General features: G+C 45.1%; 1 protein-coding gene across 1 annotated transcript; it reads left to right on the top strand.

The window, feature by feature from the left end:
- The first annotated feature begins 21007 nt into the window (after positions 1-21007).
- On the top strand, positions 21008-28861 carry LOC309537979 (phospholipase A2 inhibitor and Ly6/PLAUR domain-containing protein-like). The gene is made up of 5 exons (XM_082233156.1): positions 21008-21051; positions 22215-22337; positions 24206-24355; positions 26369-26515; positions 28428-28861. Exons 3-5 carry the CDS (start codon positions 24304-24306, stop codon positions 28598-28600), a joined length of 372 nt encoding a protein of 123 aa, XP_082089282.1. The 5' UTR covers positions 21008-21051; positions 22215-22337; positions 24206-24303; the 3' UTR covers positions 28601-28861.
- The last annotated feature ends 43228 nt before the right edge of the window (positions 28862-72089 follow it).

Raw genomic sequence — 72089 nt, 5'->3', positions numbered from 1 at the left:
GTGGAGGTTCAAAACATCCTGCCACAGGGATACACCATTGAATTCCTCTAGGAATTCCAGCCAAACATGCAGGTCCGCCCATACCTGCGTGGACAGTCGCACTCGATGCTGTGGAGCCCGTAACCCAGCCGTGAGCCTGGCCAGACGGGAGCAGAAGGGGCGACCAGGTGCCACCACTCTGCATGCAAAATTCAAATGACCCAATAATGACTGAAGCTGCCTCAGAGTAACCTTCCGCAACAGAAAAATCTCCTGAATAACCTTACGCAATGTAGTTACCGTATTTCGCGCCCCATAGGACGCTCCGGCCCACAGGACGCACCTAGTTTTTTTTGGGGGGGGGGATAAAGAATTTTTTTTTATTTCCCCCCCAGGTGCGGGCCTGGAAGAACCAGGTCGGGGAACAGCGGGAAGGCACGCTCTGCCTCCCCGCTGTCCCCCGAGCTTGTGGGGCTGGCTATGGGGAGAAGTGCGCTGATCCCGGGACTGCAGGCAGCTCTGCGTGGCCATCCGGAGCGGGGCGGGACTTCGCGCCCGGCTCCCTGTGGCCACGCAGAGCTGCGCTGAGCCGGGGACTGCAGGCAGCTCTGCGTGGCCATTGGGAGCAGGGCGGGACTTCACGCCTGGCTCCCGGTGGCTGCGCAGAGCTGCGCTGATCCCGGGACTGCAGGCAGCTCTGCACGTCCATCAGGAGCGGGGCAGGACTTCGCACCTGGCTCCCAGTGGCCGCGCAGAGCTGCGCTGAGCCTGGGACTGTAGGCAGCTCTGCGCGGCCATCGGGAGCGGGGCGGGACTTCGCGCCTGGCTTCCGGTGGCCGCGCAGAGCTGCGCTGAGCCCGGGACTGCAGGCAGCTCTGCACAACCCTCGGAGCCGGTCTCCCGAGGGTTGCGCAGAGCTTCCTGAAGCCTGGAGAGCGAGATGGGTCGGTGCGCACTGACCCCTCTCGCTCTCCAGGCTTCAGCAAAAGCCTGCATTCACCCCATAGGATGCACACACATTTCTCCTTCATTTTTGGAGGGGAAAAAGTGCATCCTATAGGGCAAAAAATACGGCATCTTATTTGGGGGAAAGCTGGATGTTTGAGCATTGGTATCCAACCGAATGCCCAAATATGTCAATTGAGTAGCTGGGCCTTCTGTTTTACCCACTGCCAAGGGGACCCCCAGGTCTCCCATAAGGGAAGCAAAGGCCTCCAGTAACACAACGCAGTTGCCCGTGTCGTGTGCTGAGGCCAACAAAAAGTCATCCAAATAATGGAAGACGCCCCCTAGGTCAGTCTTAACACGCAAGGCCCAATCCAAAAAGGTACTAAAACTCTCAAAGGCAGCACATGCTATGGAACAGCCCATAGGCATAGCCTTGTCAAAATAAAACTTCCCCTCAAATTGGAATCCCAACAGCCAAAAGTCCTCAGGATGAATAGGCAGCAGGCCAAATGCCGACTCAATGTCACACTTCGCCAGCAAGGCCCCAGGGCCAAATTTGCCTGATCAAGAGATGCATATTTCACTGAACACAGCTCCAGGCGAATATGTCATTTACTGACGTGCCTCTAGGGTGAGATAAATTATGAATAAGGCAAAAATTCCCCCGCAGCCTTCTTCGGGACAATACCCAAAGGTGAAATATGCAAATTAGGAAATGGAGGTGACGTAAAAGGGCCAGCCATATGTCGTAAGGCCAACTCCTTTCCAATCTCCCTACGGGCGATGTCAGGCATCTCCCGCAGCGACTTCTGATTGCAAGGATTCCGTGCCACGGGCGCCATGGCTACAGGAATCCTAAAACCCATTGAAAACCCATCCCTCAAATAGTCTGCAGCCTCGCGCTTAGGATAAGACTGCAGCCAAGGCAACAACGCTGACAATCTTACTGGCGTATAGGCCATAGACAATAAGTCGCTACTTTGCAGCTGCAGTGGAGGAAGCGAGGGGAGTGGCCTTTGGGGGCTGCTGGGAGCCCCCCTTTCCCCCTCGAAAGGGCCACCGGCCACCCTGACAGTTGATAGTGGGGTGACCCCCACTGCACTTCTTGCCTGTATGGGGATATCGGCAGGGTTCTCGCTGACACCCTCCTTTATTAAAATCCCAACAGATTATCTTACGCCCAGGCCGAACAGGGGCTGCCTTCTGCTTGGACTGATCTAAGGTCTTCTTCTCAAAGTGTGGAACCACATAAGTGGTCCACACATCCAAATCCCTGCGGTCCCATTGAGCCATCAGGATACGGGCAGCACGGCATCGAAAATTTTCATCGTAATTGATAGCCGCCAACTCTCCGGCCATGGCATAAGCCGAGTGCACAATAGACATGTACACAAAGAGATGCAAAGCTCTCCTTGGATAAGAAGCTGAGACAATTCCAGCGAAGACCTGGAAGCTATCCAACCAGCGCTCAAATGTCCTGTCAGCCTTCTTAAACACCGTCCGCTTCTTTGGGGTGGAAACAGCCTTATCTTGAGCGTCCAAGCTTGCGGTTGGTGGTGCCAGGTCAAAAATGTCCACATAGCGGCCATTCAAAATCCTGGACCGCAATTTGGAGGACCAATGAGCCCCCGGTATAATGTCCCTAACAGAATTAGTAGAGACCCTTACATCAGGGACCAGTCTACCGTCGCGGCAATCAAGGATTGCCCCATACCTAGCCCTATGTGAATTAGCCCTGTGTTGCCAAGCCCACCCTGGCAATCCACCGACGGCTTCTCCATAACCCCAATAAAGGTCAAGAGAGGCGTCAGTCTCGTCCCCTGAACTCTCAGAAGACATACCAGTGGAAGAAGATGAAGTCTCGACCCTCCTCCTCTTGGAACGCCTTCTGGAACTCTTCTTACGGTGACAGTGCCCCCCAGAAGAAGATTTTGCAGGAACGGGCAAGTTGTCTTCCATTGAAGAGTCCGTGTCAACCCCAACTTGTGCAGCACCTGAGGTAGACTGAATAGAAAAATCTTGTGAGAGACCCGAACCAGACGGTAGAACGGGGGAGGACTGAGCTAGCAAGATTGCCCTGGCAGGAGTTGACCCCCTGGCCCGCTTCCCCAAGTGGCGCCTAGCTGAACGTCTTCCTCCCTAGGGCCAACCTGAGGCACAGGTAAGGGACTGAGACGGGGGTTCCGCCAACAAATCCCCAGTCACTAATGCTTCTCTTTCATCTTCACTAGATGACGACAGAACAGGGGAAGAAGCAGATGCCGTGGGAGCAGGCACAAGCAAAGTCGATGGTTGGGAGGCACAGCGTCGAATAAGGCCGTCCACCTCCGCAGCAAGACGCGCTAGAGCCACAGGGTCACCTGCTATCCCTGATACCAGAGATTCCAATTGGCTTCCGGACTGAGTTGGGGTGGGACAACGCAGCGATTGTGACAGACCCTTAATGGGCTGCTTAGAGGAGACGACCGTCACAGCCTTCTTCCCAGCAGCCTTTTTCCCAGCAGCCTTCTTTGGGGTCATGTCTGGTTAATAGAAGAATAGCAAGATTAATGAATAGCACTAAACAATGAAATAGTCGACAAGACTTCCGGGTTGGCACCATCGGTAATGGCGGATTCCCTCTGACTTTCTGAGGGACCAGCTCCACGGGATTGGGTCTGCACCGCTGTGGCGAAGCGGGGACCCTTCAAAAATCACAGGCGGGTGAAGCCTGTGAACGTGGGTCTTGGAGGGCACCTTTTGCGCCCCCCCAATTTGCGAAGGAACCCATTTACGGGCTCCGGAGCGAAACGGGGTGAGCGGCGTGGTGCTGAGAGTCGACTGCTTCTTCCGCGGAGTGAAGCCACACAGCCGTTATCGGGGAGCGCTGACTTTTCTCTGGGACAATTCGACTTCAAAAGCAACTACCCGTGAGTAGGATAAAATTGGACTTAAAGGGAGAAAACAATTAATTTGCCACCGAAGCGGGGAGGCATAAACAGGAAGTCCACCTTCCGTTTCTTGTAAACAGATCAAAGCAAAGAGACTGTAAGTGGAAACTTTGAAAGACGCTTGAAAAAGGACTCAAATCCTAACATCAGAAAAGTGATCTCCCCTCCGGATTGCAGGAGAGGAGGGGGGAAAGGTTTGAACTGTATTTATCTGCAAAAAAAGAAAGGAAAGGAAGCTAAAATCCAACGCTTAGAACCTGGGAACGGACTGCCTAGGGAGAAGGAATGCCGTTCTGTGAAAAGCACTATTGGCAAATAGAGTACTGTTGACAGCTAACTCTGCAAGAGAGATACAGTGTTTCTGGACTTCTCCTGGTTTTAAAGTAACTGGAGATTAAGTGCAATTGAAACTGTCGTCTTTTTGTGAATTGGGGGATTTAAAAAGGTTATTTTCTTTTCAAAGTTACAAGTTTTGACTGTTACTGTGTCCCCCTAGAGGAGGTTGGACATTGTTACAATAACAACTGGGCCAGGGGAATTTTCCACTTCAAAACAAATCCTAGCCGTGGGACTGACCTTGGACTCTAATTAGAGTGTTATGGCAGATGGAAGAGGAAAGTTAGAGTTGTTTCAGGAAAAAACTATGAGGTCTGGCAGATCCGTTCGTACAGATATGGGGTCGCAGCGAAGAGCTTCAACATCTGGTCCTTCTGGACCATCTGGATTATCAGGGGCTGCACCTGTACAAGTTAAATCAAAAGGAATGTAGTCTGAAGACGTTTTAGCTTTGGCACTAGGAAAAATTAATGAATCTTCGGTAAACAAGTAGCTGAAGCTTCAGTAAAAATTTATCAAAATACTACAAGTATTAATAATTTGGGACAGAAGGTGAACACCAATACAGAGACTATTGAGAAATGGTTACAGGAATCTACTTTGACCTGAAAGACAGCTGAAGAAGCAAAGGACATAGCAACTTCTACTGAAGAGAAGATACCACCAATATATAGGCAACTCGAGGACCACAGGTTGACGCTGTCTATGATTGAATTGAAGGAGAAACAAACGAATTTGAGAATCAGGGCTGTACCAGAACTTGAGAAAGATAATTTGATTGACTTTCTTATGCAGGAATTTGCAGACTTCTGGCAACCGGATTTGGGGAAGGAAGAATTTAAGATAGTGAGTGCATTCAGGCTTGGAAGAGGAGGAGGAAAGAAGAACAAGGTGAGAGACTGTTTGATTACCCTTCGAACAAAAGAGGAGAGAGACAAAATCTTGAATCTGCATTTCCGAAAGACTTTGGAAATACATGAGTCACGTGTGGAGATATTTAAGGACATTCCAAAACATCTTTTGGACTTAAGGTTTAATTACGGAGATCTGGTTGCCCTGCTGAGAAGCAATAGAATCATCTTTAGGTGGGAATTTCCCCAAGGCCTGTCCTTTAAATATAAAGGAAGAAAGATAAAAATAAGATCAGTCGAAGACAAAGATAGATTCTTGAAAGACCACGGAGAAGACTTACAGAAAGAAGTGGAATCTGGAGAAGAGCCAAGAGCACCGGAAAGAGGAATATTAGACATAGCAAATTTATCTTTTGGATTGCATGGTTCAGAGAAAGTGACACCACCGACAGAACAAGAACAAACACTTGGTGCAGTTGGAGGTAAAGCAAAGTAATCACATCATGGCTCTGCAACTATTAAGTTGGAATTGTAATGGCCTCAACTCTCCTCGGAAAAGGAAAAGTGTTTTTCATTTACTAAAAAAGGAACAATTGGACTTGATTTGCCTACAGGAAACACACGCGATAAGACTACATAGGAAAGTATTGATTAACAAGAGATTGGGACAGGAGTTTATTTCATCTGACAAAGTTAAAAAAGAGGAGTAGTGATTTATGCAAAGGAGAGATTATCACCAAAATTTATCTTTAAAGACAACCAAGGAAGATTTGTGGCAATTGAAATTCAAATACAAGGAGAGAAATTTTTGATAGTAGGAGTTTATGCACTGAATGAGGGGAAATCTGAATTCTTTAAAAAGTTGCATGATACCTTAATGGACTATTTGGATTAAAATCTGATTTTGATGGGGGATATGAATGGATATGAACGGAGTGGTATCTACAAAGATGGATAAGGCACAAAGACAGGTAGTCACCAAGGATGGTAGACTACCGAAAACATTTTTTGAGATGACAGACAACTTGGACTTAGTCGACATTTGGAGAACAAAGAATCCTTTGGGAAGAGAGGGAACTTTCTTTTCTGAAGCCAAGATGACATGGACTAGAATCGACCAAATATGGGTAACTAGAGGAATGGCACCAAAGATGAAGAAAGCGGAAATTTGTCCAAAAACCTGCTCCGACCATAATGCTGTAAGGATGGAGATGAAACTAATATCAACTGGCTCCTTCAGATGGAGGATGAATGACACCTTATTTAGAGATGAAGATGTGATTAAGAAGGCCCAAAAAACTTTGAGAGACTATTTTGAGATAAATATGAACACTAATGTTGAAAAAAGGGTAATCTGGGACACCAGCAAAGCTCTTATGAGGTGACGGAGGAATTCAAGATAGAAAAAGGGACACGACAAGGCTGCCCAATTTCCCCATTGCTTTTTAAATCAGTCCTGGAGGTTTTGTTGAATATGATTAGAAGGGACCAGTTGGTTAAAGGTATACAAGTCGGAGCTAGACAGTATAAACTGAGAGCTTTTGCAGATGATTTAGTATTGACATTACAGGAGCCAGAATCTAGTACTAAAAGGGTTTTGGAATTGATTCAAGAATTTGGTCAAGTTGCAAGATTTAAACTGAATAAGTTAAAAACAAAGGTTTTAAAGAAAAATCTAACAGTGGTTGAAAGAGAATGGTTTCAGAATGAGACAGGTTTAACAGTGGTTAAGAAAGTGAAATACACCTTGGGATTAATATGACAGCTAAAAATGGGAACTTATTTAAAGATAATTATGAAAAATGTTGGACGGAAGTGAAAAAAGTGAAATTTCGTCAAATTGGAAGCTTTCACTGCTAGGCCGTATTGCTGCGATAAAAATGAATGTATTGCCTAGAATGTTGTTTTTGTTTCAAACATTGCAAATTGTGGACAAAATGGATTGCTTCAAGAAGTGGCAGAGAGATATCTCTAGATTTGTCTGGCAGGGTAAGAAGCCCAGAATAAAATTCAAAATATTAACGGATGCAAAGGAAAGAGGTGGATTTGCCCTGCCAGATCTTAAACTATATTATGAATCAGCAGCTTTTTGCTGGCTGAAAGAATGGCTGCTTCTTGAAAACACAGACATTTTGCATTTAGAAGGTTTCAATAATGTATTTGGATGGCATGCATATTTGTGATAAGGTCAAAGCACATAAAGCAGTTAAGAATCATATTGTCAGGAAAGCATTGTTTAATGTCTGGATAAGATATAAGGATTTACTGGAAAACAAAACCCCAAAGTGGCTGTCACCGATGGAAGCAAAAGCACAGAAAAAGCTCAATATGGAGGCCAAATGGTCGAAATATTGGGAAATTCTGGAACAAGAGGGAGATAGACTGAAATTGCAGAGTTTTGAGAAACTAAAAAACAAAGTGCGAGATTGGCTTCATTATTATCAGATAATGGAGGCATATAATTCGGACAAGAAAATTGGCTTCCAGGTGGAAAAATCAAAATTAGAAACATAACTGTTAGAACCCAAAACTAAGATTTTGTCAAAGATGTATAACTTGCTGTTGAAATGGAATACTCAGGATGAAACGGTGAAATCTGCTATGATTAAATGGGCACAAGATGTTGGACATAACATAATGATGGCTGACTGGGAACAGTTATGGACCACAGGTATGAAGTTTACGGCATGCAATGCCTTAAGAGAGAATATTATGAAAATGGTATACAGGTGGTACATGACCCCAGTCAAGCTTGCAAAAATCTATCATTTGCCCGATAATAAATGTTGGAAATGTAAAGAAGCTGAAGGTACATTCTTTCACCTTTGGTGGACATGCCCAAGGATAAAGGTCTTCTGGGAGATGATCTATAATGAAACGAAAAAGGTATTTAAATATACCTTCTTGAAGAAACCAGAGGCCTTTCTCCTGGGCATAGTCGGCCAATTGGTGCCAAAGAAGGATAGAACTTTCTTTATGTATGCTACAACAACAGCAAGAATACTTATTGCAAAGTATTGGAAGACACAAGATTTACCCACTCTGGAAGAATGGCAGATGAAGGTGATGGACTACATGGAACTGGCGGAAATGACTGGCAGAATCCGAGACCAGGGAGAAGAGTCGGTGGAAGAAGATTGGAAGAAATTTAAAGTCTATTTACAGAAATATTGCAAAATTAATGAATGTTAGAATGATGTAGGATAGAAATTAAGTGGTTTTTAGCTGTAATACTATAAGGGAATATGAAAAATGGATTACTAACAGGTAAAAATTTAATGTTACGATATTTTAAGATTAAAGACTAGGATAAACAAAGAGGGGAAGGATTTGCTGAACTAACAAACCGAACTGGAATACAAAAAAGGGAGGCGTAAGGAGGTCCGGGAAACAAGCTAATGAAAGATAAGTAACGGAAAGATTGAATTGTTTGCATCTATTTTTATTTTGTATTTTTCTTTTTTCTATTTTTCTTTTGTAATATCTTGAAAATTTTAATAAATATCTTATAAAAAAACCCAATAAAATAGTCTTGGTATAAGAAAAATAAATTAAAAAATGAATAAAAAATAAAATAATAAAAAATAAAAAATAAAAATAAAAAAATATTACTTCCGGAGGCGGCGCGAACGGCAATGGCGGTCCTCTTCACGCTGTGAGGGGGAAGCTCTGCAGAAAAGGGTCGTCTGCTACGGCGAAGCGGAGACCCAAGTCGGAAACCCACAGGCAGTGAGAGCCTGTGGTCGTGGGACTCAGCGGGCACCAGAAGTGCCCCCCGAAACGAAGAAGGAACCTCATAAGGGGCTCCGGAATGTGGAAGGGCTGGCGCGGTGCTGTGAGTCGATCGCTCTTTCTGTGGAGTGAAGCCGCGTAGCTGCTGTCGGTGAGCGCTGACCTTTTTTCCTGGGACATTCGATTCAAAAAGCATCAACTCGTGAGTAAGAGGGACTGAAGGAATTGGAGACTAAATTGATCTAAAATTGACTGGCAGAATTCGAGACCTGGGAGAAGAGACAGTGGAAGACGACTGGAAAAAGTTTAAGGACTACTTACAAAAACATTATAAGCTGTATGAATGTTAAGAAAATGCACGATAGAAAATAACATGGCATCAGCAATTTAGTTGAAAGATAATATGAGAATAAGTGATATTCAAGAAAAAGATGAGATTTGAAGTACAGTGGTGCCTCGCAAGACGAAATTAATTCGTTCCGCAAGTCTCTTCGTCTTGCGGTTTTTTCGTCTTGTGATGCACGGTTTCCCATAGGAATGCATTGAAAATCAATTAATGCGTTCCTAGGGAAACCGCCTTCAGACCAGGTCCGGGGACAGTCTGTCCCCGGACCTCTTCTGAAGGCTGGGGGGGGACAAGGGCTTTTCTTCCCACTCCCAGCATTTTAAAAAACCCTGGGACAGCGGAGGACTTCTCCGCTGTCCGGGGCGATCTTAAAATGCTGGCGGGCGGCATTTTAAAATCGCCCCGGGACAGCGGAGGACTTCTCTGCTGTCCGGGGCGATTTAAAAGCCCCTGGGAAGGCAGGCAGGGGGGACAAAGACTTTTGCCCCCCGCCAGCCTTCAGAAGAGGTCCTGGACCTCTTCTGAAGGCTGGCGGGGGCGAAAGTCTTTGCTCCCCCCCGCCTGCCTTCAAAAGCTGTCCGGCCAAGGCTTCGCGGACCTCTCCGCAAGCAGCGGCAGCGCTGCCACTGCTGGCAGAGAGTTGCCGGCATGCCGAAGCCTGCGCGCGCTGACATCAGCGCGCCCAGGCTTCGCGGACCTCTCCGCAAGCAGCGGCAGCGCTGCCGCTGCTGGCGGAGGGTTGCCGGCATGCCGAAGCCTGCGCGCGCTGACATCAGTGCGCCCAGGCTTCGCGGACCTCTCCGCCAGCAGCGGCAGCGCTGCCGCTGCTGGCGGAGGGTTGCCGGCATGCCGAAGCCTGCGCGCGCTGACATCAGCGTGCCCAGGCTTCACGGACCTCTCTGCCATCTCCCTGCAGCCCCTTGCTGCAAAAGACGTCCGGGGGAAGCGGGGAAGAAGCGTGTCGCTTCCCACTGCCCCCGGGACCTCTTTTGAAGCAAGGGGCTGCGGGGAGATAGCGATCTCCCTGCAGCCCCTTGCTGCAAAAGACGTCCGGGGGAAGCGGGGAAGAAGCGCGTCGCTTCCCGCTGCTCCCGGACGTCATTTGAAGCAAGGGGCTGCGGGGAGATAGCAATCTCCCCGCAGCCCCTTGCTTCAAAAGATGTCCGGGGGCAGCGGGAAGCTCTTCCCGCTGTCCCCGGACCTCTTTTGAAGCAAGGGGCGGTGGGGAGAAGCGATCTCCCCGCAGCCCCTTGCTTCAAAAGAGAAGACCCGCTGTCCCCGGGGCAAGCTTCGTTTTGCGAAGCAAGCCCATAGGGAAATTCGTCTTGCGAGGCAACTCGAAAACGAAAAAACCTTTCGTTTTGCGAGTTTTTCGTCTCGCGAGGCGTTCGTCTTGCGGGGTACCACTGTAATATTATGTTTAAACTAAGCAGTTAGGTACTTGATAAAAATATTTAAAGTCTGAGACATAATATTTGAGAATTACAAAATAAGAATTGAAACATGGCAATAAATTGCTCTTTTTAACTAACTTTATTATTGAGAATGCAGGAAAGGGAGATGTGAGGAAGTCCAAAGGTTATGGAAATATGATTTATGGATAGTTGATTTCGTCGTTTCTTTTCTATTCTATGTTTTTATTTTTTTATTTTTCTCTGTTTGTTTTTGATTGTTATTTCTTGGTGATGGTATTTTATATGTTTGGTGATTTTCTGTTTAAAATTTGCAATAAATATCTTTTTTAAAAAAATAATAAATAAATAAATAAATAATAATAATAATAATAATAATAATAATAATAATAATAATAATAATAATTTATTATTTATACCCCGCCCATCTGGCTGGGCCTCCCCAGCCACTCTGGGCGGCTTCCATAAAAACCAAAAATACAATAAAATATTACACGTTAAAAACTTCCCTGAACAGGGCTGCCTTGAGATGTCTCCTGAATGTCAGGTAGTTGTTTATTGCTTTGACATCTGCTGGAAGGGCGTTCCACAGGGTGGGCGCCACTACCGAGAAGGCCCACTGCCTGGTTCCCTGTAGCTTTGCTTCTCGCAATGAGGGAACCGCCAGAAGGCCCTCGGCGCTGGACCTCAGCGTCCGGGCAGACTGATGGGGGTGGAGACGCTCCTTCAGGTATCCTGGACCGAGGCAGTTTAGGGCTTTAAAGGTCAGCACCAACACTTTGAATTGTGCTCGGAAACGTACTGGGAGCCAATGCAGGTCTTTCAAGACCGGTGTTATATGGTCTCGGTGGCCGCTCCCAGTCACCAGTCTAGCTGCCGCATTCTGGATTAGTTGTAGTTTCCGAGTCACCTTCAAAGGTAGCCCCACGTAGAGTGCACTGCAGTAGTCCAAGCGGGAGATAACCAGAGCATGCACCACTCTGGCGAGACAGTCTGCAGGCAGGTAGGGTCTCAGCCTACGTACCAGATGGAGCTGGTAAACAGCTGCCCTGGACACAGATAAAATAAAAATAAAAATAAATAAATAAATAAATAAATAAATAAAATAAAATGTAAATTGAAATAAATTGATTTATAATTAAAGTAAATAGGGCGAAAGAAAATAATAACAAAATTCCAAGAAATAAAGCACCCCAGAGGGAGGGCTGCTCAAATGAAAGCAGAAGTATTAAATCTCTAAATAATATTGCAGAGTGCAATTCACCTCAGTTGCCACCAGATGGTGCCCAAACACAGCAACTGAAAAATAATCCAAAAATAAAGTGCAGTTACAGCTATTGGCCACAAGAGGCCACTGTTGCCTAAGAAATTGAAATAAGGCCTTGTTGCACAGAAATAAACTGTGCTTCGCAACAGAGGGCCAGAGTGTGCGCGCAAAAGCGCCAGCCCCCGAAATGAAGCAAGCCCCTCACCCACCTAAGGTGGGGGGTGGGGTGCCCAAAGGCCACGGGTGCAACCCTCCGTGGCCTAGCTAAGTTTTTTGGGCTGAGAAAAGGCCCAACGCTGAAGGCCGAAACGGCCAAAAGGAAGCCTATGGAGCGCCCGCGCGCCCCCCAAGTGCTGGAGGCAACTAATACAAAGGGGGCCCAAAATCAAGGAATTACCTTGGGCCTACACAGGGCAATAAGGCAGAAAAAATTGGGGTGCGACGACCGGCAAGGTGCACCTCGCCACTCCCGAGGAGCCTGCACACAGCTGCAGGCGGCGGCAAAAGGAAAAGGTAACCCCAGGCGTAGAGGCCTAAACTCCGATAAGGCTAGGGCCAGGGGCAGGACCCCCCCCCCCAGGAAGGGCAAGGCTGCCCTTACAGAGGCGACCCCAGGTAAAGGTGGGGAGGTATGGGGGGATAGGGTAAGTAGAAAGAAGGAAAATTGAGTAAAAAAAAGGTTTTAAAACGTACAAATATCACCAATTTCTCTCGCTGTAACTGCACTGATCCAACTGATCCGATGCACTCTGCAAAGAGAAAGAGAAACCAGAGTGCACCAGTATTTAAAGACTATGGTCCCACCCACCCAATTTACAACATACAATTTGCCCCAACAACCCGGTTATCCAATCACATTGGCAGGCAACAACTATTAACCTTCCTGGCAACAAGAGGCCTGGCCTGGCGGCCCACACCGCAACACGTGCTCTCATTTATTGGAGAACATGCAAATGCAGCCTCTTGGAAAAATGGCATAGTCCTGAGTAAAACTCCACTCCCCTTCTCTCCCACTTCCTCATTCGTCAACAGCACCACCCCCTCTATGGTTTCCTCTTAGGACCATTTGTCTTTGAACTCTTTGCTTGCAGGCTTCAGGGAGATGGTGGATCTAAAATTCTTTCTAGTGATAACGTATCAGCCAGCTGCTCCGGCTCTGCCTCCTCCTACTCTCCCATTATTTCCCAACTTCTCCCCTCATCTTCCTATGAGCTGTGATCTCCCTCAAACCTCTGTTGTAATTCTGAACTGTCTTCTTCTCTGGAAGGGTCAGGTTCTCTCCAGAGCCCTCCTCCACCTATCCCAGTAGTTTTGGTCAGTTGGGGTGGCATGTATGCAATGCCCTTTGCAAGTATGGTGAATGGACATGTTCTGCATACTCCCATGATCTTTCTTCCGGTCAACACCCCTCTCACGCAATCAGGTATTGCACCTTCTTTCTTTGCATCCTGGAGTCTAGAATTTGTCTACTTCGTACTCTTCCTCTCCTTCTACCAAGTCTAGGTGCCTGGTAACGGTGTGGAGGCACGACGGGTGACAAGACTGATCTGTGCAAGATGGGGTGAATCTTCATAGACACAGGCAATCAGAGCCAGAAAGTCAGAGAGTTTATCTGGTCCACAACTTCAAACGGGCCCACTCTTTGGGTTCAGTTTCCTGCACATCCCCTTTTGTGGCAAATCAGGTTTTGACAGCCACACCTGATCTTCCACATTATTATTTATTTATTTTTTAATAAAAAATTTATTGAATTTTCAAAATTTACACATACACAGACAATACACAACACAAACATACAAACACAAAGACAAACACATGTAATTTCAAATCCCTAATTTCTTAACCACTTTCCCTGACTTACCCTCACCTCCCCCTCCTGCATCCCAACTCCAGTAGTTTACTCAGCAAGTTCTTATCTCCCACCTTTACCTTATTAATATTTTACTTAATTCTTCTTAGTTAACCAAATTTAACTTATAAACCTCAGTTTAAACCAAAATACCCATCCTTTACATACTTTTCTAAGGACGACCCCATTTCCCTTCCACAAGTTTCCCAATTTTTATATTATTTACAAAACAGAATAGCAGAAGACAACAAATAATTATACACCCTTTGGATTCCCAAACTCTCCCCCCCCCTTTCCCGGTCTCGATCCTCAAAAAGTATCCATCAATCTGTCCACTCTCAGCCCGGATCCCTCACGTCCGAGGCCCTTAAATCTCTTTCAGTCCCTCTCTGCCGGTTTTGTTGGTAGTCTTTTATAGTAGACATCAAATCTCGGAGAAGCTCTGTCCCAATGGGGTCTATATTTCTTCCAATCAGACCTCCGTATTCAAAAATGGAGCCTGAATCATGTTTCTTGTTCCTTTTAAGTCCAAATGTCCCAAATGTCCCAAAAGCTCCAGTTTTCACCTTGATCAAATTTATAATCCATAGGTCTTCCGATCTCCCCATGGGGAGATTCCTCCAATCTTCATTCTCAAGTTCAAACCAAATTTTCATCATCCAGGTCTTGTTTTCTTTGTAATCCATTTTTACAGGCCACTGATTGTCCTTTTTCACCTGCAACTTTTCAGCTCCTCCTTCCGACTCCTCTGAGTCTGCACATATCTCTTTTTGTTCAACTGCAGAATTTTCTTGAGTCAAGTCCTTGGGGCCATCAACAAAATTATTTACTTTCAATTTCAAAGTCAAAACGTCTGTAGCCATAGCTACACTCTGGTCTTGTAATTTTCCCACGAGAAATAACATTCTTTCCAACTCAGCCTGTAATTTTCCATCTGCAGCCATTGTAATGTCTGATAACCCCCTCTATAATAATAATAATAATAATAATAATAATAATAATAATAATAATAATAATATATTATTTATACCCCGCCCATCTGGCTGGGTTTCCCCAGCCACTCTGGGCGGCTTCCAAAAGAGGGGTTCTGGTTACTTAGTATTCTTTCTCCAACAGTCTGGTTACTTTGTTCTTATTTTTCTTTATTTTCAACGACTTCAAGTTAAATGTATCAAAAATAACCAGCAGAAATAACAAAAGGCAAATTCTTGTAACTTTGACAGCTCGTTTGACAGCTGTCAAACTCCTCAGCAGGCTCTCTTGCGGATCACTCCCGGGTCCCGGGGGGTTGCGCCTCCTTAAAGTCAGATCTTATCCTCCAGCAAAATACTTATAGTGCCAAATCGTGGAATTAATAACTTTTATCTCACACAGAGAGAAGAGGTCTCTCGACCTTAGTTATCCAATTCTTGCTTTAAATTGTCTACAAAACGGGGGGCGGACTCCCTTTTAACGCACCCCCCGCTCGTGCCGAATTTTTTTTTTTTAAAAAAAATTAAGTCCAATTTCCGTACTACTCATGGGTTGTTACTTTTGCAGCCCAAATATTCAAGGAAGAAGTCAGCGCTCTCCGGCCATGGCTCGCAGCTTCACTCCGTAGAAGCGATACACTCACAGCACCACGCCACTCTCCGTCACCCGCTCTGAAGCCTTTAAAAAGGCTTCTTCGCTGGTCGGGGAGGGCGCAAATGGTGCCTGCCGAGTTACCAGGTCCACAGGCTTCCGCGCCTGTGGTTTCTGAGGGTCCCCACGTTGCCGCCGTGGCAGGACCCGTCTTCCACGAAGCCGATTCCCTCCGGAGCTCGGAGGGAATCCGCCATTTGCCGATTGCGCTAACCCGGAAGTCTGATCTTCCACATTAATCTCGATGCCAGGTTGTCAGTGCGCATCGGACAATATCTTATAGGCCTCTTTAGCACAGTCCAAATGCTCTTTTAGCAAAGTCTGCATTGCTGACAGTTCTTCTACAATGTCTTTTGCTGCCAGAACCGACGGGGTGTCAGTCGGGGTTGGGAAGCTTGCAAGGATGGTATCCATAATGGACAACACTACTTTGTGACCCACAAAGAGGACGTGGTAACCATCAATGCATGTGTATCCCTTTATAGATCACATTTTCCGCTGTGATCTGCAACAACAGATATTCAGAGGCTTACTAGTTCTCATACTGGAGGGAAAATAGCTATCATAACTATATTAAAAACAAAATACCGTACTGATAAGTTACAAAACTGACAGTGTAAACTTGAAGGACCCCATGGATACAAGCAGGTTCCAGGTTCACCTGATTTCTGGGAAGAGCATGTGTGTGACATGCTAATTGTTTATTACTTTGTGCCTCGTTAGGATTAGTTTGTTTCCAGCTCAGCTTTAACATAAAGCCTGAGGGAGGAACACATTTATTAAAAGTACCTGCTTACTGAGAGTGTAAATGTGGTTGAACTGGAAGAGGCACCTGGCTGACTCCCACAGAGTTCCTTAAAAAGATTGCATCTAATATGAAAAAAGAGATTTATGTTACAATATAAAAATATAGGATGCGCTCCCTATTTTCATAATTTCCTGCTCCTCACTGGACCAGTCCTTCCCAATTGGAATCCTTGGTCACCCTTCCTTGGCCCATGAATTCCTCCAAGTCAGCTTCTTCTTCCAGCGGTCACCTGTTGGTTCATTCCTCATTGGCTTCTAATCACTCAGGCATTATGAGGGTCTTCTTGAGTATATGCTTCTTCCTTGAAGAGTTGGTTTCGACTACTGCTCAGGCTAAACAATACAGTGTGGGAGCAGTGCAATGGTTGGGTAAGCCCCTTCCTTCTGGTCTGAAAGAATTAGCAAAAGGAGGTCTTCTGGCAGGAGGTGTGAGGACTCTGACAGGATCCTGGAGTCAAATGGCCTTTCCCAAAAAGCCATTAAGCACTAAGTAGGCTTTGGGAAGCAGCCCTCCTGTCTCTTTCCCAATGCTGCTGCCACCCCAGGAGCTACTTCCGTGGCCCTTTTCTGCTGGCAGGGAGAAATCAGGACACCCTGGAATCAAGGCACAACCCAGGACAGCTTAAGGAATTCCGTAGCCATTCCGGCCAAATCAGGACTGCTGAGGCGTATGCATTTAAATCAGCTTTAAAATAAATTTGCCTCCAAGGTTAATGGACTCTTGAACTGTAAGGAGTATATGAGAACATTTACAAAGCAAAATGGTCAGAGCTGGAGGACCATAGGATTGGCATAAAAGTCCACTGCCTTTTGAATATGACTTTTTGTATGTTGTGCTTTAAAAAGGCTAAGGTACCTGGACATACAAACATTGTTAGGCCCAGCAAGTCTCTTTCACCACCTGTTCTAACTCTTTTATCATTTCACTTATTTGAGAGATGTTTCATCTTGTATTGAGGTTAGATGATATAACCATGCATTCAAAAGCTGTCAAATCTCTGCTTGCCTGCAGTTTTACATTAAAAACAAAACTTTGATGCTTTATATCAGGAAATACCATACTTCCCCATTCCAAACTATTGATTTGAAGGATACACATTTTAGAAGCAACTTTTTATTTGCCACAATCATTTATGTTTATCATAATAACCACATTAATAGACAATAATACAGCACTATTTTCTCTGTGTCCTGCAACCCATTTCCCTCCATGAACAGCAAAAAAAAAAAAAAAAGAGGAAGAGGAAGAGGAAGAGGAAGAGACAGGGATCCCAATGCCTGACTCTCACCACTAGCAATAACCCTCACATTGATATGAATTATTGAATTCACAAGGAGGAGATTTATGCTGAACCATAATTACCCATCAATGTGAGGCTGGTGTTAGATATGTGAAGGATTATAATAGTTATTTCAACTGGAAAAGCGTCTGAGGCAGTGGAGATAAAGGGAAGTGCCAGAGAAACCAAAACTCCAAAGTATACTTTGAAGAAGTACTATACTATACAAAACTATACAGACTTATCTGGAAGTAAGACCCATTGAAATCAGTGGCAGTTACATCTAGATAGACAGGTATAGAATTGCACTGTAATCCCTTTGAAATAAATGGTTATTAGTTCAACCAAAAGTGCATAGGAGTGTGCTGAAATCCCTAGGAGTTTGCTCCAATCCTTCCAGCCAAATATATTTATTGGTGAGGGATGGGGTGGAAAATTGAGAAATATCTTTCGCTTTCAAGGAAGGAAGCAAACTTCCTTTGAAACTGGAGGTGGAACATAGATATTGTGGGTTATTTTGCCCTGCCTGAGTTTGTCTAATCCTCTTTTCAAGTAATCTAAGCTGGTGGCCATCACTGCCTCCTATGGAAGTGAGTTCCATGATTGAACTATGAACTGCATAAAATATTATACAGCATATAGCGTCTAAACTACACTAAGCATGCTTCATCCCTACTTTCAACTATCTCAGCTAAAATATTTGTGATATTATGGGGTTAATCATTAAATAGAATACTTTTCTTTTTTCTTTAACTTACTAAACACAAGCAAAATAATTAAGAAACATTAGATTACCTTCTCCAAAACATTGGAAATTTTTGTTAGGTCTAATTGGAGATGAATCTGTGTATGCCACAACGGCCACAAGGATACTCCTGGCCCAGAAATGAAAATCACAGGAGATTCCAACATTGGAAGAATGGTGGAGTAAGATGGTGGAATAAGATACGTTGAGTTAGCAAAGCTGACGGGGAAGATCCAGAATCAGTGTGACGAACTGTATCAAAAGGACTGGAGCAAATTTATATTATATATGAAAGAATATTGTAAATATCTGAAAACATTTGTAGCTGTGAGTTGAAATGTTTTGTAATGGCAATATAAGGAACTGATTTACATTTCATAAAGGGAAATATAAAAATAAGAGAGAAGGTAAAAAAGTGGTTATAGAAATGCTAAGAATAAAGTAATTACGTACTGAAGTCAGAAAAAGGGGTGGGAGGAGGTCGATGCTCGGATAGAGCAGTGTTTGAGCATATGGATTAATGTATGGATATTGTGATCACAAAACACTGAAAATGTAATAAAAAATATTTTTAAAAAGAAAAGAAGTGAAGCATAATCTGCATCAGCAAAATTCTTCAACTTAATCATAGAATTGTAGAGTTGGAAGGGACCTCAAGATTGACCTAGTCCAACCACTGCAATTCCCCCCTTGGGACTCGATCATGAGATTTAGAGTTTCATGTTCTGCTGGCTGAGCTATAGAAAACCCACATCAGCAGTGAAAGCCACAGTTGGATTGACCTAAGAGTGGACTAGTCACATTTATGGAAGAGGCTATCAGTGGCAATTAATTTGATGGATATACCATTTCCAGTTGCTGAGGGAGAAGAGGGGGAGTGGGCGATTGCCTTCCTGTTATGATAGTCTTGTACCAATGGACATCTGATCATCCACTCCAAGAAGGATGCTGCTAGACTGCAGGGTTTTTCTTGTCTTCTGAAAATGGAGGGTGGGATTTGAAGCAGGGATAAACAACTACGTAGCTGGATTCAGTTCAAGACAATGTGGCTAAGTCTAGTCATCACTAAACAAATCAGCTGGCTCAAAGTATCCTCTGCCTTTCACAACAATCTGACACAATTAGAACAAGGAGGGGCAATGTTCAGTAAAATGATTTAATCAGCTCTCAGTAATAATCTTAGAGTCACTGTATTCTATTAAGTGCCTACCAGTGTGTCCCTGGCACCTTTCAACAGCCCTGAGCTATGTCTAGCTTTGCCAGCTGAGCAGTCACCTGAGGCTTTGATTGCACTTTGATTAGTAGCCTGGAAGAAGAGAAAAAGTATATTGTTCCTTCCAACTCAGTAAGCGAAGGCAAAAACAGAGGAATTGGATCAGAATTATATTTTCTATTTCTAATGATGAGCATAGTCACATGGCCTCAATTGACTTTGCAGCCTTCTTGGAACAAGTTGCTCATTTGAAGCTGTTTGTGGTCCTGCAGTAACATTACCTTACAGTGGTACCTCTGCTTAAGAACTTAATTCATTCTTATCCTCAGGCGCACTTTCACTAATGGGACCTCCTGCTGCGCGCGATTTCCATTCGCATCCTGGGGCAAAGTTTGCAACCAGGAGCAGGTATGGAGTTCGTAACCCGAATCATTCGTAGCCAGAAGTTTTCGTATCCAGAGGTATCACTCTGCTTTCTACCTCAGCCTTACTTGCCTGCCCCTGAAGTGATTGCTTTGCTGCCACTGAGTCACCCTTCTTTTTTCTGTGTGGATCAGTTTTACTGGTTGAAACCTCCATTGCAGCCACGTGCGCTGCAATATGAAGTCAACATTTTAACCACAGCTCATCCCATCCTTCCCAGCCTTCCTAGGATAGATCTAGTATCCAGGCTTTTCTCTTCTTTAGAAGAGAAATCCTTAGATGGAGACTGTATTGAGGAGGTTTCTTGTAGGTGGCTTCCGGGCTTTGCCATTGCCTTTTTTGGTTCTCAGCTCCTTTATTGGGTGCCGTCAGAATTTAAATTTTATATTACCATATTTTTCGCTCCATAGGGCGCACCTGACCATAGGGCCCACCTAGTTTTCAGAGGGGGAAATCAAGGAAAAAAATATGCCCCCCTAGCTCTGCGAGCAGTGGACAGGCTGCTGGCAGCCTGTGCGCTTATCCCAGACCTTCTCCCTGCTTTTGAGGGAGGTGGGGCAATTCCCCCATCTCCCACAAAAGTCTACAGGAGCCACGCACCCTTTAAGGAGTGCACGGCTCCTGTCGGCTTTTCTACGAGGAGGGAGAAGGGACTGATGCAGCCAGTCAGTCCCTTGTCCCTCCTTGGGGAAAAGCCCCCAAGAGTGGCCCCACAAAAGCCGTGTGCTATTTAAATGGGCTGCGTGGCTTCTGCTGGCTTTTCTACGAGGTGGGGAAATTCCCCCAACTCTCGCAAAACCGGCAGAAGCCGCACGCTCTTTAAAGGGTGTGTGGCTTCTGTGGGCTTTTCCACGAGGTGGGAGAAGAGATTGATGTGGCCAGTCAGTCCCTTCTCCCTCCTGGGGAAAAGCCCCCAAGAGCGCACGGAGCTTGTGTGCGGCTCTTGGGGGCTTTTCCCGGCTGCCTCCCCCCTGCATTCGCTCCATAGGATGCACACACATTTCCCCTTGCTTTTTAGGAGGGAAAAAGTGTGTCCTATAGAACGAAAAATACGGTAACTGTATAGAAGAAAAAATTTGAAAAGTGCCTGTTGACAACTAATGAGATTGTGGTGAAATAATTCAGAGAATTTCAACAGTGAGCTTTGAATTTCATCATTTTCTCTATGTCTTTATGCCAAAGTGTTGCCTGCAGCACAAACACGTAGCCTATAAATCCCTCCAAGTAAGACTCTATGTGCATCAGTTCTCTTTCTAGAATGATGAAGGCACTCCTGAGCACATGCCTCCTCTTGGCCCTGCTTTCTCCAGGTAAGTGGGAACCAGTAGGCTGGGGAACTTTTACAGTAATAATATTTAGAGGACAGAGGAATCCGGAGAGCTGAATTTAAGAGAGCTATTGTGTTGTAGTAATTAGAGGGTCAGGCAAGGATCCAGGAGACCAGGGTTCAAATCCCCACTCAGCCACAAAGCTCACTGGGAGATCCTGGACCAGTCACTATACCTCAGGTTAACTTACCTCACAGGGTTCTTGTGAGGATAAAATGAGGAGCAGAGAACCATGTGCACAGCCTTGAGCTGCTTGGGGGCAAGTGCAGAAAACAAATAAATCAAAAAAATTAGAAGCCAAGAGCAACTAAAATGGATAGAATTTTATAATGATATTTGAAATATGCTAGTAACTGAAGGTACTATGTTTAGTAGCCACTGGTAGCCTAATTCTGCATCATTTGCCTAAACCTTTTGTGAGGCCATTCAAGTCTTACGAGAGAGGGATCAAAATGTTTGTATTTCCACTTTGTCCATGTCATGCAGAACAGTATGTGCTTCCAGGACGTCCCCTCTCCCCCCTCTTAACTGTCCTAACCCCCTCCAAAAAAAAACCAAAAAACATCGTCAACATTTTTCATAGGTGAGTTGCCCTAGCATAGCTAGTAGAACCCTTAAAGACCAACTCTCTTAACCTGGATCTAACCCTGTTCATTTAACTCTGCTTAAAACTGGTTGAAATGCAAAATCTGCTCCCCAACAGGTCTAGTAAGTGATGGGACAGAGTTTTCCTGCAGAGGATACCCAGTTTCCACAATGCTTTTTTTTTCATGCCTAAATGATGGGATAAGCCTTCCTCCTGCTCATCTGGCCTTTGCTCCTTTATCTAAACTCATGTCTAAGATTGTAATTGAACAGTAAGGGGAGGGGAGGCATTGAAGTGATAGAGTGGATGGGAGGGAAAATGGGCCATTGGACAGGGAGGGTTTACCTCTTGGAAATAATTAAACCAGTGTTCTGGCCAATGGCTTTTACTCATTTCATTTTATTGAAAGATCTTGTTAACTTGAACTCCATTTCATTTAAAAGATTTAATTCTCTCTCACCTCCTTCTCTGTGTCAAATGAAGGAAACCTCAAAACCAAATAATAATAATGTTAATGACAATAACAATCCATGAACTAATCTTTTGCTCCTGTCCTCAGCATTGCCTCTGAAGTGCATAGAGGCATTTAACAGTACTGGACTGACATATGATCACTATGAAAGAACATATTGTAAATTTGGTCTAGATTCCTGTGCTGCCAGTGTTCTGCGTACAAATCTAGGTAAGATTTATCTGTTTTTGTCTTTTGTTTTTGGAATTACTAAATTAGTTGTAAGGAAGCTGTGGCACATAAGATGTAGATGAATGAGAACTCCCATCTGCCTCATCTATCCTGGCCACCAGTCAGAGATGATGGGAGATGTAGTCCAGCAGCATCTGGAAGATCATAGCTTCTCAATCCTGCAGTAAGGAATCACTAACATTTGAAAATGGGGAATCTAAAGTCACCTGATCACAAGCATCAGATTTCCATCTTGATGTACATATTCAACCACCATTTTGTGTTTTGCCTCAGGTGCCAAAATACCTTGGGGCTATTCTGGGTGGGATGGTGGTGCTCACTTGACCATCTGTTCCTACATCATTGCTACATACTTGGAGGGAGAGGGGGAATGGGACAGTGAGGTTGGTGCAGTTGAAGTGCCCTGCCAAGTCTTCTTCCTTGGCGATCACTTGTAGCTGAGTAAGTTTGTCTTCCATAAACACGGTTTTAACAATGAGTCCGTAAGTGACTGTGGAGGCCAATTCTGGATCCACACGTCCTTCCACAGTGGGGGCATTGGTTTCCAGACAGGAGTTGATCAAGGTGTGGATTTGCCAAGCGTGCCTTCCTGCTAGCATGTTTCTCCCTTGCGTCCTGAGTTCAAGTGTCTTGAAAGCCTATGACACCTTTGTTAAAGGCTGTTCTCCAACTGGAGTGCTTGCAGGCCAGTGTTTCCCAGTTGTCAGTGTTGATGCTACATTTTTTTTTTATTTGCCTTGAGACAGTCTTTCAACCTCTGCCAAGTATCTTGGGTTGGGCAACAGGAGTTCAGGGAAGTATTTTCCCACCCTGTAAATGGTTATGATCGACTAGCAGAGAGAATGCAGTGTATGGCACATGTATTGTCAGAAGTATAGAAGAAGCCATGATACTTCATGCTGCAGATTGGACCTGAAATGAAGTTCTACATTCATTCCAAATTTAATGCCTTTTACAGAGGGCCGCAACCCCAGAGTCGGTTACGACTGGACCTAATGGTCAGGGGTCCCTTTACCTTTACCTTTTATGATCGTAATAAAGCTTTGAAAGCTTTGGTTGTATTTTACAAACTACGGTTGCAATCAAAATTATTCATGCTCCATTGCAAATTGGGTTTATTATCAAATTTTACAGACTTCTAGCTGTTTGCATTGAGAAAATCAAACAAAAGCCATTTAAATAGCTATGCAAAATTGCTGCTTCAAGTGGTTCCCCCAAATTCAGCTGAAAATGCAACTTATACTGACAAGAAGAAGAACGTTATTTATTTCGGTTGAAAGACCCACAAAATCATTTTCAAAAGCAAAAAAGAAAAAGAAATACAGGGAAGATTAAAAAGTGGTCACATTGTTTTATCCACAGTATGTAGGTTTCTATTTCTTATTACTTCTGAGAGGAACTTAGCCAAGGCCAGGGTAGTATCATCTGAGTTATATTGGCTTCTCTACTCTCACTATTATTCAACCCATCCTTGGCAAGCATCTTTTAAATGCCTGCAGAAAAATTTGTATTCCACCAGGCTCATACAAGCCATTCAGAATACATCCTTCCATTGGTTAATTGATATCTGTTTCTTTTCTTTTTACAAAGTTTTTATTGTATGCTTTATGTATTATGAGTGGGATCATTTTGATATTTTTCTTTCAATGATATATAGGTGTGTGTACGTAAATATAAATTAATAAAGCCCATCACCTTAGATTGTAGAATTTAATAATATTTTGCATGTTGTTTGTTTGAAAAGGTTCTCCTTCAGACATTACAGAAAATTGGAACCACTACAATGAATGTGTTTTAGGAGCAATAAACCTCCATATCTAAATATTTATTTCAAATTCTTTTCATAGTGAAATTCCAAGAGCAAATTGTGAATAGATGCTCGCTATCCATTGCCTGTTCCTCAGGCCATTACAGCTTCACTGCAGGGGATGGTAAATTCTTTCAGATGAAGAAGAACTGCTGCAAAACTGAACTGTGTAACAATGCAACTCTCAGCCGTACGTTTCTGCATCAATTTAGAATCATTAACATGTTAGAGTTTTTCCCTGAATTTGGCCATGGCCTGGATCCTTAGTCAATCAGCAGTACTCAGAGAATCTGTGCCTCATTCAAATGGGGTGAGACAGCCCCAGGTGGCTACAGGTTGGGTTGAGTAGCTCAGGACTATTAGGGACTCTCAAGGGATGGAGAGTCAGGCAGGACGGGGAGTCATGAGGAGAAACTGCGAAAAAGAGGGACCTAGCTAGAGACACGGGTGGCGCTGTGGGTTAAACCACAGAGGCTAGGGCTTGCCGATCAGAAGTTCGACGGTTCAAATCCTGGCAATGGGGTGAGCTCCCGTTGCTCGGTCCCTGCTCCTGCCAACCTAGCAGTTCAAAAGCACGAAGTGCAAGTAGATAAATAGGTACTGCTCCGACGGGAAGGTACACAGCATTTCTGTGCGCTGATCTGGTTCGTCAGAAGTGGCTTAGTCATGCTGCCAGATGACCTGGAGGCTGGTTGCAGACAAACACCGGCTCCCTCGGCCAATAAATTGAGATGAACACCGCAACCCCAGAGTCATCTGCAACTGGACCTAATAGTCAGGGGTCCCTTTACCTTTTACTTGGCAGCTACGTCAGCCAGAGAAGGGATGGGTTGCCTTTCCAACCAGGCCTCTCCTTCTTCCTGCCCCTCAAAGGAGCACCATGCAGGATTAGATCATCCTACTGATAGGTGGGAGGATCTGATCCTGCACAGTGCCAGTGCCCCTTGTGCAGCCATGTTTTTACTGTATGTCAAGATATGGTTACACATCGCCCCTATATCCAAGTGATGTGAGATTCCATGGGTACCAGGCATGCTGTAACCCAGGCTCTGTGTTTCCTGTGGGACCATAATGCACTCTGGTGTCTTTATCATATATGGTTATGCATCAATATATACAACCTGAAGCCTACAATGAAGACATCCACCAGAATATGTCCTGTCCCTCTCATAGGCACAGCAGCATCCTTGCCTTGGTAGTTTGTCTTTTCTCGGGAATGGTCACATTCCTCATATTCTAATAAAACCTAATCCTGGTTTTATTACTACACAGGGAGCAGCTTCCATTTCTTTGTTGTGCTGCTGTGCTAATCTGCTATTTTAATGACCCACTTCCCCAAAACAGTTACCTCAGAAGTAGATTACTTCTGGCATGAGTCATGTTGATTTCTGAGGATTTAGAAGTGTCTAAAGAAGTGTCAGTTATGTCAGTTTAGGAACTTTGCCTACATTAAGTAATCAAGTGGATAAGTAAAATAAAAAAAATAAAAATCGGGGATAAGAATACAATCGTCAAGATGCCTTTATAACATTCCCTATGCATAATTAGCCGTGAATGATATTTCATGCAATATAATTGGATACCTAGGTGCATGAACAGCTCATAAACAGGTTATGGTCCCTTTAAGATAACATTCAATTTGATGGCCCAAATTAGATGGTTACCACCCATCTATCTTATCCAGGTGTCCTCCTAAATGACCCTTGAACTGTTTCTGGTCAGTCTTTTAATTGACAAAATAAGCACTGTCTAAGCTGGCAGTTATTCTTAATTAATATAATTTATTGAATTTATATACTGCCCTGTACCTGCAGGTCTCAGGGAATTCACAGAAAGTTCATTGCGGAAGTGCAAAAGACAGCCAGAAATTCTGTACAAAGATAAGGGACTAAGAGTATACCTTTTCATACAGGCTGCACCATAATCAATGACAGGAAAACCTTCTGAGAGATTGAGAAGGGAAGAAAGTTCACACTCCCCCACCCCCCTTTATGTAAAGGTCATTCATCTCAGAGAACAATGGTGACTTTGTCCCATGCTCAGTCCTGAACCCAGATTGTGTCTAGATTATATTTTATCCAAGAGTACTTGCAACTGCCCCACCAAAACTGGAAGGCCCTAGGGTGGATTCCATTAATACAACACAGAGATACAAAAACAGACGAAGACATTAACATGCTCACTATACTTTTGATTTTGGCAGTTCCTGATCGCAACATGCTGGCTGAAAATGGTTTGCGTTGCCCATCCTGCTTTTCTAAAGGAACCATAATGTGTAAAAGTGAGAAGACCATCAACTGCCTTGAGAATGAGACCCAGTGCATTCAATCCAAAGTAGCTCTTCTTACCGGTAACATTGCTACTCAGACAAGGAAAAAAGGCCTAGTAATTCTTGGTCATGCAGGCTCTCTCCTTGTCTCCTTCTCTCCCTTCCTCCTTTTCCCTTGCATGTTGCACGAACAATGAGAGGGATCATATCTCTCACTGACCCGACTCTGCACCCTTCCGTATTGTTTTGCCTGCCTGGTCTGTGTCCTTTAACTCTCATAATGCCACTTGCTTGTCCGGAAGGAGGATTCAGAGTGTGGTGTAGTGGTTAAGAGCGGTAGTCACGTACTCTGGGGAACCGGGTTCGCGTCTCCGCTCCTCCACATGCAGCTGCTGGGTGACCTTGGGCCAGTCACACTTCTTTGAAGTCTCTCAGCCCCACTCACCTCACAGAGTGTTTGTTGTGGGGGAGGAAGGGAAAGGAGATTGTTAGCCGCTTTGAGACTCTTGAAGGGGAGTGAAAGGCGGGATATCAAATCCAAACTCCTCCTCCTCCTCCTCTTCTTCTTCTTCTTCTTCTTCTTCTTCTTCTGAACAAAAGTAAAAAAAGTGCATTGATTGCTTCACCCCAGTTGAATCCGGATCTCTCCACCACTGGGATGCAGTCCAGGACAAAATGTGTCCGTCTTGCTCAAAACAAATATTTATTATGTAAAAGGAATGTATTACATTTCCTTAAATTCTGTGACAATGAGCAGTATCTGGTTAACTCGGACCATTAGTGTAAAGATTTACAGTTGTGCAAAAGAATTTCCTCTCTCTTTTGCATGTATGTGCTCTGAATCCTCCCAAAATCTGCTCCACAGAATTGGGAAAAACCTCAGAATTCATTTAGGGGATACACAAAAGGAGGAAGAGATAGAGGATATGTTCCTTTCTACAACATTATTTTGTTGATGTCATGATTTAGCTACATCCGTAAAGAGACTTTAACCCAAAGTGTTTGTAACCCGAGGTACCACTGTAAATCAATTTTTGATGTGTCTAGATCTAGTTTTAGATGGAGACTTCCCTATCAGCAAATTTTTCAGGAATAATGCTACATTGGGAGGGAATTTGGAATGAATGGGGGAGGGGCATATGGCTGATTTGCCTCAGAAGGACAGAGGCAGATTCCAGGCCATTTGTGATGCTTCTGCCCTACATTCTTTCTTCTCTTATTTCTGCTTCCCTTTACAGCCTTGGCTTTGCTATTTTCTCTTTTAAGGGTTGAGTAAGAATTCTGAGGTGAGTACCTGATTGGCCCTTGGGATTCGCCGTTTTCACCTGCTTTATGTTTGATGTGTTTAACATGAAAATAGATATGGTAAAATAAAAGGAGGATTCTCTGGATACTTAGATCACAGTAGGGCAATGAGGGAGCCTCAGTTGGCACCCAACCATCCTGAGAGACAATGAAGTGCATCACCAGCTTTTTTTGCTGCTGAATCACCCTGTTGACTTATGGCAGGTTCACACACTCAAGGTTCAGACACCAAGGTGGGAGTGTTGTTCTCAGATCTTGCTGTGTGGCCATAGCATGTGACTTTTAATATGCCCAGGAGATGGGGGGGGGGATAGAATTCCACCCATTTTATTGCTACTCACCTGCCCACAAGAATTTGATTTGGTTAATCTTATCAATTAGGCCTGTTTTCAAATTCTCTGATTTCATTATATCTTATAAGTATAAGCTGTTTATTAAAAATCTTTGTGTCTTGAGAGTCCTTTGGGTATGATAGCAATTTTTAATTATATCTGATCTAACTTTTTTACCTGAACTTCTAATGTTGAAAATGTTGTATATTCATGTTCTGAGGAAATTATGATATTTCTCAGATTTCTTAAATATACTTTTTTAAAAACTAACTTATTAAAATTATCATTCACCATCACAAGGACCATCTCCTAGTCCCTGAGTAAAGGACTAATGTCAACATTTCTCCCCCCCCCAGGTGTATTTCAACCCCACAGTTTCACTTTCCAAGGTTGTGGAACAACAGATTTTTGTGCCATCGGGGGAAAGCAAAGAAAATTAATCGGAGATGGGATCTTTATCCTTTCTGTTACCCAAGAAAGTTGTTACAATGCTTCACGAATCTCACACAAGCCTGAACATGAAGAGTGAATGGGACAGCGTAGACCTCCAAAATCTATGGCAATGAGGGGGAATTGGAGGCCTAGTGTTGAAATTCGGGACTCAGGATCTCTGTTTCTTTCTTTTTTGCTTTTGGTGGAAGTAAAGGGAAGCAAGGGGCAGAGAAAAAGAGGTCAGAATATGGGAATTGTGGATTCTAACTTCAAAGAATCCTGTTGTGTATCATTAAAAAACAGTTAAGTTTTCATTATGACGATTACAATGCAAAATAAATGGTTATGGAGAATCAAATGCTGGTTCTCAGATCTTTTTCTTTCAGATACAAATGCAATTATCATTTATTGTTTAGCAACACCGATTACGAAAGACGCAATACATAAAACAGAATAAAAACAAAATTAACACATTGCACAACTAAAATTATTATTAGAATCAGATGATTCCTTAGATATGAGGTTTCTCCTTTGAAAGATTTAACTTAGGGCATATTTTAAGGCAGAGTTCATTGGAGCTCAGCTCAGGCATCTCTCAGATTAGTGCCATTGCCATTCTAAGAGAACAAGGAACAAGTTCGTGGTGAACTCTGGCACCTGCAAATCTAGAAAAATAGCACTGATCCCTACAAATCAATCTCCTCATAATCGGAACTGTAAAGGAAAAACAGATCAATTTTTCAGAGGGCTAAGGGGATTTGTCCCTTAATAAATAGTTAATCATATAACCAATCCATCTCTCAACTGGGAGATTTAAATATTTGAACAAAGCTTCTCTTAAGTCCTCATAGATGGAACAAACCAGTAAGTAGTTGGGTGAATATTCAGGCCTCTTAGGTTTACATAGGCATACGACATAGGGGATCTGGCGAGAGCAGCCTTCAACTATGACAGAGTTGTAAAAGCTTTCCCCCATTTGGTATTTGTGATGTGCTTACATAGTGAGGGGCCTGAATGGGTACTTTGGCATACGAAGGTGCAGGACTGTCTCCCCCTCCCCCCCATGAGGCAAGGTGAGGCAAGCATCTTAGGTGGCTGGGTCCATAGGGGCAGTAGATCTGGTCTCCAAGGAATTCCTTGCCCCTGCTGTTGGCACAGTGGCAACAACAGCCGCACTGCGCTTCTTAAAGACCAGATTTGCCCCTCCCCCACAATCAGGTTGCCTCTTCAGTGGCCTCTTGGCCAATTGGAGGCACTTCTGGTCTCCTGCTATGCTTGTTTCCTGTGGTGATCTTTATTCCTCACCCTTCGCATTGTTCCGGATGTCGATCTGCACTTATCTCTTCTTCCCTGAAATGGCAAGGCACTATTTTGTGGTTTGCTTCAGCTGCCAACATGTCTTGGGACAGACTTTCCAAGGAGCACATTTGACCATGAAATTATGCTTCTAAATATGAAATTTCATATGACAAGGTGTCACCTCAATATCTAACACAGTAAGAATATCTCAAGGAAGATCATAATCATCAATAATTTGTAGTATTATCTTATTCCAATACAGAGGCTCTCTAATGTTAAAAATCTGTATCTCCTTGAAACCTCCATCCCATTTTTAAATTTTGTCAATAAATACCTAAGAGAAAGTATATGCATTCTGACCTTCACTGAACAAACACCAGGTTACATAGGAGGTAACTCCAAGGTGGCAAGGGGTCTTCAATCCCCACCCCCACCCCATAAAATGCCTGAGGGAGCCGGTCCCTCCCAAAGTTGATGGGCATGGCAACTGCTCTGTCTGTCTCTCCTAGTTGCCTTCAGACAGGGTGCCATAGACACTGCCCCCCCAATTCCTCTGATTGAGCAGCCTGGCATGATACTTTGATCATGCATACAACGGGCATCAGTAGTATTAGTATAATACCTCCTGTCTATTGGTTATGCCCCACCCCTCTAGAGTTTGATTAAAGATGTCATATGACACTCCACCCCAAAAGTCCCATCTCAGATGTCCCACCTCCAAGGGCCACTATGAAATAACTTGGGGGGGGGGATCCACGTAACCCAATCTGTGATGATGGCACACCACTGCCTCCTTCAAGTAGATAGGGACCAAGCCCTCTTTCAAGGAGGCATTAATCACCTCCCTGACCCAGTCAGCTGTCCCCTTCCTGCTACTTTTCCTCAGACAATAGGGGCAACGGGCAATGTTCCTGAATCTTGCTAATTGAAACTCATCCAACACATCAGGGCTAGACAGTGCTCTGGACACCCCTTGAGTTTCATCTGCTGTAACAGCTGAGTCAGGTTCCCAGTGGATGCAAGCAATTTCATCCTCAAAATGCTTTGCAAACAAGTCACAGCATTGACAAGTCACAAGCACATTCCCCGGCTCCCAATGACAGGCCCTCCCCATTTTCACCTTGGACCTTTCCTTTTTCTCACCCAGCCTCTCACCCTAGGAGATGCCCACTTCACCTCTCCACCTGGTTACTGGCACCAGGTTCAGATTCCCCACCACCACAATTTGCAGCACATTAAGCATTTTATTTTATTTTATTTTATTTTTTAAGCCCAGACCAATGTTTCATATCATCATGTGATTGAGATATTTTAGCATTACCTCATCTTTGTGACCCCCTTTTTTTAGTGCAAGGGGGTTTCCTAATTAATGAAACATTGAAAATGCATGGAGAAGGGAAATGCCACATTTTCTTAGATGTGATTACACACATATAACTTTACTTCATCCTTTAGAAATTCTGTTAGTATAACTTTACTTCATCCTTTAGAAATTCTGTTAGTATAAGCAAATACAAAAGACACACACATAGAAAGGAAATGAGTAGAAGGAGGTATATTTAAAATAAAATTAATAGCAATGTTGATGCTGCTAGGATGTATAAAAGCTAGAAAATCATAAAAGTAGGAAAGGAGGTTAAATAAAGAGGGAAGTATGAGAAACAGTAAAAAGAGAAACACTGAAGGAAGGGAGGGAGGAGAAAGAAAAGAGAAAAAAGAGAGGAGTGTGTGTGTGTGTGTGTGTGTGTGTGTGTGTGTTTAAAATGGACATAATAGCTGTTCAGAAGTCAGATCACTGAAAATAGGTTACAAGAGGAGATGTTATCTACAACCCTTTCAGTCATGTAGCTCCACTATGTCCAACCTGTAGATTGTGATTGGCTGTTTGATCGTGAAAAGAATTCTGCTGGACCGCTGTTGCCGAGGCCTCACCCTCCCTATCGTGCTCCCTCTGCCAGAAACAAACCAAGCAGCCTCATCCCAATCTCCTCTCATGGGAGGGGATGTTCTGATGCTGCACGCGCCCACCCTGTGCCACACCTGTCCCATCAGGGAAGCAGCCGGTGAGCTACTCTCACAAGATGGGGTTTTTTAAACCTGCCCCTGCCCCTTACCAAAGGAAACCTCACTTGTTGGATGCAGCCCCTGCAAAGGACGTGCCTGCCCCACCCTGAGGGAGGACAAGCCCCCACCCCAGCAAGGTTCGGTGTGCAGGGGCTGCAGCAAAAGCAAGTTTCTCTTTGGATGCCATGCTTGCGTTGCTTGCATCATCATTATCATCACCGATGGATTAATTAAAATCATTACTTTCTATCTTGCCCAGGGCAGCTTAAAGTAACTAACAAACAACACCCCACAGAGAGGGAGGGGGTATTGGTTTGTGAGAAGGGGTCCATCTGGTTTTCATTATGTGCTTTGTGTTTTTCTCTTGTAAAGTGCCCTGAAATCAACAGCTGAAGGGCAGTATTCAAATGTTTTAAAAATAAAAATAAACCAAAGTGTGGGCGGGGGGTGGGGATTACATTATAAACACCCCACCCACTCCCAGAATATTAGGATGTCAACGCTCTTGCTAACAATTCTTCCCTTCAGGTCCAGGAGACACCTCTGGGTAAAAGGATGTCTGGGCGATTCCAGAAAGCAGGAATTAAATGACCTCTCTCTGTTGCCCAATGTCTCCAGCAAAATATATCACCCAGGATGCCAAAAGAGAGCTGAGGTACTGGTTTGGATCAAGACTGTATCCAAATATCCACCAGAAGTACAGAATACATATTTCAGAAAAATACAATAACAGTATTTTTAAAAATACTGATAAGCTACCAAACTGACAGTGTAAACTTGAATGGCCCCATGGATGCGAGCACGTCCCAGGTTCACCTGATGTCTTGGAAGAGCATGTGTGTGACATGCTAATTGTTGATTACTTTGTGCCTCATTAGGATTAGTTTGTTTCCAGCTCAGTTTTACCAAAAAGCCTGAGGGAGGAACACATTTATTTAAAGGACCCATTTACTGACAGTGTAGGTGTGGTTGGACTGGAAGAGGCACCTGGCTGACTCCCACAGAGTTCCTTAAGAAGATGGCATCCAATATGACAAAAGAGATTTGTGTTACGATATAAAAATATAGGATGCACTTCCAATTTCCTTAATTTCCTGCTCCTCAGTGGACCAGTCCTTCCCAGTTGGAATCCTTGGGCACCTACCCTTGGCCCATAAATTCCTCCAAGTCAGCATCTTCTTCCATAGGTTACTTGGCTTTTGATCAGCTTCTTCTTCCATAGGTTACCTACTTGGCTTTTGATCACTCTGGCATTATGAGGGCCTCCCTGAGGATATATGAGGATTTTCATAGTTGGTTTTGACTAGTGCCCAGGCTGAACAAGACAGAGGTCTAGGAGCAGTGCAATGGTTGGGCAAGCCCCTGATTTCTGGTTTGAAAGGTGCTTCCAGCAGGAGGCGTGAGGACTCTGACAGTGTCCTAGAGTCCAACTATCTTCTTCCCAAAGCCTTTTAAGGACTAACTAGGCTTTGGGAAAGGAGCCCTCACATCTCCTTCCCAATGCCGCTGCCACCCCAGGAGCTGCTTCTGTGACCCTTCTCTGCTGGCAGGGAGAAACCAGGACACCCTGGAATCAAGGTACAACCCATGGCAACTTATTAATGAATACTCTAGCCATTCTGACCAAATCGGGACTGTTGAGGGGTATACATTCAAATCAGCTTTAAAATAACTTTGTCTCCAAGGTGAATGGACTCTTGAACTGTAAGGAGTATATGAGAACATTTAGAAAGCAAAATGGTCAGAGCTGGAGGCCCACAGGATTGGTGTAAAAGCCCGACTTCCGGGTTAGCACCATCGGCAAATGGCGGAGTTCCTCCGACTGGAGGAACTGGCTCCGTGGAAACTGGGTCTTCCCGCCGCGGCAAAGGTGAGGACCCGCTAGAATTCCCAGGCGGAGGAAGCCTGGGAACGTGGGGTTCGGCAGGGCACCAGGAGCGCCCCCTACTCACGGGGAACCCCTTTTTGGGATTCCGGAGTGAAGTGGGGTGAGCAGCGTGGTGCTGCGAACTGACTGCTACTTTCACGGAGTGAAGCCGCACAGCCATCGCCGGAGAGCGCTGACTTTTTCCTGTGGACAATTGGATTTAAAACAAGTACCCCTGAGTAGAAACGGAAAATTGGATCAAGAAATATCTTAATTGGACATCGAAGTGGGAAGGTTCAAAACAGGAAGTCCGCCTTCTGCTTTTTGTATATAGACTGAAGCAAAAACCTTGTAGGCTAAAGGCTGGAAAGTCATTTAAAAAGCCTAAATTTCCTTCATTTATAACTACTGAAACCCCCTTGGAAGCAGGAGAAAAAAGGGGGGGACTTTGTGTAATGCTTGCAGGAGAGGGAGTGAAGAAAGATAGGTTTCCACCGTCTCTAACCTGGGAACGGGGTGTCAGAGCCAGAAATTGTTGGAGAGGTTCATTGACTGTGAATGGAATACATTGACAGATAGCTGAATGTCAGGGAACTGCCATCAGAGGCACGGAAGAAGGAGTGGGTCTCTGATTCTGCAGGGGAAGGTCCAAGCACTAGAGGGAGACTCAGCCGGGAAGAAGGGGAAGAGAATGAGTGTAACACCAGGGATCAGGGAGAGCAACGGGACAGGGAGGTGCAGGGGCTCCAGGACTCTTCGTTGGAAGTTAGCGAGGAGAGCCCAAGCACCCCGCTGCCCATGCCCACCCTGCGCAGGAGACTCCCGCGCAGTGAGAGGCGGAAACGATTGGGCGTCAAACAACTCTTATGTTGGCAACGCTTTAAGAAACGCCCACAGACAGATTCTACGAGTGGCTAAGGGCAGCCACACTAAGATGGGCTGCGCAGTCCGGAGGGTTTAACCAGGCAATCCTATGCTCAAACGGAGCAGGATTACGCACGAGTTACTCCCAACCACTACAGCAATCTGTCTGTCCCTGAAAGTTGCTCATGCGCAACAAGCAGAAGGGGGCATCATGAGTAAGACCGGAGAAGTCGTAGCCATGAGAGGGGCGGCAGGAGGCCAATCGCTGGAGGGGAGAAACCGCGATTTGGAAGAGCACATAGCCATCCTGACGGCGAGGCTGGACGAACGACGGTCGTTGGATGCTCAGGGGAAACCCACCCCCATAGCGAGGAAGGTACCGGGACTGGTGCACAAGTTTGGGGGAAAGCCTCAAGAGTATGAGGCGTTTAGAACAGAAATAGAATATGCCTTGAAGCTGCAGAAAAATGATTTTGAAAATGACGCAGCCAAAGTTGCTTATATTGTGGGGCACTTGGAGGACGGGGCGAGAGAGTGGATTCGACCACTTATGGCGACGCAGAATGACGCCATGGAGGATCTATCGAAATTCTTTCAGGCGATGGACGCTATGTTCAGTAGCGATGTGCAGCAGAATGTGACCAAACAGGAACTGCTAAGCTGTAAGCAGGGAGAAGGGTAAGTTAGAGACTATTGGTCACGTTTTGCCATGATTGTTCATCGTCTGGGGTGGCAGCTGGACGCGGAACCCATACAAATGCTATTTGAGGAGGGGCTGTCACCAACGGTCAAGGATGAGCTTTCGCGCACACCCTGCCCACGGTCTATGGACCAGCTGACCAAGGCAGCCCTTGCAATTGGAGTAAGACAGGAAGCGCGGGCTCAAGAGAGGCGGGAAGGGAGAGAGCAGCGTTGTCATGACTACCGCATTCCTAGAATACCTAGGCAGCCTTCCCGCCGGCGGAGCCAATGGAAATAGGCGGTGCGCGCGCCCAGGAAGTTTCAAACGCCAGCGAGCGTCGCAAAAAGGAGGGAAAGGAGGTAAAAACGACCAAGAAATGCTTCCTTTGCCAAAGGCCAGGACATTTTGCCAGAGTCTGCCCACAAAGAAAGGCCTGGCAAGCAATGGTGGGGGCCGTGGGGGGTGAGGAGGAGGAACCCCAGACTCTGGAGCAGGGAAACGGAAACGCTTGGCTGCCAATCAGCTGGCACAGCAGCCGAGCCAACAACCAATGAATGTGCCCAAACCAGATTCTCCAAGAGCAGCAATTGCCATTGAGGTGGTGCTTGAGCTCCCAAATGGGCACCCAGTGAAGGTTCAAGGTATGCTGGACTCAGGAAGCTCATGCAATTTTTTTTGCTGGGACTTTGCCTTAGAGCATCAGCTTCACCTGCTACCTTTGGATGCACCTCTGCAAGTCACCACCATTGATGGGAGGGAGCTGATTGGGGGGGAAGTTACCCACCAGACCCCACCAATGAGAATGAGAGTGTCTAGGCACTCAGAGACAATCGCCTTCCATGTTGCCTCATTAGCGGGTCCCCCAATAATATTAGGGATGAGCTGGTTAGCGCAACATGATCCGGTGGTGGCGTGGCATCAGAGGACCGTCAGCTTTGGGTCTGACTACTGCCTGCAGCACTGCTTAGGAGGAGAAACGCCAAGGATGAGCGTAGCCAGAGTGGCAAGCACTGCAGTGGAGGGTAAAGGGAAGGTGCCACTGCAATATGCTGATCTGAAGGAGGTTTTTAGTGAAAAGGAGGCAGATAGACTGCCACCCCACAGGCCGTTCGATTGCCAGATCAATTTGCTCCCTGGGGCGCAGCTGCCGGTGGGTAAGCTGTATGCCATGTCAGACAGAGAAATGAAGGAGTTACGGGACTTTATCGACAAGAACCTAAAGAGAGGGTTTATAAGAGAGTCAAAGGCAGTGGGGGGCAGTCCAGTATTTTTGGTGGACAAAAAGGACACTGATAAACCGAGACTGGTCGTGGACTTTAGGGGGGTAAATTTGGTGTCAGAACCTGTGACTTTCCCGATGCCCAGAATTGATGACATTCTGACGAGAGTGAGGAAGGGAAAGATTTTCACCAAGCTAGATCTGAGGGGGGCTTACAACTTAATCCGGATGAGAGAGGGGGATGAATGGAAGACCACCATGTTCATACCCCTGGGGGCTTTTGAATATCTCGTTATGCCTTTTGGATTACAGTCAGGCTCTGCCTGTTTTCAAGCTTTCATGCACCACGTGTTGGGGTCTCTGCTTTACAAGAACTGTGTAGCATTCCTGGACGACGTCTTGATTTATTCAGAAAATGAGGAACAACATGTGAGAGATGTCAGGGAAGTGCTACAACGTTTGCAGAAACACCAGTTGTGGATCAAGCTAGAGAAATGTCAGTTTCATGCCCGAGAGGTGGAGTTCCTGGGGTACAAGTTATCTGACAAAGGCTTAGCGATGGACCCAAGCAAGGTGCAAGCAGTATTGGAGTGGAAGACCCCAAAGACACGAAAGGATGTGCAGAGGTTCCTAGGTTTTGGCAATTTCTACAGGAAGTTCATCAAGAACTTTGCGCACTTGACGGCCCCAATCACAGACTGTCTCAGTAGTAAAAGAAAGTTTGTGTGGACAGAGGAAGCCCAGCAATCCTTTGAAAGATTGAAGAAGGCATTCTTGTCGGAGGAACAATTACTACATGTGGATTTGGAGAAACCAATCAGAGTGAAGACGGACGCGTCAGACAGAGCCATCGGGGCGGTTCTGTTGCAGCCAGGACTGAACAAGCAAGAATGGAAACCGTGCGCCTTTTTCTCAAGGAAGCTGAGCAAGTCGGAACAAAACTACACTGTGTACGACCGAGAACTGCTAGCAATTTACGCCGCCTTTCATCGGTGGCGCCATTTGCTGATAGGGGTGCAGCATAAGATCCAGGTCTGCACAGATCACAAGAACTTGGAATATTGGCGGACAGCACGGGTGCTCAACCAGAGACAGATTCGCTGGGTGCAGGAGTTTTCCAAGTTTTCCTTCGAAATCCAGTATGTGCCCGGCGAGCAAAATGTGAGAGCAGACGCTTTCTCACGGAAACCAGAGTACTTCGAAGGAGAGGGGCCGCCGGAGACCCGCCACGTCATACCTGAGGACCGATGGGTGTGTGGGGGTACTCTAGTGGGCACGAGAGAACTGGCAGGACTCACTAGGGATGATGAATTCGCCCGGACAAAAATCAGGGAACTCCAAGAGGGGAGGGGAGCACCAGAGGGGTTTGAAGAGAAGGAAGGGGTGTTGTACTACAGGGGGCGATGTACGTACCGGGGGAGGCTCTAAGAAGAAGGGTACTCAAACAACTACATGACACCCCCACAGCGGGGCACTTTGGGCAACACAAAACCATGATGCTGGTGACCCAACAATTTTGGTGGCCACGGGTGAGGGAAGATGTACGCGAATATGTAAGAGGGTGTGACCGCTGCCAGAGGGCCAAAGGGGAACGCACGATGCCAGCAGGTTTGCTGGAACCCTTACCCACGCCAAACAAACCCTGGGAGGTGGTGTCAATTGATTTCATGACGGATTTGCCCAAATCGAGGGGAAAAACAGCAGTGATGGTAGTAGTCGACTTGCTAACCAAAATGTGCCATTTTATCGCCTGCTCCCATGCAGTGACGGCAGAAGAAACGGCAAGGTTGTTTGTAGAACACATTTTCAGGCTGCATGGCGCCCCCTTGAGGGTTTTATCTGACCGCGTAAAACAATTTACTTCCCAGTTCTGGAGGAAGCTCATGAGCCTACTGCAAGTCGAGGTCAGCTTCTCGACAGCGAGACACCCAGAAACCAATGGGCAGGCGGAAAGGGCAAACAGTGTACTCCAGCAATACTTACGCTGCTACGTTAGCGAAAGGCAGAATGATTGGGTAGAGAAACTAGCGCTAGCAGAATTTGCGTACAATAATGCTGAACATATGTCCACCGGTATGAGCCCCTTCTTGGCCAATTATGGGTGTCATCCCAGGGCATTCCCGGGTAATGAGGAACAGAGCTGGAGTGTGCCTGCAGCTGAACAGTTTGTGGAAGAAATGGAAGCGTTACATCAGCAGCTCAAGACGAACCTAGAAAGGGCCAAAGCCAGTTACAAGAAGCAAGCAGATAAACACCGGAGGGAAGGGGAAACTATTAGGGTGGGGGATCGCGTGTGGTTGTCCACTCAAGGGTTACCCTTTAAGGGAGGGTGCAAGAAGTTGCAGCCCAGAAGACTGGGCCCGTTTGAAGTCATACAACAGATAAACCCAGTGACGTTCAAGCTCAGGTTGCCCAACAACATGAAAATACATCCCGTGTTCCACAGGTCCTTGCTCTCACCACACAGAGAGGGGCGGGAATTCGAGGGGCGGGAGGTAGAAGTCTTGCCACAACCACAGGTAGAAGAGAGGGAACACCAGAGCTCGGCCGCAGAGATAGTGGACTCAAGGTGGCGAGGGCGGCAGGTGCAGTACTTGGTGGCGTGGGAAGGAGAGCCCTGGTCGGAAAACACGCGGGTGCCAGCAGAGGCAGTTGGCGACGAGCATATGGTGGAAGTGTTCCACCGACGGTTCCCAGATAAACCCAAGCCCTTAGAACGATTCTGGGAAGAACAGTTCGGCACCACAGAGGAGGAAGAGAGTTCCGAAGGGTTTTCAGAATCCGAAGAAGAATTGGATTGGGAGAGTCATTCCTTGGGTGTGAACCTTGGCAGGTGGGAAGAGGTGTTCACACCCACAGATGAGGAGGACAGCTCTTTCAGGGGTTTCCTTGGCTCGTCGACCAGAGAAGAGGCTGCAATAGAGCCCCCTGGTCGGAGGGGGAGTGAAGGGGGCCCTGGGAGGGAGGTGGATGTCAGGGAACTGCCATCAGAGGCACGGGAGAAGGAGTGGGTCTCTGATTCTGCAGGGGAAGGTCCAAGCACTAGAGGGAGACTCAGCCGGGAAGAAGGGGAAGAGAATGAGTGTAACACCAGGGATCAGGGAGAGCAACGGGACAGGGAGGTGCAGGGGCTCCAGGACTCTTTGTTGGAAGTTAGCGAGGAGAGCCCAAGCACCCCGCTGCCCACGCCCACCCTGCGCAGGAGACTCCCGCGCAGTGAGAGGCGGAAACAATTGGGCGTCAAACAACTCTTATGTTGGCAACGCTTTAAGAAACGCCCACAGACAGATTCTACGAGTGACTAAGGGCAGCCACACTAAGATGGGCTGCGCAGTCCGGAGGGTTTAACCAGGCAATCCTATGCTCAAACAGAGCAGGATTACGCACGAGTAACTCCCAACCACTACACTGAAGAAGAGAAATAAACTTATTCCAATGTTGCCTTTTGCATTCTAAAGAAACAAAATATCTGAAAAATGAAAGTAATTTTCCTTTGTTGGACTTGCCTTAAAAAGATGGATACAAATAGAAATTGTCTCCTCTAGAGGGAGCCTGCTAAATTGTTGCTGCAGTCTACTTGAGGATTCCACAGCTGTGAGTTTAAGATCGTGGGATTAGTCCTTTTGACCTTGACTAAATATGAGCTGGAAGGAAGTTTTGGTGCTTGCTTTATGCAAGAAAAGTGCTTTGTTGGAACAGATGCATGAGAAGATGGATTTGATGAATGAGAAAATGGATTTGATGACTGTTGTGGCCAATAACTGTGGACAAATAGTGAATAGTAATATAGAAACCATCCAGGATCCAACTCAGGAAGCTGTATGGATTGGACAAGTGTAGAAGATAATGGAGGAGGCTGCGGTTGCACCTCAAATAGTACAAATGGAGAGGCCCAAGGCCCTACAGGAGCATAAGCTGCTGTTTTTGAAGATTGAAGTTGGAGTGGGCCAGGGGGAGTCTGGAGCTGAGGAGGCTTTTAACTTTGGAGAGACTTCGGAATATGCTCGTAAATATTTTTTGGATTATATTGATGACTGTGGGAAGTAGGACTGTGGGGAATGGGCTGGTTTGATGAAGGGAGACGGAGATAACTTTGGGTTGGAACCCCCCAGATACCTACTCCTCAATGAGAAAGGAAAGAAATTAAGAAAGAGATCAACAAAAGACAAGGAAAAGTGCAAGTATAAACAAGAAGAAGAAGATCTGCAGAAGGGACATGGAAGAGACTCAAGGGCCTCGGACATAAGACTTCCAGGTTGATGGACTAGATGGAATGGACAGTAAGGACTGACACGACCCGAGACCAGGAAGAAGAGACGTTGGATGATGATTGGAAGAAAATTTATAAAGAATTTTTTTTATTTAGGGAATTAGCCTAAAATTAATGAATATTAGGGGAAATGTTGGAATGAAACTATATGACTCTAGCAGAAATGATATCAGGAGTTATGTATAACTGAGTATCAAGTTTTAAGCTTTAAGGTATTTTATGGTAAGATAAGGTTAAATAAATTAAGGTAATTTGAATAAGAATATAGGGAAAGATGGAAAGGATCTGTCGAGTTAATTAATAGGTTAAATTGTTAAGATAAATTATTTAATAAAAATTGAGAAAGATGGAAAGAATTTGCTGAAATAACTAACTAAACTAGAATACAAAAAGGGAGGTGTGAGGAGGTCAACGAAACAAGCAAATGGAAGTTAAAGATATGTAATATGGGATTTGTGTCTTTTTTCCTTTTTTATTTTCTTCTTTGCTGTATTGTTGTATTGGTTTTTATGTTTTGCATTTTTTTTTCTTTTTGTGTATTGTAGTGTTGTTGTTTTATTTTTTCCCTGTAATTCTGGAATTATTAATAAATATTATTATTGTTATTATTATTATTATTTAAAAAGGATTGGTGTAAAAGCCCAATGCCTTTTGAATATGACTTTTTGTATGTTGTTTTTTAACAAGACTAAGGTACCTGAAGAAACAAAGATCATTAGGCCCAGCCAGTCTCTTTCACCACCTGTTCTAACTCTTTTATCATTTCACTTATTTGAGAGATGTGTTGTCTTGTATTGAGGTTAGATGATATAACTATGCATTCAAAAACCGTCAAATCTCAGCTTGCCTGCAGTTTTACATTAAAAACAAAGCTTTGATGCTTTATATCAGGAAATACCATACTTCTCCATTCCAAACTATTGATTTGAAGGATACACATCATAGTAGCAAATTTTTATTTTCCGCAATCATTAATATTTATCACAATAGGAATACTGATACACAATACAGCACTCTTTTCTCTGCGTGCTGCATCCCATTTCCCTCCACCAACAGCAAAAAATGAAGAGACAGAAATATTGATTCCAAGCATTGCCATCAGGCATCCAACCCACTCACACAACTGCTGTGAATTCACAAGGAGAAGGTTTATGATGAACCAAAATTACCCATCAGTGTGAGGCTGGTGTGAGATATGTGAAGCATTATAATAGTTATTTCAATTGGAAAAGAGTTTGAGGTAGGGGAGATAAAGGGAAGTGCCAGAGAAACCAAAACTCCAAAGTATATTTTGAAGAAGTTGCAATAAAAACTATACAGACTTATCTGGGAGTAAGACCCATTGAAATCAGTGGCACTTACATCTAGGTAGAAAGATATAGAATTGCATTGTAATCCCTTTGAAATAAATGGTTACTACTTCCATAAACAGTGCATAGGAGTGTGCTGAAATCCCTACGAGTTTGCTCCAGTCCTTCCAGCCAAATATATTTATTGGTGAGGGATGGGGTGGAAAATTGAGAAACATCTTTCGCTATCAAGGAAAGAAGCAAACTTCCTTTGAAACTGAAGGTGGAACATAGATATTGTGGATTATTTTGCCCTGCCTGAATTTGTCTAATCCTCTTTTTAAGTCATCTAAGCTGGTGGCCATCACTGCCTCCTACTGAAGTGAGTTCCATGATAGAACTTTGAACTGCATAGGACACACTTTTTCCCCTCCAAAAATTAAGGGGAAATGTGTGTGAGTCCTATAGAGCGAATGCAGGCTGTGTGGCTAAGCCCAAAGCCAGAACAGGGAGACGGAGCGCTGCGGAGCACGACTCTCCCAGCTTCAGTGAAAATAACCCAAATCCTTTGGAGCGCAGCGGGATCTCGCACTGCACTCCAAAGGCTTCAGGGATCTTTGAGGCTGGTGGTGGGGGAAAGCAGCAGTTCCCCCCACTGCCAGCCCCACAAGCTCGGGGGGGGGCAGCAGCAAGGCTGCGTGCAGCCTTTGCTCTATTCCCCGACCTGCTCTTTGGGACTAGCGGGGGGGGGGAGCAGTGCAGGTCGAAAGGAACCTGAAGCCTCCGGAGCCCGGCGCAAACTCCTGCCGTGCTCCAGAGGCTTCGGGTTGCCTTCACTGAAGCCTGGAGAGCGAGAGGGGTCAGTGCGCACTGACCCCTCTCGCTCTCCAGGCTTCCAAGTAGCCGCCTGAAGCCTCCATAGTGCAGCGGGAACTCCTTTGGGTGAATGGACCTTGAACACACCTTGTTTTAGAGGGTTAGAACATGAAAAAAAAATTGTTTTCCTGTTCTCTCCCTCCTATGGTTTTGTGAGTCCTATAGAGCGATTACAGTATTATACAGCACATAGCTTCTGAACTGCACTAATCGTGCTTTATCCCTCCTTTCAACTATCTCAGCTAAAATATTTGTGATATTATTGAGTTAATCATTAAATAGAATACTTTTCTTTCTTCTTTAACTTACTGAACACAAGCAAAATAATTAAGAAACATAAGATTACCTTCTACAGGACATCAGAAATTCTGCTGAAGCGAAGCATACCATGCATCAGCAAAATTCTAGAGGGATCTAGTCCAACCACTGCAATTCCCCCCATGGGACTCGACCATGAGATTGAGAGTTTCATGCTCTACTGGCTGAGCTATGGAAAACCCATATCAGCAGTGAAGCCACAGTTGGATAGACCTAACAGTGGACTAGCCACATTTATGGAAGAGGCTATCAGTGGGAATTAGTTTGATGGATATACTATTTCCAGTTGCTGTGGGAGAACAGGGGGAGTGGGCTACTGTCCTCCTGTTATGATAGTCCTGTACCCATGGACATCTGATCAGCCACTCCAAGAAGGATGTTGCTACAATGCAGGGTTCTTCTTGTCTTCTGAAAATGGAGGGTGGGATTTGCAGCAGGTATAAACAACTAGCTGGATTTACTTCAAGACAATGTGGCTAAGGACAGTCATCACTAAACAGATCAGCTGACCTAAAGTATCCTCTGCCTTTCACAACAATCTGACACAATTAGAACAAGGAAGGGCAAAGTTCAGTAAAATGATTTAATCAGCTCTCAGGAATGATCTTGGAGATATTGTACTCTATTCAGTGTCTACCAGTGCGTCCCTGGCACCTTTCAACCTTCCTGAGCTATTTCCAGCTTTGCCAGCTGAGCAGTCACCTGAGCAGTACCTTGAGGCTTTCACTGCACTTTGATTAGTGGACTGGAAAAGGAGAAAAAGTATATTACTCCTTCCAAATCAAGTAAAGGCAAAAACAGAGGCGTTGGCTTGGAATTATTTTTTCTACTTTTAATGATGAGCATAGTCAGATGGCCTCAATTGCCTCTGCAGCCTTCTTGGAACAACTTGCTCATTTGGAGTTGTTTGTTGTCCTGTGGTAACATTACCTTACTTTCTACATCAGCCTTACTTGCCTGCACCTGAACGGATTGCTTCACTGCAACTGAGTCACCCTCCTTTTTTCTGTGTGGATGCACTAACAGCTTTTGGGGGTAATTTGCAGCTGAACCAACAATGTGTCTTCCTCAAGTGGCCTTTGCACATGGCCTGTTGCTTTCCACTTGACTGGTTGAGAGAATGGCCAAGTTTGTGTAGCTTCTGAATGGAGGAAGCTCCATGGCCATTGTTGGCTCCAGTAGAGACCTTCCCCATAGTTGTTTGTGTGGCTGATTCATACTTGGCACTCTCTCAGTCATTGGATGAGGTGAGAATCTTCAGGTCTAATCTCATCCTTTTGAGCCTCTAGGAAGGATAATCATCTGGAAAACAGGAGCATCAGTTTTACTGGTTGAAGCCTCCATTAAATCCATGTGCGCTGCAATATGAAGTCAACATTTTACCCACAGCTCATTCCATACTTCCCAGCCTTGCTGGCTTTTTTCTCCTTTAGAAGAGGAATCCTTTGATAGAGACTGTATTGAAGTGATTTCTTGTAGGTGGCTTCTGGGCTTAGCCTTTACCTTTTTACTCTCAGTTCCTTTATTGGGTGCTGTCAGTATTTTAATTGTGAATTAACTGTATAGAGGAAGAAATCTGAAAAGTGCCTATTGACAACTAATGAGACTGTGGAGAAATAATTCAGACAATTTCAACAGTGAGCTTTGAATTTCATCATTTTCTCTCTGTCTTTATGCCAAGGGGGGGGGGACTCCTCTTCCTAGAACTCACTGAAAATTTCTCCCCAAGTGTTGCCTGCAGCACAAACACGTAGCCTATAGATCCCTCCAAGTAAGCCTCTATGTGCATCAGTTCTCTTTCTAGAATGATGAAGGCACTTCTGAGCACATGCCTCCTCTTGCCCCTGCTTTCTTCAGGTAAGTAGGAACCAGTAGGATGGGCAACTTTTAATAATATTTAGAGGACAGAGGAATCTGGAGAGCTGAATTTAAGAGAGCTAGTGTGTTGTAGTTATTAGACGGTCAGATAAGGATCCAGGAGACCAGGGTTCAAATCCCCACTCAGCCACGAGGCTCGCTGGGGGATCCTGGACCAGTCACTATACCTCAGGTTAACTTACCTCACAGGGTTCTTGTGAGGGTAAAATGGGGAGCAGAGAACCATGTACACAGCATTGAGCTTCTTGGAGACAAGTGCAGAAAACATATAAATCAAAAAATTAGAAACTAAGAGCAACTGAAATGGATAGAATAGTTCATCCATAATCCAGGATCCTGTTCTCACACCAAAAACCTGAGGACTATGGTATGCATAGGATCAGGACCTCACTGCATCATCATCAGCACTTTCCTCTCTTCTAGTTCCAGCAACTGATATTTGAAATATGATAGTAACTGAAGGTACAATGTTTAGTACCCACTGGTAGCCTAATTCTGCATCATTTGTCAAAGCCTTTTGTGAAGTCATTCAATTGGTAGCTTTGTCAGTCTTAAAGGTTCTAACATTTAGCTTCATTGGATAGTCTAAACTCTAGCATTATGAGAGAGGGATCAAAATGTTTGTATTTCCACTTTGTCCATATCATGCAGAACAGTATGTGCTTCCAGCTAGTCCCCTCTTTCTCCTCTCTTAACTGTACTAAAAAACCCAAAAAGTTGTCAACTTTTTTCTTAGGTGAGTTGCCTCAGCATAGTTAGTAGAACCCTTAAAGTTCAACTCTCTTGACCTGGATCTAACTCTGTTCATTTAACTGTGCTTAAAAACTGGTTTAAATGCAAAATCTTCTCCCCAAGAGGTCTAGTAAGAGATGGTACAGATTATTCCTGCATAGGGTTCCCAGTTCCCCTGATGCTTTTTTCCATGCCTAAATGATGGGATAAGACCAATTTAGATTTAAAAGTGGACCTGCAGGTGAGGGGGAAAGGATTTGCACACTGTCATAATTTGCCTTCCTGCTGCTCATCATCTGGCCATTGCTCCTTTGTCTTAGCTCACATCTACGATTGTAATCAAACTGTAGAAGGGGGGGAAAGGCATTGAAGTGGATGGGAGGGAAAATGGGCCATGGTAAAGGGAGGGTTTACCTTCAAACCTCTTGGAAAGAATTAAACCAGTGTTCTGGCCAATGGCTTTTACTCATTTAATTTTTAAAAAATATATTATTAACTTGAACCCCATTTTATTTAAAAGATTTAATTCACTCTCACCTCCTTCTCTGTGCCAAATCAAGCAAACCACAAAACCAAATAATAATAATCCATGAAGTAATCTTTTCTTCCTGTCCTCAGCATTACCTCTGCACTGCAGATACGCGTCTAACAGGACTGGACTGACATATGATGGCTATGTAGAAAAAACTTGTAACTTGGAAGACAATTCCTGTGCTTCCAGTGTTCTGCGTACAAATCTATGTAAGATTTATCTGGCTTTTTGTCTTCTGTTGTTGGAATTACTAAATTAGTGGTAAGGAAGCTGTGGCACATAAGCTGTAGATGAATGAGAACTCCCATCTGCCTCATCTATCCTGGCCACCAGTCAAAGATGATGGGAAATGTAGTCCAGCAACATCTGGAGTTTCACAGCTTCCCAATTCTGCAATATCGTCATGAATGAGCCAGCTCCCAAGGGACGTTTGCTGCCAGCTCCCAGTGAAGGAAGCAGCCAAGATGAGAGAGGGTTAACTACAAGACAGGAGGATTATAGTGGAGAGCCAACTCCCCTGCCCTTAGGGATGCTGACTGATAGCAGGTTTTGGGGAAGTCAGCCGGCAGCTTCCCATTGTGCTAGTGAAGGACAAAATGCAGGGCCTAGAAACGAAAGCAGCTTAGAGAGCAGGAAAGACCACGGAAGTGCACTTTCAGAGAAAGAGGAAGGGGTTGGGGCTGACTCCCTTAGCTCACATTTTAGGCATATGGGGGTGATCTTCAAGACAGAATACGTCACAAGAGGAATCCAGCTGTTTCTGGTCTCGCCGGAAACACCCTCCTTAGAAGGGACATCTTTGATTTATGGATGGATGGCTGTGATCGCCACTCTGATGAACTCTGTTTGTTTTGGCAATAAATATTCCTTTTTATTATCTACACTCATTTGTTATCGACTCCCTGACAAGTAAGGAATGGCTTACATTTGAAAATGGGGAATCTAAAATAACCTGATCACAAGCATCAGGTTTCCAGCTTGGCTTGGAGAACCTGTTTTGCATTAACCAGAAATCTCCATTGACCCAAACTAATGAACTCCAGTTTAGTTTTGGTTATCATCATCATCCTCAAACCTTTTACTGGCATCACATACAAACATCCATAGCAAATCAATACAGAATTACAACCTTCCCAGTGACTCAAAACATTTGTGAAATGAAAGAGGCAAAGCAGTCTAACATTACATCTCTAGGTCTCCAGGGAGAGCAGACGTCTGCAATGTGTTTCTGCGACAAAAAATCAGATCAAGATATTTAGCCACTAACTTAGTGAGCTCCTGGTTATTCCCCAATAATAGAAAATGTATGACCTCTAACTCTGGTTTCCATTTGGGGATGCAGATTTGATCTAGGAACTGCTGGCAGAGATCAACATATCATTTACATTTAAGAACCATATGTGTAAGAGTTTCCACCTGATGGTCTTCACATGGTAGATGGTGGGGACATCAATCGCAAAGATTCCACTGACAGCCCAAGTTGCTGTACCTTTAATGTTAAACCGTTGTAGCCCTGGGGAAGGAAAGGGATCTAGCAAAACTTCACTAAGGAGAGGATCTTTATCTGTTGTGAGGCAGATGTTTAACCAGCATGTAAGAAATCTCGCCCAGGCTAGGGTCTCTACCTTGTGTTGACCTCCCTCTAGACACAAAGCTGCATAGGGTACACAATGTGGGACAGCAAAAATCTTAAAAAGGAAAGCTGCCTGCACTCGTTCTACCAGCTGGGTAAACCCTGGCAGCCAGATTGGAATTCTGTAGAGCTTTTATCAGGGTTCATGCACAATTTCATTCTGGACAGATAGTCAATACAGGGATAGTCAGTACAGATAGTCAATACAGGAATTTAACAAACATTTGAGGCCAATTCTTGTCCGTGAAAGCCAAATCATATCATCTGCATATAGAATGATGGGAATGCTTGATGTGTTGAGTTTTGGGCTGTGGGCGTCCACCTGTTTTAGTAGAGAAGTGAAGTCATTAAAGTTTAAAAAGAGAGGGAGCGAGTACACAGCCCTGCTTTACACCTGTTTATAATGACAGAATCTGTCATTACATTCCCTGGTGTAGTTCTTATGTGACAGGTGTTCTTTGTGTAAAGCTTTTTGATTAAGTAAATAATCTAGGTTCTAGGCCCATTGTCTCCAATTTGGACTATAACAGCCCCCTGTTGACAGTGTCAAAAGCAGCCTTGATATCAAGGAAGGCCACATAAAGACATTCTTTATGATGCCGCGTGTACTTAGCGGCTAAATGAGATAACACCAAACAGTTGCGTAAAGTAGATTTCCCTGGCCTGAAGCCTGCCTACTCTGGACCTATGATGTTATTCTCATCAAGCCAAGTAGTTAGTTTATTTAACAGATGTTTAGCATACAATTTCCCAATGTTTGACAGTAGACTTATTGGCCAATAATTGGATGGCAGCTTTCTGTCACCCTTTTAAAAGATTGGGATGATTGTAGATTGCTGCCATGAGTGAGGTAAGATACCAGATCTATCTATCATAGTGAATAGTTCCGCTAGTATCGGAGCCCACCACTCTGGCTTGGCTTTAATCAATTCAGATGGAATAGCATCAGGGCCAGCAGCCTTTCCTGCTTTCATCTGGTCATCTGGTCAAGTTATAAATTTGGTGACGGAGACAGGGGGCCACTCATCCACGAAAGTAAAAGTGGTATGGTCCTGACTATCAGGTGGAATACAGTCATCAAAGAAAACCGCCTTAAAATGCTCTACCCATGACAAAGATGGAATCAATGTCAGCAAATCACCCTGTGTCTGTGGGGAATCTAAAATCACCATTGGACAGTGAGGTTGGTGCAGTTGAAGTGCAATGCCAAGTATCTTGGGTTAGGGAACAGGAGTTTTCAGGGAAGTATTTCTTCACTCTGGAAACGGTTATGATCGACTAGCAGAGAGAATGCAGTGTATGTCAGATGTATTGTCAGAAGTACAGAGGGAGCCATGATTCTTCATGCTGCAGATTGGACCTGAAATAAAGTTCTACGTACATTCCAAATTTAATGCATTTTACTCTGGTCTATGAACAAAATATAGCTTTGAAAGCTTCTGGTGTATTTTGCAAACTACTGTTGCAATCACAATCATTCAAGCCCCATTGAAAATTGGGTTGATTATCAAAATTTACAAATGGTTTCCCCAAATTCAGCTGAAAATGCTACTTATACTGCCCAGAACAACAACATTATTTATTTTGGTCGAAAGACCCACAAAATCATTTTCAAAAGCAAAATATAATGATGATGATAATGATAATGATAATGATAATGATGATGATGATGATGATAATAATAATAATAATAATAATAATAATAATAATAATAATAATAATTTATTTGTAACCCGCCAATGTGGCATGCCTGGAGTTGTTCAGCAACCACCTACTCAATCATCTTGCCCAAGAATGGAAGATTTGAGACTGGGCAATAGTTGGCCATACTGGCCGGGTCTAAAGATGTTTTTGTTTTAAGAAGTGGTTTAATGATCACCTCTTTCAGCGCGTCTGGGAATGCTCGTTTCACAGAGGGAAGCATTCACCACCCCGCAGAGCCCATCACCCAGCCCTTCCCTGCTTGCTTTTATTAGCCAGGATGGGCAAGGATCAAGGAGACAGGTGGTTGGTTTCACGCATCCAAGCAGCCTGTCCACATCCTTGGGGGGTAACGGATTGAAACTGATTTCACACAACTTGACCAGACAGGGGTCTAGCACTCTCCCGCCCCGCCCCTGCTCCCACCGTGGTGTCTACCTCCTTCTGAATATGAGTGACTTTATCTGCAAACAACTTTGCGAAATCATTGTAGGAGATCTTGGAATTTTTACAAGGCCCTGATGGTAAAACAGAAATACAGGGAAAGGATTAGAAGGCTGTCATTTTTTAAAATCTAGAGCAGGGTTACTATTTCTTATTAATTCCAAGAGGAAATTAGCCAAGGCCATCAGACATATTGGCTTCTCTACAATGAATTACAATGAATGTACCTTAGGAGCAATAGAACTCCAGATCTAGATATTTCTTTCAAATTCTTTTTCATAGTGAAATTCCAAGGGCAACTTTTGAATCAATGCTCGCGATCCAGCATTTGTTATCCAGGCCATTACAGCTTCACTGCAGCGAATGGTGAATTCTTTGAGATGAAGATGCAATGCTGCAACACTGAACTGTGTAATAACGAAACTCTCAGCCGTAAGTTTCTGCATCATTTTAGGATCATTAACATGTTAGGGCTGTGCACTGGATTTGGCCAAGGGCTGGATCCTTAGTCAATCAGCAGTATTCAGAGGACCTGTGCCTCATTCAAATGGGTTGAGACAGCCCCAGGTGGCTACAGGTTGGGTTGAGCAGCTCAGGACTATTAGGGACTCTCAAGGGGTGGAGAGTCAGGAAGGACAGGGAGGCAGTCATGAGAAGAACCAGTGCAAAAGAGGGAGCTACTGGGCAGCTACGTCTCTGCCAGAGAAGGGATGGGTTGCCTTCCCAACCAGGCCTCTTCTTCTTCCTGCCCCTCAAAGCAGCACCATGCAGGATCAGATCCTCCTTCTGACAGGTGGGAGGATCTGATCCTGCACAGTGCCACTGCCCAGCCATATTTTTGCTGTATGTTAAGATATTGTTAGGGACGCGGGTGGCGCTGTAGTCTAAACCACAGAGCCTAGGGCTTGCTGATCAGAAGGTCAGCGGTTTGAATCCCCGCAACAGGGTGAGCTCCCGTTGTTCAGTCCAAACTCCTGCCAACCTAGCATTTCTAAAGCATGTCAAAAATGCAAGTAGATAAACAGGTACCGCTCTGGCGGGAAGGTAAACGGCATTTTCGTGAGCTGCTCTGGTTCTCCAGAAGCGGCTTAGTCATCCTGGCCACATCACCCGGAAGCTGTCTGCAGACAAACGCTGGCTCCCTCAGCCTATAGAGCGAGATGAGCGCACAACCTCAGAGTCCGCGACTGGACCTAACAGTCAGGAGTACCTTTACCTTTAAGATTTTGTTACACACTGTCCCTTTATCCAAGTGATATGAGATTCCAGGGGTACCAGGCGTGCTTTAACCCAGACTCTGTGTTTCCTTTGGGACCATAATACACAGCAGACACTGTAGAGTCTATATATCCGTTATGTATAAATATATACAACCTGAAACCTATGATGAAGGCTTCCACAACATGAGGTTCTGTCCCTCTCATGGCAGTTTGTCTTTTCCTGAGAACGGTCACATCCCGCATATTCTAATAAAACCTAATCCTGGTTTTATTACTACACAGGTAGCGGCCTCCATACCTTTAATGTGCTGCTGTGCTAATCTGCTATTTCAATGACCCACTTCCCCAAAATGGTCACTTCAGAAGTAGATTGCTTTTGAAATAAGTCATGTTAATTTCCTAGGATTTAGAGACACACCATTTAGGAATTTGGCCTAAGTTAATTAACCCAGCAGATAAGTAAAAAAAAAAATATCTGGGCCAAGAATACAAACTTCAAGATGCCTTTATAACATTCTCTATGCATGATTAGCCTGTGAATGATCTATTTCAAGCAATATAATTGTATACCTAAGGTCATGAACAGTTAACTTTCTTTAAAAATATAAAATATTGGTTTTTCCATTAACAATATTTTTCTAACAATTTTCCATATTTCCATATTTCCCCCTACCCTTCCCTCATATTCCCATTTTGTTTTATTGCCATATTACTCACCCTGCGTGTTGTGTCCCAAATTTCCCCCATTCATATAATCTTACTTTTTGTTATATACAATTGTGTTTATTTATTCAAACCCTGCCAGTAAGTCCAATTCTTTATGTTGCTTCTTCATATATGCTGTAAATGGTTCCCATTCTCTTTTAAAGTCTTTGTTATCCTTTTCATGTAATTCATCTGTAAATTTTGCCAGTTCTGCATATTCCATAAGTTTCCCTTGCCATTGTTCTTTCGTTGGTATTTCTTCTGTCTTCCAAGCTTTTGCTAATATAATTCTTGCCGCTGTTGTTGCATACATAAATAATTTCAAATTTCCTTTTTTTTAATCATGATCTAAAATTCCTAAGAGGAATGCTTCTGGTTTCTTAACAAAAGACATTTAAAGCATTTCCCCTCAATTCATTATATATCATTTCCCAATAATTTCAAACCCTTTTGCACTCCCATGACATACGATAAAATGTACCATCTTTTTCTTTACATTTCCAACAGGTTTTATATCCCTTTTTATACATTTTTGTCACTTTCTCTGGCATAATATACCATCTATACATCATTTTCGTATAATTCTCTTTCAATAAGATACAGCCTGTAAATTTTAAATTCAGCTTCCACATCTTTTCCCAATCTTCCAGTTGTATATTATGACAAATCCTGAGCCCACTTTATTTGGGCTGACTTTACCATTTCATCCAGGGTTTCCCCATATAACAGGAGATTATACATTTTTAACTAATTTTGTATCACTCTCAAACATATCTTTTTGAAAGCTTGATACTGTGTAACTGAAACTTTTTTTATTGTCTTACTTAAACTGTTTGTTCAATTGTCTATGATGCAGCCAACTTTGCAATGTAGTCTTTAGTTCCTCATATTCTTTCAGCTTTAACCCTTTTCCAGTCTCTATTAATAATTCTCTGTACGTAAGCCAATTTCCTCTCTTACTAAGAGGTTTTAATGCTAATGCTTCTCTCGGTGAGAGCCACCATGGAGTTTTTTTGTTTTAAAAAATCTTTATGTTTATTCCATACTTTTATCAGTATTTCTAATTATATTGTTATGAAAACCTTTGTCTTTTTTATCTTTCCCATATGATAAATATGAATGCCAAACAAATCTATTATCATGTCCTTCCAAATCTAATATTTCATCTCTCTCTAATTTAATCCAGTCACAAAGGCACGTGATGCAAGCTGCTTCATAATACAATTTTAGGTCTGGAAGGGAGAGGCCTCCTCTATCTTAAGTATCAACAAGTATTTTGTATTTTATTCTAGGCTTTCCCCCATTCCAGACAAACTTTGAAATATCTTTTTGCCAGTTTTTGAAGCAGACAAAGTTACTTATTATCGGTACTGACTGAAATAAAAATAACATTCATCTTTATTGCTGCTATCCTTCCCATCAGAGAAAGATTCATTCTGTTCCAGATTTCCAAATCTTTCTTAATCTCATTCCAAACTTTCTCACAATTACCCTTATTTAAATTTAAATTTTTGCTGGTAAGCCAGATTCCTAAATATTTGACTTTTTAAAATAAATTTCTATCTTTGTAATCTCCTGCAATTCCTTTTTCTCTGATTACTTCTTTTTTGTGTTAATATTTTTGTCTTTTCTTTATTTAATTTAAATCCTGCTACTTGCCCAAACTTGTATTTTTTCTAAAACTTCAGGGAGGCATAATTTTGGTTCCTCAACTGTAATTACCAAGTCATCTGCAAATGCTTTCAACTTGAGAGCCAGTGTGGTGCAGTGGTTAAGAGCGGTAGTCACGTAATCTGGGGAACCGGGTTCGCGTCTCCGCTCCTCCACCTGCAGCTGCTGGGTGACCTTGGGCCAGTCACACTTCTGTGAAGTCTCTCAGCCCCACTCACCTCACAGAGTGTTTGTTGTGGGGGAGGAAGGGAAAGGAGATTGTTAGCCGCTTTGAGACTCCTTAAAGGGAGTGAAAGGCGGGATATCAAATCCAAACTCTTCTTCTTCTTCTTCTTCTTAAATTCATTTCCCCCCGTTCTTATTCCCACAATCTGTTTATCTGCTCTTATATTTCTGTTTAAAACCTCTGGGACCAGGATGAATAATAAAGATGACAGTGGACATCCTTGTCTCGTACCTTTTTCTATTTTAAATTGATTCGTTATCACCTGGTTGATAATTAATGTTGCATTCTGTTCTGTATATACAGCTTGTATCCCTTTTACAAACTTTTCTCCATATACCATTTCTTCCATCACTTTCTTCACAAAATCCCAAGATATATTATCAAATGCTTTTTCTGCATCTATAAACATCATTGCTGCTTTTTTCTCACTTCTTACTTCTAGATATTCTATTACATTTAAGATACTTCTTATATTTTCTTTCATCTGTCTACCTGGATGGAATTGCACTTGATCTGGATGTATATCAACATATAATAATAATAATAATAATAATAATAATAATAATAATAATAATTTATTATTTGTACCCCGCCCATCTGGCTGGGTTTCTCCAGCCACTCTGGGCGGCTTCCATAAAAACCAAAAATACAGTAAAATATCACAGATTAAAAACTTCCCTGAACAGAGCTGCCTTAAGATGTCTTCTAAATGTCAGGTAGTTATTTATCGCGTTGACAGCTGATGGGAGGGCGTTCCACAGGGCGGGCACCACTACCGAGAAGGCCCTCTGCCTGCTTCCCTGTAGCTTTGCTTCTCGCAATGAGGGAACCGCCAGAAGGCCCTCAGCGCTGGACCTCAGCGTCTGGGCAGAATGATGGGGGTGGAGGCGCTCCTTCAGGTATACTGGGCCAAGGCTGTTTAGGGCTTTAAAGGTCAACACCAGCACTTTGAATTGTGCTCGGAAACGTACTGGGAGCTATTGTAGGTCTTTAAAAACCGGTGTTATGTGGTCTCGGTGGCCGCCCCCAGTCACCAGTCTAGCTGCCGCATTCTGGATTAGTTGTAGTTTCCGAGTCACCTTCAAAGGTAGCCCCACGTAGAGCGCATTGCAGTAGTCCAAGCGGGAGATAACTAGAGCATGCACCACTCTGGTGAGACAGTCCGCGGGCAGGTAGGGTCTCAGCCTGCGTACCAGGTGGAGTTGGTAGACAGCTGCCCTGGATACAGAATTTACCTGCGCCTCCGTGGACAGCTGTGAGTCCAAAATGACTCCCAGGCTGCGCACCTGGTCCTTCAGGGGCACAGTTACCCTATTCAGGACCAGGGAGTCCTCCACACCAGCCCGCCCCCTGTCCCCCAAAAACAATACTTCTGTCTTGTCAGGATTCAACTTCAATCCATTAGCCGCCATCCATCCTCCAACCGCCTCCAGGCATTCACACAGGACCTTCACCGCCTTCACTGGTTCTGATTTGAAAGAAAGGTAGAGCTGGGTATCATCTGCATATTGATGGACACCCAGTCCAAACCCCCTGATGATCTGTCCCAGCGGCTTCATATAGATGTTAAAAAGCATGGGGGAGAGGACGGAACCCTAAGGCACCCCACAAGTGAGAGCCCAGGGGTCTGAACACTCATCCCCCCCACCACTTTCTGAACACGGCCCAGGAGGAAGGAGCGAAACCACTGTATAACAGTGCCCCCAGCTCCCAGCCCCTCTAGACGGTCCAGAAGGATGTTATGGTTGATTGTATCAAAGGCCGCTGAGAGATCCAGCAGAACCAGGAAACAACTCTCACCTTTGTCCCTAGCTCGCCGGAGATCATCAACCAGCGCGACCAAGGCAGTTTCAGTCCCATGATGAGGCCTGAATCCTGATTGGAAGGGATCCAAATGATCCGCATCCTCCAGGCGTGCCTGGAGTTGTTCAGCAACCACGCGCTCAATCACCTTGCCCAAGAATGGAAGATTTGAGACTGGGCGATAGTTGGCCATACTGGCCGGGTCTAAAGATGGTTTTTTAAGAAGTGGTTTAATGACCGCCTCTTTCAGCGGATCTGGGAATGTTCCCTCACAGAGCCCATTGCCCAGCCCTTCCCGGCTTGCTTTTATTAGCCAGGATGGGCAAGGATCAAGGAGACAGGTGGTTGGTTTCACGTGTCCAAGCAGCCTGTCCACATCCTCGGGGGTAACGAATTTAAATTGATTCCATGCAACTTGACCAGACAGAGCTCTAGCACTCTCCCGCCCTGGCCCTCCTCCCACTGTGTTGTCAAGCTCCTTCCGAATACGAGTGATTTTATCTGCAAAAAACTTTGCAAAATTGTTGCAGGAGATCTTGGGGTCTTTACAAGGCCCCGGTGGTAAAGGTGGTTCCGTTAAATTGTGAACCACCTGAAAGAGTCTCCTACTACTATTTTCTGCAGATGCAATAGAGGCGGTGAAGAAAGTCTTCTTCGCCGTCGCTATCGCCACTTGGTAGGCTCGATGTTGAGCTCTAACCTGTGTCCGGTCAGATTCGGAGTGGGTTTTCTGCCACCGACGCTCTAGCCGTCTCAGCGATTGTTTCATCGCCCTCAGCTCCAAAGAAAACCACGGGGCTGTCCAGGCTCCATGCAATCGGAGAGGGCGCTTCGGAGCCAGACAGTCGATAGCCCTGGTTAACTCCGCATTCCAGCGGGCCACCAGGGAATCAGCTGAAAGGCCATCAACATGGGCTTAAGCATCCCCTACCACTCTCTGGAAACCATTTGGATCCATTAAGTGGCGGGGGCGGACCATCCGAATTGGTCCCACCTCCCTGCAGAGGGGAAGGGTCGCGGAGAAGTCCAGTTGCACCAGGAAGTGATCTGACCATGGCACTTCTTTGGTTTCACTTTTACTTAGTGTCAGATCACCCACATCACTAGAGGTGAACACCAGGTCTAAGGCATGTCCATGACTATGAGTTGGGCCAAACTTATTCAGGGACAGCCCCATGGAGGCCATGCTTTCCACGAAGTCCCAAGTAGCCCCTTGTAAGGTCATGTCGGCATGGATGTTAAAATCCCCTACGACAACCAAACTAGGTGTCTCCGGGAGAAAATCCACCACAACCTGAAGCAGCTCGGACAGGGAATCCTTGGTGCAGTGGGGAGGTCGGTACACCAATAGGAATCCTGTACTGCCCCTATTGCCCAACTTCCAGAACATGCACTCAGAGAACTGGATCTTCCCAGTACGACGCCTGGTGCAAGCTAGTGACTTCCTAAAAATCACTGCAACCCCCCCCTCCCCACCCACATGACCTGGGTTGCTGTGCGTAAGGGAAACCTGGTGGGCAAGCAGCGGCAAAGACAGGCCCATCTGCTTCCTCCAACCAGGTCTCTGTCACACATGCCAGGTCAAATCCTCCATCCACAATCAAGTCGTGGATGGCAGTGGTTTTATTCATCATTGACCTGGCATTGCACAGCAACACTTTCAGGTCATGTGGGTTTCCCCTGTTGATTCCAGTATCCATCCGGTCAAGGCCAGACCCAGAGGCAGGGATAGTCTTCAAACAACGACTAAACCTGCCTCCTTGGTAATGACATGGTCTGGTCTTAACGTAACTCTGCCTCCTGCCCATGATCACCGAGATCGGATGTCCCAGTGCTTCCCCCCTTGTGGAACTTGTCCCAGCCATCGTGTTGGCTGGGGAGCCACTCCCAGGCAGCCCTGATCCCGCCCCTTAAAAACAAAACACAAACTATACAGAACCAATAAAACAACAACAACAAAAAGGAACAGAACAATTATACTAAAATTAATCCCCAACCAACTATCCATCTCACCCACCCACCCCCAACAAAGGAAAAAAGGAAAAAAAGGAATAAAAATTTAAATTCCACCGACTGCTTGAGGACATTTTAAAGCACATTAACCACCTGGAACAGGGAAGCAATGGCAGAACACTTCCCACACTTCCCCAAAAGTTTGTTCCAAATAAGGGCCTGGGGCACGCCCCCTGGGCCAGTTGGAGAAGGCCCTGGAAGGGAGCAGGCCCTGCAGTCCTCCCCACAGCCGATGGTCCGAGGCCTCACTGCAGCAGGAGTCCCTTTATAGCTGGGAGAGAGGGCCTGGGCCACACCCCCTGGGCCAGTTGGAGAAGGCCCTGGAAGGGAGCATGCCCTGCAGTCCTCACCCAGCCAATGGTCCGAGGCCTCACCGCAGCAGGAGTCCCTTTATAGCTGGGAGAGAGGGCCTGGGCCACGCCCCCTGGGCCACTTGGAGAAGGCCCTTGAAGGGAGCAGGCCCTGCAGTCCTCACCCAAGACCTTTTTCAATCTATTAGCTAAAATATTAGCAAATATCTTGTACTGTAATCGTTATTCAATAATGAAATGGGTCTATAGTTTTTGATCAGAGTCAAATCTGTATCTTGTTTTGGAATTAAAGTAATATAGGCTTCCTTTCATGTCTCTGGAACTTCCCCTTTTGTTAATATTTCCTTCATTATGTCTTTCGTTTGGGTTAGCAAGCTGTTCTTTAAAAGTTCTTATAATACTTTGCTGATAATCCATCTGGTCCTGGTGATTTACCCATCTTTATTTGACTTACTGCATCAGGAATTTCTTGGTCTGTTATTTGTGTATTTAAGAATACTGTCTCCTCTTGTTTTATCTTAGTCAGATGACTCTTTTTTATATATTCTTGTATGTTGATTATATTTTCATTTACTCTTTTATACAAATTCTGAAAATATTTATAAAAAGGTTCCCTTATTTCTTTTGTTTTATCCAAAACTTTCCCATTGGAGTTAATTTTACCTATGTAGTTCATCTGTTGATTTTTCCTTAGTTGCCATGCTAGCAACTCTCCTGGTTTATTTTCATACTCTTTTTTTAATTATTCCATGCTATTTCATCATTTGAATACTGTGATTGTAATAATTTTATTGCCTGTTTTATTGATTGTTTGTTTGGATTTTTTCCTAATTCATTTCCTTCTTTGATATGGCATCCAAAATTTCCTTTTTCTTTGCTTCCCTGGCTCTTTTTTTAACAGCATTTTGTTGTATAAAAAAACCTCTCATGGCCGCTTTACTAGCGTTCCATACAGTTTTGATTTTTGTTTCTTTATTTAAATTCAATTTGAAATATTCCTCTAATCTTTTTTGGGTGTTGTCTACCAGTTCTTGATCGTCCAATAAGTCATCATTAAGTCTCCCACCTATTTTATCCAGGTGTCCTCCTAAATGACCCTTGAGCTGCTTCTGGTCAGTTTTTTAATTGACATAATAAGCACTGTCTAAGCTGGCAGTTATTATTTATTATTATTATTTATTGAATTTATATACCGCCCTATAACCAGAGGTCGCAGGACGGTTCACAGAAAGTGACAGATAACTCATTGCTGAAGAGCAGAAAACATAGAGATTCTCTGTACAAAAATAGGACAGTAAGAGCGTATTATTTCAGTGAGGCTACACCATAATTGATGGCATGAAAACCTTCAGAGAGAGTGAGAAGGAAAAGAAAGTTCACACTTGCCCACCCCACTTTTGGTAAAGGTCATTCATCTCAGAGACCAATGGTGACTTTGTCGCAAGGTCAGTCCTGAAGCCAGATTGTGTCTATATCATATTATATTCAAGATTATTTGCAGTTGCCCCACCAAAACTGTTAAGTTACAGGGTGGGTTCCATTACAGTCATAACCTTGTATTGCGTTAGGTTCATGTTGCGTAATTTCGGCTTGTGAGCGCGGCAAACCAGGAAGTGTATACCTCCGGGTTTTGTTATGCGCACACGTGCAGAAATGTCCTGTGCACTTTGTGCATGCACAGAAGCGATCTGCGTGCTTCACACGTACACAGAAGCACTCTATCACGCTCTGCGCTTGCACAGAAGTGTTGCTCTAGTTGCAGACTTTTCGGGGTGTAAATGGCACCCCAAAATGGATCATGTCTGCAACTAGAGGTGCCACTGTAATATAACACACGGATACAAAAACAGACAACTAACAAGCTCGCTATACTTTTGATATTGGCAGTTCCTGATCGCAACATGATGGCTGAAAATGGTCTGCAGTGCCCATCCTGCTTCTCCAATGGAACCACAAAGTGTGAAAGTGGGAAGACCATCAACTGCCTTGAGAATGAGACCCAGTGTGTTGATTTCCAAGGATCTATTAATGGTAACACTGCTACTCAGACAGGAAAAAAGGCCTAGTCATTGGCTGGGTCACACAGACTTCCTCCTGCTCTCCCTCCCTCCCTTTCCCTTAAATGTTGCTGGAAAAGAGAGAGGGATCATCTCTCTCACTGACCCCAATCTGCACCTTTCTTTGTGTTTGCCTTCCTGGGCTGTGTCATTTAACTCTCATAATGCTACTTGCTTGTCCAGAATGAGGATTCAGAGCCCTTCTGAAAAAAGTAAAGTGCATTCATTGCTTCACCCCAGTTGCAATTGGATCTCTCCACCACTGGGATGCAGTCCAGGACAAAATGTGTCCTTCTTGCTCCAAAAGCATATTTATTATGTAAAAAGAATGTAATATTTTTTTCTTAAATCCTGTGACAGTGAACAGTATCTGGCTAACTCAGACCATTGGTGCACGGATTTACAGTGTGCCATGTTGGTCTGACACAGTAGAAATATATATATATATTAAAAAATAAAATTGTCCAGTAGCATCTTAGAGACCAACTAAGTTTGGACAATACTGGAATATGTAAAGGGACACCTGAGCATTAGGTCTAGTCACGCATGACTCTGGGGTTGCGGCGCTCATCTCGCTTTAATGGCCAAGGGAGCTGGCATTTGTCTGCAGACAGATTCCAGGTCATGTGGCCAGCATGATTAAGCTGCTTCTGGTGAACCAGAGCAGTGCACGGAAGCGCTGTTTACATTCCCACCAGAATGGTACCTATTTATCTATTTGCACTTGACGTGCTTTCGAACTGCTAGGTGGGCAGGAGCAGGGACCGAGCAAAGGGAGCTCACCCCGTCACGGGGATTCGAACCACCGACCTTCTGATTGGCAAGTCCTAGGCTCTGTGGTTTAACCCACAGTGCCACCCGCATATATGTATATTTATATGTATATTTATATGTATATGTATATACACACACTGTGAAACCAGATGGCATTGCCAAGTCCTGTGTTTCGCCATTGGGTTTTACAACACATTTTTTAATGAATCACTTTTTTGATGTGTCTAAATCTTGCCTTTGAGGAATAATGCTGTTTGGAGGAGGGCAAATTTGCCAAATCCTTCCTTCCTGAAAAGAGGAGATTTGGAATGAACAGGGGAGGGGCATATGGCTGATCTGCCCCAGGAGTGAAGAGGCAGAGTCCAGGCCATTTGAGCTGCCACTGCTCTCATTTTTTCTGATCATCCATCTCCTGCCCTTTACAGCCTGGGCTTTGCTAGTGTCTCTCTTGTGGGCTGAGTAAGAATTCTGACGGCAGTTCCTGATTAGCTCTTGGGATTCCCCCTTTTCACCTACTTCATGTTAGATGTAGTTAACATGCAAATAGAAATGGTAAAATAAAAGGAGGATTATCTGGATGCTTAGATCAGTGTTTCCCAACCTTTTTTGGGCAAAGGCACTTGTTTCATGAAAAAAATCTCGAGGCACACCACCATTACAGCCCCGTGACGTCAGCGCGCAGCGTCACGCCGGGAGGGACATGAATTGGTAGCAAATTACATAATCACCTCCTTGAGGGCTGGCTCATCTTCTCCGAAGGCAGAACCCCATTAATTAACAGCACAGACTCACACCATAGCCAAGACGAGGGGGGAAAACCTCAGTCATGCAAAGTCATGCACATGTGGGGGCTAAATGAGGACGAAGACCGGGCAGAGAGCAGGGTTCAAATCACCCCACCTGGCCAGGACAATCCCTGGGTGCTCCCTTGGGCCACTCGCCTGACCCACCTCGCAGGGCTGTTGTTGCGAGGATAACACGGGGAGAACCACGCGCGCCCCCGGGAGCTCCTTGGAGGAGAAAGCGGGCGATGAATGCAATGCACGAAATATATGAGAGGCGACCAGGTTTTGCAGGTGAGGGGCCCCCGCCAGCCTCTGCTTCCAACACCCGGCGCAACGACGCCGAAGTTTCCCCCCGGGCTCGGCTCAGGGAGCAGCGCTGCTCCCCCCGGCTCCCCTTCGCCCTCCCGGCTCTCTCTGCCGCCCACTGGGGACCCCCCTCACCTGCCAAGTCCGGAGCGCCGGTGGAAGTTGCATGCATGCATGCAGGGCGCTGCGTTGCCATTGCATTGCACTGCACTCCATGCAACGCCTGCACGCATGCATTGCCTTGCACGCACGCCAAGGGGTCTCCCCGCGGTCCGATGCGTCCCCTCCGGCGCGGATGCAGCATTGCAAAAATAAAAAAACCCCGACGCAGCCCTACCTGGGGGGCAGCCTCCGCCTCCGCCGCTCCGCCTCCGCGGGGATCCCCGGGCTCCATCCTGCCGCCCGATCTCCGCAGGGGCGCAGGCAAGCTGCGCGGGGTCTGCGCAGAAGAGCCCCTGCCCGCCTGGCCGCCGCCGCTGCGCTCATTCCATGGCCGAGAGAAGAGCGCTTCAAACAAAACGCCCGGCCCGCCAGGCCACGCTGGGAAACGTAGTTCGCGCACCCCGCGCGGGCGCGGAGCCCAAGGGCGAGGGGACTACGGATCCCGGCAGCCCCCGCACCGGGGACGGAGGGGGAGAGGCCGGGTGCAGGGATGGAGGGACGGGTGGGCGAGCGAGTGAGTGAGTGGCAGCCGCCAAGCCTTGGCCGAGAGCCAGGAAGGGCCTCCCCGGAGGAGGAGGAGGAGGGAGGCGCAGAACGGGAGGGAGGGAGGGAACCCCAGGGGTCATCTAGTGACGGCTCCCCAATCGAAAATTTGACTTTTTTTAAAAAAATCTTTCACATTTTTTAATTTTTCTCGCGGCACACCAGGCAACATCTCGCGGCACACTAGTGTGCCGCGGAACAGTGGTTGGGAAACACTGGCTTAGATCACATTGTGGGGCAATGAGGGAGCCTGAGTTGGCATCCAATGGAAAATGGAAACAATGGAAAAATGGACAATGGAAAAAATGAAAGACAACTCCAGCTGTTGGGGTCTGCTAATCAGACCTTAATTGTCCCAGGCACTGGTTTTAAAACAGCATCTCCCCCCCCATCTCCCCCTTTGTCCCTCCTCTAATTCCTACTGGTTCCTTTTGACGCCCAGTTCATACCTTACTCCTTGGCATGTTAATCTGGTCAAAAGGAACCAATGCTTTAGGTATCACTCTGGCGGGAAGGTAAATGGTGTTTCTGTGCGCTGCTCTTGTATGCCAGAAGCGGCTTAGTCATGCTGGCCACATGACCTGGAAGCTGTCTGCAGACAGACGCCGTCTCCCTCGGCCTACAGAGTGAGATGAGTGTCGCAACCCCAAAGTCCTCCGCAATTGGTCCTAATAGTCAGGGGTACCTTTACCTTTATAAAACACTCACTCTTAGGGTCACTCTAAATCCTTATCAGACACAAAATATCTTGTTCACACTATCCTAACAAAAAACACTTCCCTTTGTTTATGGTTCCTTTCATATGCAGGACCTACCTGGGCCATTCATCTCTCAGCAGGCAAAGCAATAGTAAATTCAAAGACAGCACTTAATTGGATTACAAGCAGTTTACACTCCTTTACATGATACAAAGCAGGGACAAACTTTCAAAGATACTACCAGTGTTAATACACAACTATTTCAGAAGCACATTGCAAGTATTAAGTTAAAAGAAAACATAGCATTTATAAACATAATTAAATTAACATAACATAATAAAAAGAAGGACACTTTTGCATTACTTTTTGGAACCTTACCGTATTTTTCGCTCTATAAGACGCACCAGACCACAAGACGCCCTAGTTTTTGGAGGAGGAAAACAGGAAAAAAATATTCTGAATCTCAGAAGCCAGAACAGCAAGAGGGATCGCTGCACAGTGAAAGCAGCAATCCCTCTTGCTGTTCTGGCTTCTGGGATAACTGCGCAGTCTGCATTCGCTCCATAAGACGCACACACATTTCCCCTTACTTTTTAGGAGGGAAAAAGTGAGTCTTACAGAACAAAAAATACGGTAATTAAGCCTGCTTTCAGATCCTCTAATCTCATTATATTTTATAGCTATAACCTGTTTATTAATAATCTTGATGTCTTGAGAGTTCTTTGGGCATGATAGCGATTTTAAATTACATTAGAGTTACTTTTTTACCTGAACTTCTAATGTTCAAAATTTTGTAGATTCATGTTCTGATGAAATTATGATATTTTTCTAATTTCTTAAATATACACATTTTAAAACTAACTTATTAAAATTCTCATTCATCATCACAGACACAATCTCCTAGTTCCTGGGCAAAGGACTAATGTCAACATTTATTTCCTTTTATCCAGTTATCCACAAGCTCTACAATGTCACTTTCCAAGTTTTCCAAGGTTGTGCAACAACAGATTTTTGTGCCGTTAAGGAAAAAAGATCTTTTATCGGAGCTGGGATATATTTCCTTAAGATTGCCAAAGAAAGATGCTATAACACTTCACGAATCTCACACCAGCTTGAACATGAAGGGTGAATGGGACAGTGTAGACCTCCTCCTGGTGTATTCTAAAATCCATGGCAATGAGGAGGATTGGAGGCCTAGTGGTGAAATCCAGGACTGAGGATCTCTGTTTCTTTCTTTTTTTGCTTTTGGAGGAATAAAGGGAAGCAAGGGGCAGAGAAAAAGGGGTCATGATGTGGGGATTGTGGATTCTACCTGCAAAGAACCTCGTAGTGTATCATTAAAAACAGTTACGTTTTCATTATGATCATTACAATGGAAAATAAAATGCCGGTTCTCAGATGTTGTAAACAAAATCAGTCCTTTACCAGTCCTTTCCATATCAGTTGCCATACCAGGCAACATCTCGCGGCACACTAGTGTGCCACGGAAAAGTGGTTGGGAAACACTGCCTTACTGGTAGGAGAAAATAACAGAGGCCAACCAGCGAATAATGAGAAGCAAAGCAGCTAGTAAGCCTGATCTTTAGTGTTCTGTTGCAACAGGGTGCTCCCTCACACGCAGGAAAGGAGGAGGACCCAGAACGCAGGTGTGTCCGCCCTTATATAGACATTTTAAATTGCCCACCCTGGAGTTCAAGACCACACCCAGAAACATCATACATACATCACAGAAGGGGCATAGCTCAAGACCCCCCCCCCAGACACATCATACCTACATTACAGAAAGGGGGGTCTACAGCAGAAATCTGAGTGCATTGTTTATCTCCTGTCTTTGTTTTTCTCCTGTCTGGCAGGTTACCTGTTTAATGGTCACTTGATTGGATTGCCTGGGGAGCCTGGACACTCTTTTGTAATGATAAATAGTTCCTGAGCCAGGTCACAGGCTCACACCCTATTCATATCTTAAATGTGCCCTCAAGACAGGATTTGTGAGGAAAGAGACAATGGCGAGGTTTCCCACCTTGAACTTGCAGAGAAAGGTCAATTTGTTCAGGACTTTTTTCTGTGGGGTTTCAGACATGTGGTTTATATATTTATGTACGTGTTTGCTTGGTACATTTATGAACATATCTAAGACCTTAAAATTCTTATCACACAGATCTCTTTCTTTCAGATAGAAATGCAATTATTATTTATTGGTTTAGCTGAAGAGATCACAAAAGATAAAATACCTTTCAGACATGTTACGGGAAAAATCTGGGTGCGAGGCTGCTCAGCCACCCAGCTCGTCGGGCAGAGCCCGTGGATCCCTGTGGAACAAAGAAAGAGTCCAGCCACCAACTGGAGCAAATAGCTGTAGATCAAAGTTTATTGCGCAACAGGTTCAAAGAGGAATTGAACGCCGAGAATGGGGTGACAAGGACTTTTAAAAGTTCCTATCTTATCCCAAGGCAGACGACCCCATGACAGGCAAAGTAAGGTCAACCGGAAAAGAGGGCGGGCGGGTGATCCAATGCACTCTGCAAAGAGAAAGAGAAACCAGAGTGTACCAGTATTTAAAGACTATGGTCCCACCCACCCAATTTGCAACATACAATTTGCCCCAGCAACCCGGTTATCCAATCACAATGCCAGGCAACAACTATTAACCTGCCTGGCAACAATAGGCCTAGCCTGGCGGCCCACACCGCAACACGTGCTCTCATTTATTGGAGAACGTGCTTTGCATGTGTAGGTCCCCGGGCCACCCCTCCAAAAACTCCACACATAAAACGTAATTTTAGTTTTGGTTTTTGGGCACTATTTTGGCCACAACTTTATTAAAATTCAAAATCAGTAAGTGGCTGTTTAGACATTGGTTATTACTATCTGTCCCCCCGCCTGGGACAGAACTGACATCATGAGGTCCGATCGGTAGCCAGTAGAAGGGAAAGTCAAACTTGGGGTTCATTTGAGCTAAGCGTCGGACCCACGCCGCTCACTCCAGCAGCTCCCCGAAAGCTTGCTGGCCCTGGTCCCATGACAGGGATTGGACAGCCCTGATCCCGACAGGGATTGGACGAAATCGTGGCAAGCCCCAGGATTCCTTTAAGGGAATTCCCTTCAGTGCAATAGGAGGGGCAGGCACAGCCTATCCTGACCCCTCCACCACCAGCAATGCCTAACCGCCACACGAGCTTTAAAACTCGCCTCCAACCACTCACAAACCAACCAGGAACCCAATTTTTCAGCCACAGCATCCAACCAAATATCATTCCCCAAATCAGAAAGCCCCGTAAAGGGCTTCCACCTTAAAATAAATGCTAGGGTGGGGAATCACCAAGCCACCCAGCTCCAAAACCTTCTTGCACACTGCAGAGTTAATGCGTTTCCTGGCCTTCTCAGCGGCCTCCAGGCGGGTAACACCACGCCAGGATTGCCTCTGCAACAAGTGAGACCAAATAATTCTCACAGAAGGAAGCAAGGCAGCCAAATGCTCCAAATCCCTCATGATAATGGAGCGTAAAGAAAGGCAATCAACAGTTGCCACATCATTTCCCCCCCAGCTGTACCACTATGGCCGTAGGGGGAGGGGAAGAAAGCAGCCAGCACTCAATAAGCAGCAAAAACTCTTCTCACAGCATTCCGCGTCTGGAAATCCATGACACTTGCACGTGCTGAGGGAGGCCAAGGCACGATCCCCGGGTAGATTGCCTCGCTCTGATGCCAGCCCAATGAATGATGCTGTGTCCCACTATCCAGACGCGGACCGGCGAGAGATCTACAAGTGGAAACAACAAGCATTAGTAACAAAATCAACATTTGTTACGCACATGACCCTTGAAGGCATCAGATTTCCACCTCCCCAGATCCTTAATCCTGGCAGCTGACAAAGCCCAATGGGCTGCCATGGTCGCTGCCCCTATGCGAAAAGAATGAGGGGCAAAAGCGGATGCCGAGATCCCACACGCTGCAATAACTTTACGCATGATTTTTGCGAACTGGTGATGCGCCAGAGAGCGACCACCTTCATGCGTGAGCAAGGGACCATCCCCAGGAGGCCTCAAGGCCAAGTACCTCCTTACGTCCTTGATAGGGCATGGGCCCGCCTCCCCAGTGGCAGGGAGGCGGATAACCTCTCCCCGACCCAACTGGTCAGTTTTGGAATTGCGCACTAATAGTCTCAACTCCAGGGGGGACACGCTTATATCCTGGAAGAGCAACCCACGGGAACCAGCAGCTGAGTTGCACTCCACTACAACCTCTCCCACCCGAAGGGCTTCGAAAAATGCTAATGAAAACGCCGCTGAAAAAAGGCGTGTTTCTTATTTAGACCAGCACACACTCCTCAACTTGGAGCGCATTCTGGACAACAACTCAAAGGTGACAGGACGCCTAGCAGCCACCCGGGGGGGGGGGCAAGTCTGCCCCACCCTTCAATGGCCTTACGCACCACAAACCTTTTACAAGGATCCCTGTCATACAAGGACTTGCTGAAAAAAGAATTTGCTGCAGAATGAATTCTCAGAGTTCTGGCAGCTCGGCCCAGCTGAAACAAATGAGCTAAGTATTGCAGGACCTGAGAAGTGGAAGGAGGGGGTTTAAAATTGCTGGACACCGACTGTGTGAATTTTAAAAAGTCAGCCCAAGCCTTTTTATAGGATCACAAAGTGGACGCAGAAATGGAAGCTGCTCCTCCCTGCATGACTAAGTGCTGCCAAGATTCCAGAGGTGCGGAGGAAAATACTCTGGAAGCTTCTGAGCTTCTGGAGCCAGGGACCAGAATCGCTCCATCTGAAAACGGGATAGAGCATCAGCAATCTCGTTAGATATACCGGGGATGAAGCGTGCTGAAAACACAATATTAAACCTCAGACAATGTAAAACAAAGGCCTGCAGAAGGGCCGATACCCTGGGAGAACTGGACGACTGTTTTGCCAGCACGTTCACCACTGCCTGGTTGTCGGACCAGCAACAAATCCGACGGTCCCTGAATTCAGTGACCCACTGCACTGCTACTGCAATGGGAAAAAACTCGAGAAATGTTAAGTCTTGCGTAATCGCTTCCCCTTGCCATTCGGGCGGCCACCACATGGCACACCATCTCCCATTCCAGTACAACCCAAAGCCTAATGAACCAGCAGCATCAGAGTGCACCTGAAAATCATTGTGGAGGTTCAAAACATCCTGCCACAAGGATACACCATTGAATTCCACTAGGAATTCCAGCCAAACCTGCAGGTCCACCTGTACCTGCGCGGACAGTCGCACTCGATGCTGTGGAGCCCGTAACCCAGCCGTGAGCCTGGCCAGATGGGAGCAGAAGGGGCGACCAGGCGCCACCACTCTGCATGCAAAATTCAAATGACCCAATAATGACTGAAGCTGCCTCAGATTAACCTTCCGCAACGGAAGGATCTCCTGAATAACCTTACGCAATGTAATTATCTTATCTGGGGGTAAGCTGGATGTTTGAGCATTGGTATCCAACCGAATGCCCAAATATGTCAATTGAGTAGCTGGGCCTTCTGTTTTACCCACCGCCAAGGGGACCCCCAGGTCTCCCATAAGGGAAGCAAAGGCCTCCAGTAACACAACACAGTTGCCCGTGTCATGTGCTGAGGCCAACAAAAAGTCGTCCAAATAATGGAGGACGCCCCCAGGCAATTCTTAACACGCAAGGCCCAATCCAAAAAGGTACTAAAACTCTCAAAGGCAGCACATGCTATGGAACAGCCCGTAGGCATAGCCGTGTCAAAATAAAACTTCCACTCAAATTGGAATCCCAACAGCCAAAAGTCCTCAGGATGAATAGGCAGCAGGCGAAATGCCAACTCAATGTCACACTTCGCCAGCAAGGCCCCAGGGCCAAATTTCCTGATTATCTTGATCACCTGATCAAGAGATTCATATTTCACTGAACACAGCTCCGGGGGAATGACGTCATGTACTGATGTGCCTCTAGGGTGAGATAAATTATGAATAAGGTGAAATTCCCCCGCAGCCTTCTTCGGGACAATACCCAAAGGTGAAATATGCAAATTAGGAAATGGAGGTGACGTAAAAGGGCCAGCCATACGTCGTAAGGCCAACTCCTTTCCAATCTTTCTACGGGCGATGTCAGGCATCTCCCGCACCAACTTCTGATTGTGAGGATTCTGTGCCATGGGCGCCGTGGCTACAGGAATCCTAAAACCCATTGAAAACCCTTCCCTCAAATAGTCTGCAGCCTCACGCTTAGGATAAGACTGCAGCCAAGGCAACGACACTGACAAAACTACCGGCGTATAGGCCATAGACAATAAATCGCTACTTTCCAGCACCAATGGAGGAAGCGGGGGTAGTGGCCTTTGGGGCCTGCTGGGAGCCCCCTTTCCCCCTCGAAAGGGCTGCCGGCCACCCTGACAGTTGGTAGTGGGGTGACCCCCACTGCACTTCTCGCCTGTATGGGGATATCGGCAGGGTTGTCGCTGACACCCTCCTTTATTAAAATCCCAACAGATTATCTTACGCCCAGGCCGAACAGGGGCTGCCTTCTGCTTGGACTGATCTAAGGTCTTCTTCTCAAAGTGTGGAACCACATAAGTGGTCCACACATCCAAATCCCTGTGGTCCCATTGAGCCGTCAGGATACGGGCAGCACGGCGTTGAAAATTTTCATCGTAATTGATAGCTGCCAACTCTCCGGCCATGGCATAAGCCGAGTGCACAATAGACATGCACACAAAGAGATGCAAAGCTCTCCTTGGATAAGAAGCCGAGACAATTCCAGCGAAGACCTGGAAGCTATCCAACCAGTGCTCAAATGTCCTGTCAGCCTTCTTAAACACCATCCGCTTCTTTGGGGCGGAAATAGCCTTATCCTGAGTGTCCAAGCTCGCTGTCGGCGGTGCCAGGTCAAAAATGTCCACATAGCGGCCATTCAAAATCCTGGACCGCAATTTGGAGGACAAATGAGCCCCTGGTATAATGTCCCTAACAGAATTAGTAGAGACCCTTACATCAGGGACCAGTCTACCGTCGCGGCAATCAAGGATTGCCCCACACCTAGCCCTATGTGAATTAGCCCTGTGTTGCCAAGCCCACCCTGGCAATCCGCCGACGGCTTCTCCATAACCCCAATAAAGGTCAAGAGAGGCATCAGTCTCGTCCCCCGAACTCTCAGAAGACATACCAGTGGAGGAAGATGAAGTCTTGACACTCCTCCTCTTGGAACGCCATCTGGAACTCTTCTTACAGTGACGGTGCCCCCGAAAGAAGATTTCGCAGGAACGGGCAAGTTGTCTTCCATTGAAGAGTCCGTGTCAACCCCAACTTGTGCAGCACCTCAGGTAGACTGAATAGAAAAATCCTGTGATAGACCCAAACCAGACGGTAGAACGGGGGAGGACTAAGCTGGCAAGATTGCCCTGGCAGAAGTCAACCCCCTGGCCCACTTCCCCAAGTGGCACCTAGTTGAACGTCTTCTCGCCGTAGGGCCAACCTGAGGCACAGGTAAGGTAAGGGACTGAGACGGGGGTTCCGCCAACAAATCCCCAGTCACTAATGCTTCTCTCTCATCTTCACTAGATGACGACAAAACGGGAAGAAGCAGACGCCGTGGGAGCAGGCACAAGTGAAGTCAATGGTTTGGAGGCACAGCGTTGAATAAGGCCGTCCACCTCCGCAGCAAGACGTGCTAGAGCCACAGGGTCACCTGCTATCCCTGATACCAGAGATTCCAATTGGCCTCCGGACTGAGTTGGGGTGGGAGAACGCAGCGATTGTGACAGACCCTTAATGGGCCGCTTAGAGGAGACGACCGTCACAGCCTTCTTCCCAGCAGCCTTTTTCGCAGCAGCCTTCTTCAGGGCCATGTCTGGTTAATAGAAGAATAGCAAGATTAATGAATAGCACTAAACAATGAAATAGTCTTGGTATAAGAAAAATAAATAAATAAAATAAATCAATAAAAATAAAGATCAGTCGAAGACAAAGATAGATTCTTGGAAGACCACGGAGAAGACTTACAGAAAGAAGTGGAATCTCTCTAGACATAGCAAATTTATCTTTTGGATTGCATGGTTCAGAGAAAGTGACACCACCGACAGAAGAAGAACAAACACTTGGTGCAAAGTAATCACATCATGGCTCTGCAACTATTAAGTTGGAATTGTAATGGCCTCGTCTCTACTCGGAAAAGGAAAAGTATTTTTCATTTACTAAAAAAGGAACAATTGGGCTTGATTTGCCTACAGGAAACACATGTGATAAGGCTACATAGGAAAGTATTGATTAACAAGAGATTGGGACAGGAGTTTATTTCATCCGACAAAGTTAAAAAAAGAGGAGTAGTGATTTATGCAAAGGAGAGATTATCACCAAAATTTATCTTTAAAGACGACCAAGGAAGATTTGTGGCAATTGAAATTCAAATACAAGGAGAGAAATTTTTGATAGTAGGAGTTTATGCACTGAATGAGAGGAAATCTGAATTCTTTAAAAAGTTGCATGAGACCTTAATGGACTATTTGGATTACAATCTGATTCTGATGGGGGATATGAACGGAGTGGTATCTACAAACATGGATAAGGCACAAAGACAGGTAGTCACCAAGGATGGTAGACTACCGAAAACATTTTTTGAGATGACAGACAACTTGGACTTAGTCGACATTTGGAGAAC

Source organism: Podarcis vaucheri (genome assembly GCF_965113315.1).
Source record: "Podarcis vaucheri genome assembly, chromosome: 7".
NCBI lineage: Eukaryota > Metazoa > Chordata > Lepidosauria > Squamata > Lacertidae > Podarcis > Podarcis vaucheri.
The sequence above is the reverse complement of the archived record's forward strand: the minus strand, read 5'-3'. Positions and strand labels throughout refer to the sequence as shown.

Excerpts from the sequence above, each read along its gene's own strand:
- LOC309537979 (XM_082233156.1), top strand. The coding sequence starts at position 24,304 with ATGAAGAAGAACTGCTGCAAAACTGAACTGTGTAACAATGCAACTCTC. Across the intron at positions 24,356-26,368 it reads TAACAATGCAACTCTCAGCC|TTCCTGATCGCAACATGCTG; the intron begins GTACGTTTCTGC and ends TGATTTTGGCAG. Across the intron at positions 26,516-28,427 it reads CAAAGTAGCTCTTCTTACCG|GTGTATTTCAACCCCACAGT; the intron begins GTAACATTGCTA and ends TCCCCCCCCCAG.